The 56,257-nt window shown below is 41.2% G+C and overlaps 1 protein-coding gene across 4 annotated transcripts; it reads left to right on the top strand.

Moving 5' to 3' along the window:
- The first annotated feature begins 20,190 nt into the window (after positions 1–20,190).
- BAALC (BAALC binder of MAP3K1 and KLF4) lies at positions 20,191–51,594 on the top strand. Of its 4 annotated transcripts, XR_010996892.1 has the most exons (6): positions 20,191–20,500; positions 37,409–37,578; positions 42,733–42,852; positions 48,803–48,882; positions 50,417–50,614; positions 51,338–51,594. XR_010996892.1 is itself a non-coding variant. In XM_068183162.1 (4 exons), exons 1-3 carry the CDS (start codon positions 20,335–20,337, stop codon positions 42,835–42,837), a joined length of 441 nt encoding a protein of 146 aa, XP_068039263.1. In that variant the 5' UTR covers positions 20,191–20,334; the 3' UTR covers positions 42,838–42,852; positions 46,873–47,568. The 4 variants fall into 4 exon arrangements, 2 of the variants coding, with proteins under 2 accessions (XP_068039263.1, XP_068039254.1); XR_010996901.1 differs by lacking the exon at positions 48,803–48,882; XM_068183162.1 differs by lacking the exons at positions 48,803–48,882; positions 50,417–50,614; positions 51,338–51,594 and adding an exon at positions 46,873–47,568.
- The last annotated feature ends 4,663 nt before the right edge of the window (positions 51,595–56,257 follow it).

Genomic DNA, 56,257 nt, shown 5'->3' with positions numbered 1-56,257 from the left:
TTAATATTTGAAGTACTGTAACCACTGTATTCTTTTTTCCCTAACTGAAAATATCAGAGCTCCAAGCACTATAGAGCTTTCAGCTGTGAAATCTCTAATCATAACCCAGCAGCACCTTTGAGGAATTGGCTAACTTTGTACACCTACATTGTTATCTCTAATTATGACAGGGTTTGACATCTATGAAAATATTTGCTGTGTAAATTTAGATTTGCTTTTCTTCCTATTTTTGTGGGCAAAAAGGGAAATAGTGAGATCAGGTGTCCTGTTGTAGTCACATTTCTGCTTCTCCCACTTCTCGTTTCCTTACAGAAGATAACAGCTGTTTACTATGTTGTCCAGGTTGTTAAAAGTGTACCCAAGTGAAAGAGGTTTTCCCTTTTATCAACCAACTCTGCCTCTTCCACTGGCTTTTGTTACTGCTGCTAACAAAGGTGGTCATCTTGGCTCTGAGCCCACTGTAACACGTACACTGCTTAAAGGAAAAAAGGGTCTTTTTGTCCTGCCTCTCTAATCACAGGAGGAATCAGGCTAAACTGTAGTCTCTGTCCTTCACCTTAGTTCTCTTTTGATTTTGTTGTCAAAGCCTTCTACAAACAAGTGCATGTAAGGGCTTAGGTTTCCAGTAAGTGCTGTATGAAATGCTTTGCTGTGTATGTCACCCTATTCAAGATACTGGTCCCTGCTCAATCAGCCTTAGAGCCTTCTGCAATGAATGGAAGCAAAGGACAAGTGGACAACAGAATGACACCACCATCCAAAGTGAGGGAAGCAGTCAATATGCTGAAAGGCAGAGAGATGTGTAAGTGCTGGAGAAATGGGCTGACAGGCCCTGCATGGACTGCAGCAAAGAGAATTGCCAAGTCCAGTGCTGGGGGATGAATAACTCTTACTCCCCGGTCTGGGCTGGGCATGGACTAGTCAGGAAGCAACACTGCAGAGAAGGAGCTGGGCTTGCTCATGGGAAGCTAGTTGTGCTTGTGGCCAGCCATCTCCTGGGATGGCTGCTAGCAAGAGGGTAGCCATCCTTCCCCAGGATTTGGCACTTGTAAAGTCATGTCTGCGCTCTGTAATGCAAGAAAATGGAGTACCGCAATGGAGAAAGTCCAGTGGAAGCTACCCAAGCTTGTCAGGGAGGTGGAGCATGTGACACTGACTGGGAGAACCGTGTCTCTCTGTGCTGGGGAAGAGATGGGAAAAGCAGCAAGATTTTACTGATATTTCCAACTGCCTGAACAGAGGATACAGAGAAGATGGAGCCTTCTGATATGCCTGAGCACTTCTCAGAGGTACATGGCAATAAGGAGAGGCAAAGGATGCAAGCTTGAATGTGAGAAATGCTCTCTGGAGGCTGTGGTGGGTTGACCTTAGCTGGTGGCCAGTTACCCACCAGCTGTTCTCTCACTACTCCTGCTTCATGGGACAGGGGAGAAAACAGGGTGCTAAAGTTCCTGAGCTAAAATAAAGATGTAGAGATTGCTTACCAGTTACTGTTACAGGCAAAACAGGCTAGACTTGGGTAAGATGGGAGAGTTGGAGTTGCAGGAGTTTATTGCCAGTTCAAGAAGATTTGGTTTGTGAGAAGCAGATAAAAAGTGGAATACCTTATCCCTTTTTTTTTTTTTTCTGAGACTCAGCTTAACTCCTTTACTTCTAACCTTCGTGCTTCTGTTCAGCAGCTTAGAGGGATGAAGAATAGGGGTTATGATCATATGTTCATAATAATTCCTCTCTGCTTTATCTTCCCCCTCACACGTTTTCTCCTGCTCCAGCATGGCTTCTTCCACAGGCTGCAGTCCTTCAGAGTAAACCTAGTCTAGCACAGATCCTCTGTGAGTCATGCTTCCTTCAGGGCTTATCCCCCTGGTCTGATTTGGGTCCTCCAGAGGCTGCAGTGTGGATAAGTGCTCTGGCACAGACCTCTAATTAGGCTGCAGGACAGTTCCTGCTCCACTGTGGTCCCCTCTGTGGGCTATAGGGAAATTAATAACCTGCAGAGCATTTCCTTGCAGTGATGTATCTAGTCTGGCATTACCTGTGGCTGAGTAGACTCAAAATTGCTGTTTAAAAGAAGGGAAAATTGCAGAGTATTAATTATTAGTAACCAGCCTGGAGTAGCTGATGTCTGGATATCATTAGGCCTTTCTAGTGATGAATAGAGATACTTTGGATACAGGTGCTGGGACTCAGTTAGATTAGTTAGTCTGTTAGATTTGATTTATAGGGAAAAGCTAGAACCAAACCCACATCATTTTACAATTTATTGTATTTCTGTGGTTCTTCAAAGATTTCTGGCAACTGAAACAAAGTTAAAACTGTGTAGAAATGGAAATTTTTAGTTTTGTTTCCAAGAAGTAGGGCAAGTGATTAGGTTAGAGAGTAATTTGTGGAAGAAATGAAAAACATAGTATACTCAGGAATGTCAGGAGTATGGGAATGTTATTTTTCTTATAATTAAGTAACAACAGATGATTTATGTCTTAATAGGAAAAGCAGACATAACTGGATTGTTACAATTTACAGTCTGTAATCAAAGTCTGAGAAGGGGAGATAGCTGCTGCACAGCAGAATATCTAAAACAGCAATACACTAGTTTTTTAGTAAAATTAACATAGATCTTGAAATGATGATGGATGCCATTTGAAAGCTCACCAAAATAACTTAGTAATGGAATTGTGTGACAAAGCAATACCTGCAGTGATCACCAGGATCACCAGGACTGGGAAGAAGAATGAGCAGAGAACTGGGGAGGCAGCTGGAATGTGGTAGCCAGGAGCTTGTAGGAGGGGTAGTTAAGCAAACTTAGTAACTCCTTACTGAACAGGAAGAGGTATGGGGGAGCATCACAATAGCTGAGGTCAGAGCAGGAGAGGATTTCAGTGAACTCCAAGGAAAATGAAACATGACAAACTTGTTGGAAGAAAACAAGCATCACTCTGTCTTGAAGAAGAGCAAGAAGAGGATCTGGGAAACTACTGACCCAGATCTACTGATGAGGTCTGGGCAGCCTGACCTCAGTCTCTGGGATGGATGAAGGAGCAAACTGTGCCAAGGACAGGAAGGTGATTAAGGGTAGTCAGCCTGGATTTGTGCCTTACCAACGTGATGGACTTCTGCAATGAGATGATTGGATCAATGGATGAGAGCAGAGCAGTAGGTGTTTGTGTATCTTGGCCCTTGACGCTGTCTCCTGTAGCATCATTGGCAATCTGATGGAGTACATTGGAGTAGGTTAAATGCATAGTAAGGTGGACTGAAAAGTAGGTGAATTTGTGGGGCCAAAGGTTTGTGATCAGTGACACAAAGTCCATGTAGAAGCCACTAGCTACTACTGGTATGTCCCAGGGTTCAATACTGGGGCCAGTATTTTTATACATTTTTATTAGTGACCTGGATGATGGGACAGTGCACCTTCACCAAGTTTGCTGGTGACACAAAACTGGACAAAGAGGTTCATATGCCAAATAGTCCATGTTCAGAGGCACTCGATATACTGCAGAAGTTGGAACATGGGAACTTTATGAAGTTCAACAGAGGGAAATGTCAAGTCCTACATCTGAGGAAGAATACCAGATTGCCACATACCAGTACACAATGGTAGCCAACTGGCTGGGAAACATTTTTGCAGAAAAAGGACCCAGGGCTCCATTTAGAAAAGCTGAGCATGAGGCAGCAATGTGCCCTTGTAGTGGAGAAAGCCAACAGCACACCTTAGGAAAAGCACTGCCAGTGGGTTGAGGAGGGTGGTTAGTCCCGTCACCTCAGCACTAAGGAGACACACCACAGCTTGGCAGTGGCTGAGGTTGGCAGGCACCACAGAAGACCATCATCTAGTCCTTCCTCCTCAAGCAAGGTCAGGAAGAAACAGATTGCTCAGTATTGTGTCCGGTAAGGGGTTGGAAATCTCCAAGACTGGATACTCCACAACCCTCTCAGTGCAATCTTCCCTGGTGTTCAAACATCCAGGTAGTAAAACTGTTCTGTTTAGACAGGATAAGATGTGTCTCTGTGCCCGTTGTCTCTGGGCACCACTGAGAAGTCAGGCTCCCTCTTTACACCCTCTCAGTATGAATAAACATTGATAAGATGCTCTTGAGACTAATTATTTTCTTGAGCAGAGGGTACTGGAGCCCTTTGCAGTGTTCAAGCACTTGTTTTCTGGGGCTATTTTTGTTGTAGCTCTTGGATATAGCAATGCACAATGAGCAGCTGATGTGGGAATGTTTCTTTTTAATATATAATAGTCTGAAATGCTTAGCATTTAAACCTCTATATTAATTCAGTTTTCATAAAGATGTTGATGATTTTGAAAGTTTTCTGATAAATAAATGTATCTATGATTTGCTGAACTATTAGATATAGTTCAGGCAGTGACTGGTTTCTGAGAAGTGTTTAGAAAGTAACTTCTTCCCAGATACCTTTATACTTTAATTGTGGTTTTCTGGAAGGATTCCCACTGCGGAAGGGATGTTTGAATTGTGCTCCATCACTTATGTCAACAATTGCAGTGTTTGTCTTCCGCCCAACCAGGACTGGATTCTTAGAGTGAAAGACTCTAATATTTGCCAGCAGCTTAGTATTTGTTTCCAGGCAGACAGTGAGTAGTTTATCTTATACAGACTTAAATATCTTTAAGAGCACAATTGGTGAGATGAGTCAGAAGCAAATGGTATCATGCTTCACTTCATGGGGATAGGATCCCTGCCTGGGATCGGTTAATGTTGCTTCATTATAAAAGAATGAACTCTGTCACTCTCTGTACTGTGGCATTAATGGCAAGAATCATGGGTAGACTAAATCATGAATGTTTCCTCTTGCAGAGGTCTGGGGTTTGTGCTTTACCTAGAAGCTCACATTTTGTAGGTTCTGGGGAAATACTAGTGTAATACTTGTATTCCTGCAGCTTCACTGAGTAGAATGTGGTTTTCCTGAGGTTCTTGGGAGTCTGTAAGTAGGTTGTTGCAATGCTGTATTTCCCTGAGACACTGGGTGAGATGGTGGTGGTGGGACCTGGGAAGCTGTGGCTGTGTGGACACTTTTGGGCAGTCCTACATTCGACAGAGCCAATGAGAAAACTACAGGGGAAACTACATTAGGCAAAAGGAGATGGTGGAGAGCCAGCTTTGAACAGATGACAACACTGTCATGCTAAAGAGTTACAAAGAGCAGTGTGTGTGCACAACATCGTAGAACTGATCTCTTGGTTTTGGCCTCACTATCACTTTTCTGAAAATGTAATGGGTTTAGCTTTTGTCCTCTGTAGGCTCATCAAGGATCTCTCCTGTCAAACTCTGTCCAGGTGTGTGCTGTCACGTGTCCTTGTCCATTTGCTTTGGTTGCATCATCTGCAGAAGTGAAATCTGTATTTTCCACCTCTAGAGAGCAACCTCGAGCTGCTCTCAAATAACTGCGGGGTAAAGCTCTCACGAAACCTTTGCTGAATGATTTGAGTTTGAACTGAAGTGTTTGGTCTTTGAATAGTGGTCTGGTGTTCTCATAGTACCAAGGAAGTTTTTAATATTGTCCATAATTACTATGTTTGGCTTCCCCATGCTCCCTAAAGATTTATGTGGTGCCAAGCACATATCCAGCTTCTCGCTGAAGAGCCTGAAGCAATTGGCATGTCCCAATGGTGAAAGAGAATTCTGGTGGACTCAGAATTGCTACTTAAAATGGTATATGTCTAATTTAAGGTACCTTATGAGATTTCAATATTTTAAAAGTAGATTCTTTGACTACACTGTTTACTAGTACTGTTTATTTTACCGAGTATTAAATGAAGGAATTTGAGGGATCATATGTATTTTCCATCAGAGCAAAAGTCTTCAGCTTCTGTACCATCTCCTTTTGCAATATTCAGCCCTGCTCCACACCTGACAACAGGGGAGATCCTGCAGCTGAAGGCTGTAGGACTTTAATGCAGGCCTTTTAATCTTTTTTAAAACAGATTTGTGAGTTTTTTGATGTGTGAAAATATTCCTGTAGTTCCTGAGCTACTAAGTTTTCTTTCCACAACAAACTTAGATTTTTAACTCAAATACTCAAAATGCAGGGCTTTGTTAACTTCTAGTAGAGCCCGGCAGAAGGTTGCCTTTTCCTTTCAGACTCTTCAGGAGGAATTCCTGGTGTCATAGGACATGTGGTAATCATGACACAGTTACTTTATCTTGCATGTGTTTGTTTTGCCATTCTCTGCCTTGAGTGAGCAAGAGCATCAGTCCAAAGCAGATCTGCCAGCTGGTCCAGCTGAACCCCACCTGTTTTCCCATGTGCTGGTTACCTCCTTTGGCTAAGCGAAAACAGAAAAACTGTTTTCAACCAAACTTCACCTGCAAACACGATGGAGAAAGCAGCTGTAAGAAGTGTCACTCTGGGTTACATGAGACAATCTCACTTGGTAAGGCCCTGCTTTCCCCCAGCAGAGCAGCCAGGAGCAGGGCCTCAGCCCTGCTAGCTTCCCACTCCTGTTCTGCTCTGTCACATCACCTTGGTTACATTAGTCTGTTGCAGGTCATTGCATGTTCCTTACTGAATCTCTTAATTCTTTGTCCATCTGCAACTCCAACTTTCCTCTTTTTCCGACTTCTTTACACTTTTACTCCTCCCTTTCCTTGTTCCTCTTGTATTTATAAACTGCCACAGTACCACAGGCTGAATTTTTGAATGTTTTCATTTCCTCTCTTCTCAACAGGCTGTTTTTCTTAGAAGTGTTTAGTACCTGCAGTTCCCACTTAGTTGCCGTAAATTCAGATGCTTTTTTCTCTTTATCTCCCATAGCTAAACAACAGCTTACCTTGCCACATTCAGCCTTGTGAAAGCTTTAGTCATTACTAGAACTGTTTTCTTGGACAATACTGTTTCAGAGTTGGTTATATTTCACAATGTATTTGTTGACTGTGTTGTGTGCTGTTACAAGAGACTTGCAACCTGCTCACAAGGGCTTATCCAACCTGGACCAGGCTCTGGAGCATGTGATTAGAAGCCCATCATGCTGCAGCCATCATCAATGCCCCAAAGTATTGTGAAGCAAAGGATAGGCTGATTGTTTGGCCAATCTGCTCATTATGCTCCACTGATTAAGGGTCTGGAAATACAAAATTACATATGGATTTTCAGCTGTAATGGTACAGCAAGTAATCAAGATGAAAAGACACTGTTTTCACCAGGTATTGGAGTCAAACTATCCATAAAAATTCCACTTAACCCTTGTGAAACTGTGGGTCAGAATTACCTATTTCAGTGTTCTTTCAACTTAATTCAAAGTTAAATAGGTGTCAGAAAAAAACCAAAACAAGAATCATGAGCTTACATGAATGCAATAGGAAATAGCAGATGCAGGCAGAGAGAGTTCATCCCCAGGTGACAGGCCTGTACTGCTTCTGGGACTGTGTGGGAGAGGTGTTACTGCCACTATGGCACCACAGAGGCTTTGTTAGCCTGTCACTGATACACTGGGCATTCAGATGGCTTAGAAGTTCTCAGCACCTTTAGAGACACTGTAAGGACAAATTTAAATGTACTTTTTCAGACCATGATGAGTAATCTGTGCACAGAGAGGAGTGTCTGCCATGCAGAGCCCCAGCCTGTAGGAATTTCTTACTGTCATTTGCTGTAAACTAATAAGTATTTTTGGTTCTTTCTTCCCCCAGCAGATAATTTTCCATTTAAAATAGTGTTGAACCAGTGGGATGCTGTTACTCTGCCACTGCTGTTACCTGCACACAACCTGGTGAGAAGTGGCAGGGTCTGCCACTCCATGCCACTCTAGCACGTGCTGAGTGTATTTCTCCATCTGACAAGGATTAGTTGTGACACCATTGCTGTGCTGGTGGATCCTGGCTCTACAGCAGTGAAGCTGTTGTGTCAGCAGAGTGTTGTAAGGGGCTCTGTCTGCACTTACAGAGAAACTGAAAACCAGCAGATTTTAATTCCTGGTGGCAACAAAATCTGAAATTAATCATGATGAACAATTTAGTGCTAAATAGTAAATCAATGATATTTTTAACTGGGGTACATAACTTTGAAGAATAAAGCTTCTATCAATTTTACTTCATTGGAATGAAATAGAAATAGCAAGTTTCTTCTCGAATAATAACTGGTGTAATAAGAATTCTTCACTTAAACTGTCCAAAAAGGTTAATTTCTAAAAATGTGTGACACACCTGTAGTGGCTAAATTTTCATAAGTATTTAGAAAAATGATTGTAAATACATATCTATGAGCAACTTTGTTACCAGCTAGAGGTGCTTTTAATCCAGTTTCCCTCTGGTTTTCATCTGGGATTGTCACCTTGTGGAAATGCTGTAGTTTAGAAAAACATCTTTGTCCAGCTTTGGCAGAGAGAGCTTTGGCTGACTCTTTTGCAAAGGACTTTTTCCTCCTCTAAAGATTTGAGGTGGTCCAATGGCACTGTAGATGAATGAAGATGGATGAAAGAACCAAGCCTTTTGGAAGTGTGTCTCTGAGAGGACAGCACTAAAGCCATCTTGAAACACCAACACACTCTTGGGCTTGGGTGTACTTTTTCTAGATGCTAAGTAGGCATTTACTGCCACCATGTTCAACACTGTGACTGCTGAGACAGTCATTAGTACTACAAATAACAGTTTCAAACCTAATACTCAGTGTTTTTTGAGTGGGACCAAACTCAGTGGAAATTTGATAATTAAACTATTTAGGAAGAATTGGCCCAGCTGATACCAGAATGGATTATGGTACCTGCATCTTGATATTTTTCTAAAAATTACTGTGGTTAATGCTGTAAAGTAGTGGTTTCAAATTATTTTAGTATATTTTCTAGTGGAAAACATATTAATATAATGATTAGGTAAAAATAACTTTACATTCTTTTAAAAAAAACCCACTTTCAATTCTTAAAAATCAGGTTTGAATTTTTAAAATATTTCAGCTGGCCTTATTAAAAGGTATTACTTAAGACAGATAAGGGTTCTCTTTTGTTTCTGTGAGAAAAAGCTGTTGTAATAAAAAAGTACATTTTTCATTCAAGCACTTCAAACTTCAGAGCTTCAAAACTTGGAGCTAAAATGAGCCGGTTACATGCCATCCCCATTTCAGTTAATGATCTCTTGCCAGTTGTTTCTGTCAGACTTGGATTGCACTCAAAATGCTAAATCAAACCTGTAATTTTCCTTTTGTTCTGCTTTTCTGGAGGACAGTTCAGCCTCCTAATTCAGGCCTTTGCATCTCTCATTGGCTCTCTCATTGCATCTCTCATGGGCTCTCATGCAGCTGACCCCAAGAAATGTAATAGTCAAATGAGAATAATAATACAAAATCCATTTCTGTTTAAAATAACTATGTGGATACATTGTTCCGCTTGAACTATCTCCTAATTAAAATTTTTAAAAAGTAAAAATAAAACTAACCAAAAATCAAACCCACAAAAACTCTCTCCAAAAAAACCCCAAAACCTACAAACTAACAACAACCAAAAAACCCAAACCAAAACCAACAAACCCACAACAAGAGGTCCTCCTCAACAATGAAATTCAAGTTTTAGAAGATAGTTGTGAATTTCACAACAACCTCTGGAAGGGGGTCAACTGCTTTACAGAACTATTTTTTAATGTAATTACTAACATCTTGTCTTACCTTAAGCAAATATTGGCAAAGGGCAGTATCTCAAAGCAATACATTTTGAAGTAGCCAACCTTTTTGCATAGCATGGCAAGGGAACCAGGATGTGAGCATTTTCTACAAAAGAATGGGAGGAGCAGGGTTAGCAAACAGAAGGCAGCTTCACCAAAGTGTGAAATTCAGCTCTACACAGCAAAAATGGTGATGTCTGCCTGTAAGCTGGCTGGCTCAGCTCTCCCCCTAGACAAGCTGAGCAGCAGTTTGTTAGTGCTGTGTGAGCAGGGGTGGCCAGTGCCCATGTCAAACACCATAAGGCAGCTGAGATCTGCTGGTGGAATCACAGAATTGTTTAGGTTAGAAAAGACCTTTAAGATCATCACAGGTAGGATGATAGGTAAGACATGGGGCCAGTGGGAGACCCATATCCATCTGGATCCTCCCTGGATCACTAAATGCTTTGTTTGTCTGCCTGAATCCCCTCTGGCTGAGCAGCTGAATTCTGTTCCTTAGATCCCCATGGACTGTAGTGGGCCATAGATAGGGTTACATGTCTTCATCTCTAACTGAATCCCAAGGGCTTCATTTCCACACTGTGATGTCTCCAAACTCCTCAAGCTGCAGTTCTTACCTGGAGCTCTCTGCAAATCACTGTTTTGCTAAGCTGCTTGCTTTTTTTTGCTGTTGCTTTTAAACGTTCTTGAAGCTATTTAAATTTGTGAGGTTTTTCCCTATCTTTATGGTGAATCACACACAGAACATGAAACAAAGGTGCTGCCAAATGTGAACCCAGCCAAGCATTGAGTGCACTGGGATTGTATCAGTGATCCAGCTGTGGTCAGACACAGCAGCTTCAGGCTCATGGCTTGGTCTCAACCACCAGGTGTATAAAGAGCAAACACTTGGTGCCCTCCCACCTGCTGGTCTCTTCTCTGGAGCCAGCTGGCTCAGGCTGCTCTGCTTGCACAAGTGTAGCACAATGCAGCCACAACACACAGCAGGGGCAGTGTCACGGTTTGACACTGGCTTGATGCCAGCGCCCCCATGAAAATGTACTTTTCTAAATAATTGCTGTGAGATGTGATCAGGAACAGAGCAGAGCAGGCCCAAGCTTAATAACAAAGAAAAGACCTTTTTAAACTACTGATACTATAAAAACTACAAACACTAAATCCTGGATGAAGACCTTCCAAAACACCCCTTCTCCTCCCACCTAATTTCCAAACAAACTCAACAGTGAGACACCACCCGGGATCCTGATCAAGTTGCCACCCTTAAGATAATCAAATACTCAGTCCTTCAAGGGAGACAGGAGTCTCCCTGTGCCACAGACCCCCCAGGAAACACAATTGCCACCCTTGTGTTTCCATGTCACACATGGCAACCACCCGGAGAAAATCTGCCATGGTGACACTCTCCTTTCCATGTCACAGTGCTCTCACCACCGTGCATGGACAGACTGCTCATAGGGCTCCTTTAAGGATGCTTTGCCATGGACCAAAAGAGACAACAGTTCAGTTTCTCATCTTGGGACTACAGTCCCCCCCATCTCCCCTTGGGGCTGAGGGTCCAAGAACAGAGATCTTCTCCTCTTCTTCTTCCTCGAAGACAGAGGGCTTCTCCACACCTTTTTCAAGTCTCCTCTGTTCTCTCTACTCCTCTGCTGGTAATCACTGAAACAGGTCTCTTGGCTCACCAACGCACCCCCCCTAAGTGCAGCTTCTGTCAGGAGAATTTGGTTCAGTCTATGGCTAACAAGAAAAGTCCAGCCACAAGCCACTCCATCATCTCCTTCCAACTCAAGAATTTCTTCTTCCATCATCTCGGATCCCAGACTGTGTCTCTTGTACTTCAAATCAAGGAGGAGTAATATTTTACAAAGCCTTCATTTCTCAGGAAAGGGTTAAAAGCTCAGACTCCCTGGACGGCTGAAATCTCTGCCCAGCAGCCCATTCCCAAGGCCAAGGCTGGGCACCTTCCCCCCCCCTCCTTCTCCTCCGCGCCGGCAAAGTTACAGGTGCCGTCTGGACTCTCTGTCTCTTCCCTCTGGGGGGTGATGACAAAGACATCTCCGCTCTCTCCACCTTTCTGTCCACAGGAGCTGGCTCGGTTCCAGTCCTTCTACCCCTCGGCTCACCTCGACCAGGCCTCATGGCTTCCCCTCCCCCACCCAGCCCCATGGCTGGGCAGGGGAGGTCTGCACAGCACCCTGACCGGAACCAAAGAGAGCGAGCTCTTGGGAGTTCTTGCTTTTAACCCCCTGTGTTCTCAGAGGCGTGTCCATACCTTCAGTGGTCACTTCAGGTGCCAATATCCAAACTTGACCACTGATTGGTTTGACCCAACTTCCTGAAAAAATCACTTCCATGTCAAACCATGACACGCAGAGTGAAGCTGAATGAACACCTGGGCACTGAAAGGATGTCATGGGTAGACCAAATGGACAAAGAGATGATGGCCTCCAGTAGTGTTGTGGTCAACAGAACAGCTCCTTCTGAAAAGAGCAGCTGGGTGAATCAAGAATTCAGAGAATGTTCTCAGCCTGAGAGTCCATGCCTCCTCAAAAGCAGCTGGGATACTCCTCAGGATAGATCTTCCTGAGAGACCTCTTTGCTTTTATACATAACCTAGCTTTTATACTTATGCCCTAATTGGTGTACTGGCACAGTATGCCATATAATGTGTGTATTTATTTTGCCAGCAAACAAGGGCTGGAATCTTCCCTTTTTGCAGGTGAGGCAGAGAGCTAAACTTCCAAATTTCTGAGTATGTTCAGGTTTGCAAATGCATCCAATCTCAATTCCATTTAAGCCCAAATATTCAATGACACTTAAATGTTATCTACTCATGTTGAGACACAAAACATGCCAGAGCAGAGAACCATGAAATTCATAAATTACTAGAATTCCTCAAATAAATAGGAATGCATTTAGTTATTTACTATCATCACCAGGTGCTTCCACAAGACTGATGTAATGGCTTACCACAGGAGAATAACTAACTTTTCTAAAAGAGGATTATTTTAGCTTTCCTTTCCTGAATTGACAGACTTCCTGCTGCAGTTTGTTTGACTATGGAGTTAAAAAGTGTAACAATTTTAGACTGAGGCAAATTAATTTTTATTTTTATTTTTATTTTTATTTTTATTTTTATTTTTATTTTTATTTCTATTTTTATTTTTATTTTTATTTTTATTTTTATTTTTATTTTTATTTTTATTTTTTGTTTAAGTCAAGCAGCCCTTGAGTTGTCACCATTTACAGACACCATTTACAGCCTGTCACATCACAGCAAGCTGAGATCAGTGCTACCTTATGTTAATTCGCAGATGAATCAACTCTTTAAGACACAAATTAATGGAACTGATCTTAAGAGAGCAAAAAAAATCTTAGCTGAAGAGGGAAACCTCCTTCATAGGAAAAGGGCTTGGTCATTCGATGGAGCGGCAGCCCTTGCCACAATTCCTGCTCCATTTGTAAGTGAAACCTTCTGGCAAACTGAGCTCAATCAGGCAGGAGCAGCCTCCAGCCCTGTTCTGCTTCTGAGAGGAAAATGCAGCCACGTTGTCATTCAGAGAAGGAGTGGAAGGAAGAAATAAGTAATCTGCTGAGATGGGAATGGTAATGGAGATATATTTTGAAACTGATGTAAATCCAGTTTGGTGACGTGCTGGTGAGTCACCAGGGTGGGTGGAAGTGATTTTGCATAATAACAGTATCATCTGCTTTCTGCAACAGCAAACACAGGCTCTGTGGAGCAGCCAGTGAGTCATACGCTGTGTACCAACCTAAAAGCAGGGAAACCTCAAAATATTTACAGTTGCATTTCACATCTCAGTGCTAAAAGGTATTGGGAGTGGGCACGGGTGGTGCACAGCTATTCTGGTTTCCCCTGGACTGATGACATCCAACTAGGAATCAAAACTTTGGAGGAATCTTAGGAAGATGCTGATCTAGGCTTCACAGTGTTTAGACAGAATAAAAGAGGACAGACATGAACAGGAGGACAGAATCTTTCAGAACTAGCATTTATAAAGAGTGAGGCTGAATTCAGAATAATTGTACTGAGGTAAATTTTCAGTGGGACTTTCAAATAAGCTCAGCAGACGCAGTGGAGCTCAAAGGAAGACACATGTACAAAAGGTTGTGCTGAAGTTTAGAAATATTCACAAGTACTTATTGAATGGAGATTGTTTTTTTTCTCTTTTTTTTGGAGCATTTTATTTTTTAGATGACAAAATATGCTTTAAAATTCAGCATAATTGCTCTTAATTGGGCTCTTACATACTGATAACACAAATGTAATTAAGTCCTGCAGGTTTCCATCTCCTTTTTCCTGTCCTCTTGGCACTGTAGTGAACAGAAAAAAAGCCTAGGAAAAGAAGACAGCAAAGTATTGTATTTTTCATGTTTATAGTCGGCTGAGTAGGCCCTGTATATGTAGAACTAGAAATTCCTCAAATTACAGAGCTTTCCTAATGTAGAACACAGTTAATGGAGTGTCTGACTACTTCCTTTTTAATTGCATTTAGATTTTCCTGCACTGTTGCATTAGGCTGATAGAGCACCTAGTTTATTTCAAAACAAATGAATTACCTGTAAACAATTAAAATGTGGCAGTACATGCTTAATTTTTTAATACCCACAGAGAGAAGAATGCATCCAAAGGAAAAAGTCAAAGATATTTAATTAAGACTTGGGTATTAGGGCCATAAAATTTCAGGCTCACTCTGCCAGGAGCAACTGAAGGGCTAAATGTTTACCCAGTACGATACTTAGTTACATAAAATACTGGTTTCATAACTAGGTTTTATGATTTACCTTCTTAATTAGGAACAAAGTGTAATCTTGGAACAGAGTACAAGGTAAACAGATTTTATGTGGAGGAGCTCTGCAGAGACTTGGGTAAATGAGAATAAATCCATCACTGCTCTGTGCTACAGCTCTGTTTGCAGTCTGAGTTTTCCAGGGGTGTTATGGTTAGTGCCCATGTCGGCTTCTGCAAGGTGGCAGTGACTGGTTTGAGCCCTTTTAGGAACAAACTCAATGGCTCTTTCTGCTGGGGAGCACCACCCAGGTATTTTGAGCTTCTCTCTGCATTATCCTTTCTTACTTACACTTAATATCCTTGCTGGATTTTACACTTGACGTCCTTTATTCAGCTGCCTTAATCAATAGATTAAATTTAAACACCCCCAAATGAGGCCTGGTGCACAGCTGACAATTGTTTTTTTCCCAGAAAATAATTTTATTTCACTAGCTGCCAGTTTATTTGAACAAGCCTGAGACACCCAAAGGGACTGGAGGATGACCTTAGACCTTCTTTGAGAAGAACCTAAGGAAGGTTTAGACCATAGACCTTCTTTAAGAAGGAGATCTCAACTGGGCTGTCACAGCCTAGCAATACTTTCTAGGATTTGTTTCCATAGGTGGTTATTGCACCCTGCAAACAGTCTGGTGAAGGGAGTGGCTGCTCAGAACAGCCAGCAGCTCTCGATGTGACAAAGTAATACAGCCAAAACTTCTCTATTATGACATTTTCCTACCTCCTTTTCTTTTGATCCCTTTGAACTATTTGAACTCACAGGAGAGTAGGAGATATTTTCCATGAGGAAAATAGACTTAGCCATTAGCAAGCATGCTATCCCCCAAGCATCCCCTTTGATGAAAACCAGGGATCCACCATCACCCAGTCTCTGCTTCTGTGCAGTGGTTGCTATCTACTTTCTATCCTTGACAGCAAATGGGATAACTCTGCATTCCAAGAGCAGCGAAGGGCACAGCTGCACAAGCCACAAATGAAGCAAATATCCTCATGAAACTTAGGAATGTTTCAACTTCCAATGTGTCACAAGTTAGATGAGGCAAACCCAGAGTTTTATCTTTCCATATTCTGATTTTGAAGATTTGTGTTCACACAGCACACAGAAAAGGCATGATACACGTTGTACACACATGCACATCTGCCCCAATTTTCAGTCATAAGGTATCAGTAGGATGCCATGCAGTGAGGACACTTGGATGCCTGCTATGTATTGGTTTTTCACTACTTGCTGGGAAAGTGAATATGATTATACTGATCCTAAACTTCCCACTTACGCAAAGCTTACAGTTTGTTCACTGGGAAACATTCACTATTCACAAGGGAAGGAAGGAGACTGGACCCTGACAAGTTCAGGTCAGCATTAAAGTCCGGCTGTGGTTCAAAGGCTGAAAAAGCTGAAAAGAAATGGCCACAAAATTCCATCACAGGAAACTTCTGTGCTGCCAGGCTACAGTTATTCACAATTAAGAATCTAGTAAATTATTATTTTGAAATGAAATTGAAAGCTTCAGATGGGGGAATTCAAGGCCTTGCTCTCTGACTCTGTGAAATTGGAATTTGAGGTTCTGTTTCAGAGTAATTTTCAAACATGAAAAAGATGCAGTGGAAGAGTGAGTTAATTTACTTCTCTCTATTTATGAGCTCTTTGGAGATACCTTAGCAAACCTTCACATGTAGCTAATGTTGAGTATCACCCACACATGTCCAGGAAGCTGTGAATACTAAAATGAAAACTTTCTCTGTTTGAACGGTCGTATCAGATAAATGAATGCTACTATTTTCTTGTTGGAAAGAAATGCATAATTAATGCAGAGCAATGTGGAAATTATATGGTATAAATTTTAAAACTTTTAAAGACAATTATTTGAGAAATCAAGGTAAGCAAATTATATTTTTAAAGTGTTCACAGCAGTAAAGAGGAATCCTTGATCATTTACTCATATAAATGGTGTGAAAGCTGCAGAGGCAATCTTGCTTCCAGGCATATTGCAAGCTTGGAGTGATGATGTCAAATGGGTATAACACAGCTAAATAATTCTATTTCTCCTCTGATACACAGAATACATTACTGGAAAGAAAAAGTTTTAAATTCAAATTCTTCTCCCCCCTCTAATAATGTTCTTAAACCACAGGGATCCTGGGTAGGTCAGTAAACTGATCTGCTGTCTGCTTTCTGGGGTGAAGAGAACAGATTTGTGAGAAAAGCTGGGGCCTGAAATTTAACACCATCTAATAAAACAAGCAGAGACGCTGCACAAAAAATGAAGGGAGGCAGGATATCTCCTAAACCTCCTGTTGCTTCTTCTGCACCTAACACTGAAATGGTCATTGGGATACAAAAGATTGAATTGACTCAGTATCACCAAAGGAAAAATTTATAATGGGTCCTACAACAATTACGTATTGATTTTATGAGGAAAAGCTTTTTTTCATTATTTTAAACCTGTTTTAGAGGTAAATGTAAATTCCCTGAAATCCCCTTCCCTTGTTCATCCCCTGCCCACCCTGTCCTTTTACTTCCTGCTCCCATTGTTTCAAGTAGCATGTTTTGAAAACAGCATACACAGAGCAGACATCCCTGACAGCATGAGGAGGAAAAGCACCACCACAGTGTGCACCAGGCAGCACAAAACCAGAGCAGCTAAAACACAGCCCAAGCTCCACTAATAGGATCTGTGGGAGACCACCCTTTTTTAGCAATTAATGAAGAGAGGTCAGATTTTAATGCCTTAATCATCTCTCAGTGTGAGGGTAGCAGCATGACAAATTAAACTTGATCCAAAAAATTGCATTTTTAATCCCTCTTCTGCTAGGCTACACCACCTCAGGTGCTGAAGTAAAGGAAGAAAAACAAATTGTGAGGTTTTTCCCCTTAAGTGTTCTGCAGATTTTAATTCTTCACTTGCACATTGCCATCAACCTCTTCCTGCCCTGCATCAATTGCTCTCCACCCAGCTTCACAAGCTGAGTAGTTGCCATATGATTACACTACTGGAGGAGATAGAATCAGGCCCAGGATTCAACTGATCCTGGGTATTTTCTGTTTCTGGAGACAGATTTCTTTGTCTGTCCACTTACTTTCCCAATACAATTCTCAGTGCAAAACTAAGATTATCAAATTCATACCCTTGTACTGTTGCCTTGCTGTATTAAAGATGCCATCTGTGTTTCATGCCAGCCAACATGCACTTCCCTGCCATAGGCTATTTTATAGCTACAGCACACGCCCTCTACAAAATGGCTGTGTGCCTCTGTGCCTCAGGGTTTGCTCTTCAGCTCAGGAGGGAGTCAGAATGGTGCAGATCCAGCAACATCGTGCCCTGCACACTTGGCAGTGAGGAGTAATTTTCAATAATTCAGAATTAATTATGATAAAAGGCTACCCACAATTGTATTTGGCTCTTTCAACAAAACAATGCAAATCTCATTTTTTCTCCTAGTCTCTTAAGTTTATTCTAAACACACCAAAGAATAAAACTTCCTTTACCTATGGGAAAAAAAATTTCCAGTTTCAAAAAGTAGTTCTCAGTTCCACTAGGAGCTGATGAAAATAAAACAAATTAATTTACTTACTAGAGCTAACAAACTTTTTTGTCATACAAAAAAATCTTATTTGAAAGTATGTTTTTAAATTCAAAATCATGACGACACCAGAAGTTTAAATATGAAACCTGTAATAGTTACATTATTTTTTTTCTGCAGTAATTTTCTCAATGTTCTACCAAAAGTGGAAATTTGAAAGGTGATGTGAAATACTAGTGCAAGGAAAATGAATATGGTTCAATATAATGCTTTAAGACCCCGCTTCACATTTATGGTCTAATTCCTCTCTAGTGGTGGTAGTAATAACAGGAAAGAAAGAGAAGCCTTTTGTTGCTCTCTTGCCATTGGTTTTTCAAGGGTTTGAAAACTGCTAGGAAAAATAAGTGTCAGAAGACAAAGTTCCGGCAAGTAGAGCTAGACCTGAAATCAAAGTGATGTGAAAGCACACATGCCAGCAGGGAGCAGCCTGCCGGAGCCCCTTAAACTTTTAAGTTAAAATGAAACAACATATAAAGGCTCCCCCAAGGTTCTGCTCTAGTGTGTTCTTCATTTAGAGCTCTTGGTCTAGGAAGTTTTGCACAGTTACAGTGTGAGACACTGATGTGTTGGTCATGTTTTCATTTGAAGACTCAGGGATGTCTGGCAGTTTTTCCTGGGCCATGCCCTATGCTCACCTAGGGCACACACAACTCCTGGGAAGGGGGATGTGTGTTCGGCTTCTTTATTGGCTTCAGACACCATTATATCCCATTGCCCTGGGGACTATTTGCTGGGGAGCAGTTTGATTGAAATATAATCTCTTTTGAAAGTCTCTTTTTATAAAAGTAAAGTATTTTTAATCTACCAAAACATTACCACAGCAATGAAAAAGTAGCTCAGATCACTGCCCATGTCACCCTGGGACCTTGGTAGCGCAAGTACGGGGACCAGAGCTGCTGGCAGCACCCACATGGGTAAGGGATCTCAGCAGACCTCAGTCAGAAAGTAAGATTGCTGGGAGTCAGTATTTGCCTGGGAAGCTGCTTAGAAGCACCTCAGTGGTCATCTGTTTTGAGAAGCACAATGAGAGATTTGGCGGCTTGGACCGCAGTGTCTGACCTGAATCCCTTCAGAGCAAGAGCACGGGATCTACCACCTGGGATGCACAGCTAAGGCCAGTGGGATCCTGGTAAGGATCCTGAGCCAGCCTTAGGGACAAGAGCTTTTACTCCAGAGACTTTGTGCTCCTATTTGCAGCTCCCATAACGCTGGACAACTTGATTTTGGATTTCAGTGGATGAATCCTTTATAGCCAGCAGCCATGCTGGGTAATGGCATGAAGTGTGGAACATGACTTCTGTATTGCTCTGTAAGTTCTCACAGGGGAAAGAGTCATTCCTGCTGCTCTACTGCAAAATTATTCCAGGAGAGAAACCTTTATCTGGGATAAAATCTCCCCCTCAGGATATGATCCCACAGTGCCTAGTGTTCATGAGGCTGGTTTCAGCCCTGCAGGGACCTTGTGAAACAGCTCTTGCAATACAAACTGCAATCACCATCAATACAACTCAGTGCAGGATCTCTGTCACTTGGATTACCCAAGCATAAGCTTTAATTATAGTCTGTTTTGCAGGAGTCTCATGTTCTTGGTTGCTTCCCAAAGTCTGGCTGAGTATGCAAGAGGAAAGAGTGGAAGTATCTCTGGAGTTGAGCACTCAGTATTGCACCTTCGGTTCCCAATTATACAGCAGCAAACTGCAACACCAAAGTGGGAGCAAGTCTCTCCAACAAGGCTAAAACGGGGAAGGGACGGATGGCTCAGTGAAACAGAGCACAAGACCCAGTCAGGGCACACGAGCTGGGTGCAAACCCAGGCCGGGGGCTGCTGTGCGGTGCTAGCTGTGGCACGCTGGCATGTACGTGTAAATCCTCTCTATCCAGATCCTAACCCGGAGAGGAGAGAGCTGCTGCCCGCCCGCGGCGTGTGTCTGCCCCCGGCCGCGGGCAGCCGGAGGCGCTCGGCAGGGCAGAGCCAGCGCCGCGGCGGAGGCAGCGTCCCCGCTTCTGGGAGACACCCGCGGATGGGAAAGATCGGGGACGAGCCGGGAGGCGGTGGGGTGGGGGAGCGGAGAGAAGCGGGAGGGGAGGGAAGAGGGTTGAGGGAGGAGAAGGGGAGGGGACAGCCAGGAGTCAGGGTGGGGTGCGGGAGGGAACAGCGGAGATAATAAAGCCGGGGAGAAGGGGTAGACGGGCGAGGGGAGTCGGGGGGGTGGGGCTGGACGGTCGGGGATGGGGCTGACGGCTTGAGCGGGGCCGGCGGGGCGGCCGTGCCCGGCGGGGCCATGGTGCCCGGGCGGCGGCGGCGGCGGCGGCGGCTGTGAGCGGGGCGTCGCCATGGGCTGCGGGGGCAGCCGGGCCGACGCTATCGAGCCCCGCTACTACGAGAGCTGGACACGGGAGACCGAGTCCACCTGGCTGACCAACACGGACTCCGAGAGCCCGCCGCAGGAGGGCGGCAGCGCCGAGGGCCCCGGCCGGGAGCAGGGCGGCCCGCGCCCCGGTGAGTGCGGGAGACGGGAGCGGGCCCCGCGGGGAGGGGAACGGCGGCGACACCGCGTGTGTGCACCTAGACACCGTGTGTGTGCACCTACACACCCTGTGTGTGCACCTAGACACCCTGTGTGTGCACCTAGACATCGTGTGTGTGCACCTACACACCCTGTGTGTGTGCACCTAGACACCGTGTGTGTGCACCTACACACACTGTGTGTGCACCTAGACACCATGTGTGTGCACCTACACACCCTGTGTGTGCACCTAGACACCCTGTGTGTGCACCTAGACACACTGTGTGTGCACCTACACACACTGTGTGTGCACCTACACACACTGTACGTGCAGCTGTGTGTGCAGCTAGAAACCGTGTGTGTGCACCTACACACCCTGTGTGTGCACCTAGACACCGTGTGTGCACCTAGACACCGTGTGTGTGCACCTACACACACTGTGTGTGCACCTAGACACCATGTGTGTGCACCTACACACCCTGTGTGTGCACCTAGACACCATGTGTGTGCACCTACACACCCTGTGTGTGCACCTAGACACCGTGTGTGTGCACCTACACACACTGTGTGTGCACCTAGACACCATGTGTGTGCACCTACACACCCTGTGTGTGCACCTAGACACACTGTGTGTGCACCTAGACACCGTGTGTGTGCACCTAGACACCATGTGTGTGCACCTACACACCCTGTGTGTGCACCTAGACACCGTGTGTGCACCTACACACACTGTACGTGCAGCTGTGTGTGCACCTAGACACCCTGTGTGTGCACCTAGACATGCTGTGTGTGCACCTAGACATGCTGTATATACACGTACACACACGGTGTGTGTGCATGGAGGGGGCTGTACCCCTGTTCCTGCTGTGAGAAGAACGTACTCCGCCACTCCAGCCCTCCCGCCAAGAAATGCAGGCGCCCAAGTCTGCTTGAAGCCGCGGAGGCTCGGAGCGCTTGGAGCGTCTGCCCTGCCCGGCCAGCCCCGCCCAGAGCGGCCCCGGGACCGGGCAGCGCCAGGAACGGCCCCCGGGACCGGGCAGCGCCAGGAACGGCCCCCGGGACCGGGCAGCGCCAGGAGCGGCCCCCGGCACCGGGCAGCGCCAGGAACGGCCCCCGGGACCGGGCAGCGCCAGGAACGGCCCCCGGGACCGGGCAGCGCCAGGAGCGGCCCCGGGACCGGGCAGAGTCGGGACCAGGCGGCGCCGAGAGCGGCGCCGCCGCGCTCCGGGCTCTGGGCTACCAAACCCGGTCCGGGCTCTGAAGATCCTCTCTCGGCAGTGCTCGGCTACGAGCGAGAGCGTACGGACTCCGTCAGCTGTGGAACAGTGTTACCAGAAAGGAAGAGAACTCGGTCCTTGAGGCTCTTGCTGTGGAATACATGGCTTTTCCTTTTGCAAGTCAAGTAACTTAGAAAATAAATTGAAATTAGGGAAGAGGCCGCTTTCTTCCACACTACCTCTGATGCCTTCTCATATACGGAAAGTTGACCAGAGGGTGGGTTGCACAAGAGCAGACCTGCAAGTTTGAATTTCCCAGCTCTTGTCAGTATGCTACATCCCTAGTTGTGCACCTGAGATGTTACAGAAGTGACAGATATGGGAAAGGGATTAAGAAGCTCTGATCTGATGTGCAGTTTGAAATTATTTAAGAGTTATTGTGTATTGCAGCAGTATCTAGAAATCTCAGCTTAAGTCCAGAAATTCATTGTGCTAGATATTGTACAAATGGTTGCTGCCCAGAATAATTATACTTTCCATATAAAGCAGTAAATGCCTATAGGCAGGTTCAGATGAAAAGAAGTAGCTTTACAGACTTTTTGTAGAAAGTAACAAAGCACCAGGAAGAAATTATGAAAGTGCAGGAGTGCAAATTCACAAAGGTGGGCATCACAGACCAGCTGGAGCAGGGAGACCACAACTCTCTGCTGACCAAAATATGATAGGGAGGGAGAAGTCACAAAGGATCTATGTTGTACTCCTAAAGGCTAAAGAAAGACTCTGTCGTAGTCACATGGGAATTATGAGAATTTGAAGGTGAATGGGTCTATGAAATACCATATTAAAGAAGATTAGATAAGGAATTTAAGGAGGTTCAAGATGATGCTGATCAGTAAGTTCAAACGACAGGTAACAGTGTCATCTCCAGCAGTGAAAGCTAAACACTGTTACCTTTTTATCCACACGTAGCATTATCTTAGTCATGTTTACTTTGAGTTGGTGCCTAAACATCATAAACAGAAGCTAGACAGTTCAAGATCTGGCTCTGAATAGGAGGTAACAAAGAGGTAGATCAGTAAGTATTTTTTCTAGAAACATGTGGTGATTGTGTTTAGAGATGAGAACACCAGAGATAAGAAGAAGAGAACAACACTCGAGACCAATGGAGACTGAGGAGGGCTTGAAAAGCTTTACAAGAAAACCTTGCAGAAGAAATTAGAAGGAAGGTGATGAGGAAAGGACAGAGTAGAAGCAAAAACGATGAGTAGGACTTCAGTTAGGGCAAGATTCACTCTTCAACAGAGCTGTGGTGGCAGCAGTTTAAGGAGCCTGAGGAACACATACTGCTCCCAATTAATGCCTCAAAAGTCATAAAGTACTTCAGGGAGAGCTGTTGTACCGTGGGGTTTGAGGTAGGGAAAGAATAGGGATAAGGAGCGGCACTCCAGGGACTAGAAAAAGCACTTCAAGTGAATTTACAGATGAAAGGGAGAGGTAGGAGCAATTGGAGGGGCAAATGAGGTCAAATACGGGATTAAGACATGAAAAGGAATGCATGCCTTTATTGTGAGAACTGAAAACTACCTTAGAGTGAGAGACAAAAAGGAAGGGTAAGGGAGGGGACCCGAGCAGCATGGGAGAGATGGGGAAATGGGAGATGACACTGGCACAAGGCAAGGTAGGAAGGAGCTGTAACTGGGACACAGAAAGGGAGGAGGCAGCCAGGGAAGGGAGCACCAGCCAAATGAGGATGGGGAAAGAGGATGAAGTTTTTCTCTTTCATTTTTCATTCAGAATAAATTGGTGAAATTCTGTGCAGAGAGAGACATAGAGATAGGATAAAAGAAATATTTTGGGAAAAGAAAAAAAAAAATTGGGGAAAAGACAAAAGCAGTAAGGGAGGTTGTGATTATGAACATGTCTCTGTTGTAGAAAAAACAACAGAATTGGACATCAGAATGTAAAGAGGAGCAAATCACTCAGAAATGTCGTGTATACAGAATCAGAGAGTGTATCAGTGAGGAAAGGGTTAGTAACTACCATATATTAATCTTAGTAATTTCATACCACCACAAATTTCATCATATGCTTCTCTTTCTTTCAGCTAGTACATTCAGCTTTCTGTGCCTGCTCTCATTGGAACTACAGGTATTTCTGTAGCCAAATGTTTGTACCTTTACCAAAGCATTTTGAAAGCTTAAATATTATTAAATTAGTAGGGAAGTACTGAGGTTTTTTTTTTTTGTTTTGTTTTCTAATTTGCTTTTCTGTTTTTCCAATTTCAATTGATCCCTTCTTTGACTATTTGTTAATTTCCCTACTTGATTTTTTACATTTATTTTTATAAAGTGTATTGTAATCTCCTCATTTTTTACAGGAAGACATAGAGGACAGTATTAGTTGCTATAGCATACCTAAAATAAGAGAGATGGTCTTAGGTTCATGAGAAGTGACTTAGGTCATGAGAAGTCACCAACAGACACAAATATAGGTGGTTGTAACTTTTATAGTAATGTGTATTATGTAACTTGATAGTGTTGCAGTACACTGCTGAGGCTTTGGCAATGAGGAACAGGGCAAGCAGGTATGGCTGAAGGGGGATAGAAAAGTAATAAGTAACTTCATGAAGCACTGCAGGTGCTGGAATTGAAAGGCATTTTCTGGAAAATTAGTGTACATACTGTTCATAGGATGAGTGGCTTCTGCGAGGGAGAAAAAAAGGAAAGAATCACAATGAGCCCTTACAATAAAGCAATTTCTTGGAAGAACATCCATTGCTATGTGAGCAAAGAACTTTTCACAGGAATGAGCTACTGCGTAGGCTATAGCTGGGGGAAATAATGGACTACATTTCTGCCTAGTAACCGTTCCTTGATCCTTGCAACTCTTTGCACAAATTGCTTTCTCTTTAGAGGGTCTGATTCAGCTAAGTGGAAGTGTTAGCAAAGTAATGACTTTCAGAGGAAGTAATAATCTGTGGGCACAGATGAGTCCCCTGGGCAGTCACCTCGGGTTGCACGCAAACCATGGGAAAAAGGTTGAATTTACAAAGAACACACAAAAACCATCAAGTATTTTGGAACATGTTTGCACAACCTGTTATATCATATTGGGATAACTTGTTGAAATGTATATGTACATGTATGTGTATATCCTATGAATTTAAGATGTACAATTTACTGCCAGAAACCAGAACTGTAAATGTACTCTATAAACACATTCAATATAAACTAACAAAAATTAATTTTGTTTGTTTTAAAACAGGTTTAAAGCCATCTTATTTCTACTTCTTTCTATTTTCACTGACTAAGTTAGCTGCTGTATTCAATTATTTTTTCTTTATTATACCTGAAATTGCCTCAGAGTGGATATGGCTCGTTGTCTTGTGGTCAGAGAGACTTTAGAATAAATTTACCCCGTGGGCTGCAAGTACTTTAGGAAAGGATCTCTCATTACTGTTTTCCCACAGCAACCAGCACAGTAAGACCCCAGTCTTTAATAGGGATTGTTATTGAAATGCAAATAAAAGTAATTAATTTTTAAATTATGTAGCAACCAAGTAAAAAATAATTCTCTCGTCTCAGAATGGAAAAGTTGAATACTGATTGCCTCAGGACTGACTTCTTCCTCATCTATTAAATTGTTTGTTCATTTTTTATCATGGTATCACACACAGGAGCTGATTTAAAAAAAAAAGCTTTTTATTCTTTGAACTTTACACTTTTTCCTTAGTGAAGTAATTTTTTTCCTGGGGCATATTAAAGAAAACATTATCCGTGTTTCACAGACTGCCCTGATGTGCTCAGAAGGAAAACTTGCCCATGGCATCAGCAAAGGTAATTGCAGTAAGTGTGTGCCAGGAATGAAACCTGCAGTTTAGGATCAGTGAAGACATTTGCAAAATAGCTACAAAATGGGAGGGCAATCGAGTTCTTTGTAAAATAAATAGAGCAAATCAGAGGAATACAGGAGAAATTTTATCACTATCTAGCAATCTGGCTGGTTAACAGTTTATCTTGCATGATTGCCCTAATATGCTTGTGTGTTTATGAATGATTCTTGCTCTGCACTCTGGGGCTGAATGCCTGGCTCATGCTGCTGCTCCACCGTTCCTGGTCACTGACAGCTCCGGGATGTTTTACGGACCAGGCTCATAATTTGCAGCTAGGCTTTGGTCAAGCCTCAGCATGCAAAATGCGGCGTTGCAGACGTAACCTTTCGCAGGGAAGTTTTGGACAGTCAGTTTTGCATCGTGTGCGCAGAGGGCTGTGAGCAGCCGCAGCCGAGGCCGGGCTATGCGAGCTGCAGTTGCCGTGACAGCAGGGACTGGTGCTGGCTCGGACCGCGCTGCCGTCATCCGCTCCCTCGTGCACCAGGTGTACGCAAAGCCAGAGCTCAACAGACAGAAATAAGCAAGCATCAGGTTGTAAATTAAGAACCTGGTGCAGCAGAGTGTTTTTCATGAATTAGACTGCAGAGAAATATTTAATAAACCATCTGGTTTAGGTCAAGGAGTAAAGAGGGATCAGTGCAATACATGGGTATATCAGGATCTCCTTGTGCTCTTATGTCCATATGTTCTTTTATTAATGGGTTGTTTCAAAATCTGGTATGTTTAATAAACAATTATACCAGTGATTCTGATGTGATATTTTCAGGAGATAGCCTTATTACAGTTCAGAATTACAGTAAAAGTGAATAAATGCAGCTCTTCTGGACTGTGGACATATTGCAGCAATTCCCTTTCCATCTTAGTCCAGACCTTGGGTATAATAATGTATTGTGTTTGCGGGGCAATGTTTTGTAGAATGGAGCAGGATACAGGGTTGGTTTCTGTGAGAAGCTGCTAGAAGCTTTCCCCACGTCCTGAGGAGTCAGGCACCTCCAAGATGGACCCACCACTGGCCAAGGCTTAGCTCATCAGCAATAGTGGTGACACCTTTGGGATAACACATTTAAGAAGTAAGTGGGGGAAGAACCTGCAGAAGAGCAGCTGGAGAGAGGAGTGAGACTCTGTCAGAGCAGTGCCTTTGCCATTTCCCATTCAACATATTGTTGTGGGCTGACCTGGGCCAGATGTCAGGCACCTACCAAAGCACTCACTCACTCCCCTCCACAGCTGGACAGAGGAGAGAAAATTTGATAAAGGGTTCATGGGTTGAGATAAGGACTGGGAGAGAGATTACTCATTAAATACTGTCACTGGCAAAACAGGCTCAATGTAGCCATATGAAGTGAATTTACTACACTGACAAAATCAGAGCAGGATAATGAGAAGTAAAATAAGCCCTTAAAACACCTTCTCCCCACCTCTCCCTCCTTCCCAGCTCTACGTCCTCCCCCAGAGGCTCAAGAAGACAGGGAATGGGGGTTATGGTCAGTTCATCACCCAAGGCTTCTCCAGCTGCTCAGGGAGAGGAGTCCTTCCCCTGTTGCACCGTGGGGTTCCTCTCACAGGAGACAGTTCTCCATTAACTTCTCCAATGTGAGTCCATCTCATGAGCAAGAGCTTTCTGTGAACAGCTGCAGTGTGAGTCTACCCCATGGGCAGCTGTCCTCCCAATACTGCTGTAGCGTGGGTCACTTTTCCCCACAGGGTGCAGTCCTCCAAGGACAGGCTGCTCCAGCCTGGGGGCAGGGCCCTCTCTCCACTGGCTCTTCCACAGGGTCACAGCCTCCCCCAGGCAGCCACAGCTCCAGCTCTCGCCCACAGTGCAGGTGCATCTCTGCATCCCTTGGGACCTCAGTGGGCTGCAGGGGCACAGCTGCTTCACCATGGGCTGCACCAAGGGCTGCAGAGGAATCTCAGCTCCAGTGCCTGGAGCACCTCCTTCCCCTCCTTCTCTGCTGACCTCGGTGTCTGCAGCATTGTTCCTCTCACATATTCTCTGCTCTTCTCTGGCAGGAAAATTACCACTACACTACAACCTTTGTTTGGATTTTCTTGTACAGTACATCATATACTAGGGGTTTGCTCGGAATAGAAGCCGATCAAGGATTACAGTATTGGCCTAAATCACTATTTAGTGCTCCACAAGAGAGTATTGAAATTATTGAAAAAAATCAGACTCAGATGATAAATACAACTTTTTGTAATGACCATATTTTCCAGCCCAACCCTAGCTATTAATTCTTCCATTCCATACATTTTCAACTTTGTTGTCATTTGATAGTGCAATAATGGTTTAATTTCACATTTCAGTTAAAAATGGCACCAATACTTATTTGGCCCATCAGATCATGCTAAGCAATCTACCCCACCACCTCTGGAAGATTTTTTTAATTAATTGGTTTTTAATAAATATCCACTGCCATAAAAAAGGATGCATGCATAGATAGCAGAACTTCAGTAAAAGTGTGAAAGATAATTGAGAGATGAGAATTTTTTTTTAAATTATGACCCTTCAGCTTGCTATTCTGCAAGATGTGTCAGACCCAACTTCTGGGAAAACTTCAATCTTTTTTGAGAGTAGGTGGTTCAGATAGTGCATGAAGCTTCCTGACCCGTCCTCGTGTCTCAGGTGGGAGCAGCCACCTCTCAGGCCTGTGACAGGAAGGGAGGGCAGGGGCTGGACAGGGTTCTCCAGAAGCTTCCTCCTTCCCCAGCCTCTTCATTGCCTCTGGGATTTTCTCAAAACACTGCAAAAATTGTAACACCAGCCAACCTAAACTGTGATAATCTTTCCACAAAACTCTCAGGCTTTGATTGGCATCCATTTAGTTAATGGCTAACACTCTTGGTAAACCCTCCCTACAGTCTAAAGCAGACCTGCTAGGATTGATCACCCACACTTTACCCCAGTATAATAATTTACCCACTGATAAAGTAAATTTGCTAAAAATGTCACGTACAGGAGCACTTGAATTACATGAAAGGCTTTCCCAGCTGTCACAGTACCAGAAAGCAGAAAGGCTGTTGAGCATCAATAGAGATGATTTGCAGGAAGATGAACTGGAACCATCTCTCCAAATTACTTCCCGGTGAAAAAAACCTCTTTTTTGCCGCGTTAAAATCTTTAAAGGCAAAAATATTCCTAGTTATTGAGAGCCAAAGGTCTGTCATTAACTAAAGGAAGGGGTTTTACACTGTCTCTGCAGCGGGTGGTGGGGAGGAGGGATGGTGAGAGAGGGAGAGTGTCTGAAAGAGTTTGAGCAGGAAACCTGAATCATGGTTTTGTCAATGGCAGATCCTGCCTGCAAAAGGCTGAGAAGGAAATTGCTCTGCAAAATTACTCTTTTTGTGGAAATAGCATTCTTTCCCTCATCCCAGCCTTTATATCCTGATCCAGAACATTTAAATTTTTTTTCTTTTCCTTGGGAATGTATTTACACTTTCCAGCCAGTTCTAATTCTGCATTTTCCAGTTTAGGAATGTAGAATTCACAGCAAACAATTAAAAATTTAATTAGCTTTAAGCAAAGATTCCTGACAACCTCAAAGCAGAAAAGCAAGGTATTGCATACAGGAAACACAGTTAAGAGTGCAGTTTACCTTGTTGTTCATTGAATCAAATTTCTGAAATTTCCACATAAAGCACATATTGCAGTAATTCAGCATTGAAGTGTCTCTTTTCTTTAACTGTAATCAGTTCTAGAAATTTATCTCTTCATAGAAACAGAAATTATATTGCTAGTTCCAACTTTTTTTTCCCCTCAGATGTTCCTGCAGTTTAAAACAGATTGCAGTTAGAAGAAACCTGGGATTGAAAGTTGGGTTTTATCTTAAATCAAATCTGTAATACTTAAGACTCAGGAACAGAATGATCAAAGCCAGCGGTTTATTGTAAGGCTTTCTCTTTGACCTGCACCAAGCAGCCCTCTTTTCTGGAATACAGGACCAGATCTCTCTGGCTGTGTGGTGAGTGCATACATTTTTCAGCAGTTGTCTCACATGAAAAAAGTGGCTTGGTCCTTTGCTGTGCACAAAACAATAATGCAATAAGGCAGTTTTATCTTCTGATGAATACATTAGAAAATAACACACCAGTCTGCTTCCCTAGACTGCCACAATGCCTTTTCTGTTCTGTTTAGGAAAAATACAGGTTAAAGTAAGTCAAAGAAGTAGATGAAGGAGTGGTATTTTGCCAATTAACATGGGCAACTGGAGGCTGTGAGGCAGGACTTTACATTTTTAGTTTTTCCTGAGTTCACTGAGCTCCTCTTCATTGCTGTTTGCTTAACTGAGCCTAACATTTTAAGCAGCTGATTAAAACAAAGCAATGTTGAGCCTCGTTCTTCCTAGGAGATGGGAAATTTAGGCTAGTTGATTCAGATGCATGCTAGCTACTGAAGAGAAAAATAACCAGCCCATTCTTTTCTTTATTGACTGACTGAAATATTTTGATTGTGGTTTTTTTTTTTTTTTTACCAGTTTCCTAACAGTGTATATAGTTGTGTTTCTGTCTCTGTACATTTTGTCTGGATATTGTCCTCATGTTGCAATTTTCATTTCTGGAAACTGCTAGCATTTCCCAAGTGGGCCATCAGAATTGTTTCAAGCACTTGCAGTAGTAAAAGCATGAATATCTGACATTTGCACAATGCAGATGCCTGAGTGCTTTCTGAATGTTTACACTGTGTGTGGAAAAGATGGAAAAATGCAATGGATTTATCTAGAAGATGGTTGATGGCTGATGGCATTAAGTTTTAATGTAGTTACTGCCTTCATTTTAGGGTGAACACTAAATGTGAGTGATGGCTTTTTCACATGAGTACCTTAAAGCCAAAGCACTTTATGATCATAGTTACACCAATTAAGTCAGCAGTAGCCTTCTGTATATTCATGGACTGTAAGGCTGGGAATGCCACCAGGCCATACAGCTCACTGGACTTTCCTCAGTTAATTCCCACAGGGAACATACCTTTGGGACATTGAGACAGAATTTACAGCTTTCCAGTGGTTGACATTTTGCCTAAGCCTTTGTAAATTGTCCCAGTAGTTAATCACTATTTTTGAAAACAAATGTGCAGTGTACTACTTGGAACATTTAACTTCAATTCCAGCTGCTGTACCTTGGTAAGCAAAACTGAGGAGTCATTTCAGCTCACGTTTCATGTACCTTTAAATACTTTTCATGAGTATTTATATTTAGTCTGCCTAAATATTTTTGCTGCTCCTCAGTGTGATTAACTGAAATTATGCATTTTGTTCATCTTAAAACTCCATGTGTGATTAGCTAGGTAATAAGACTGATAGTAATGCTTTCCATGTCTGTGTTGGAATGAGAGATGCTTTATTAGCACATTCCAAAGGAGAAGGAAAGCCCAGGAAAATGAGAGGGAAAGAAAGAGCATGTGAGCACATACAGCTGTAAGGCACTGCTCAGAACAGGGTGGGCACTGCTCTGGGAAGGATGACTGAGAGAGGGCCAGCAGCCTGCTGCTTGTTTTCCATCTCACACAGTGCTCTCCTGTAAGGACAGCTTCTTTCTTGGCATTTTAAGGATAGGTTTAGACAGGAACTGAGCCAAAAGCCAGCACTTTTGGAAAACAGGCTAATTTGCCATAATTTGGACCCATGATATAAGGTATTGTGCACGGAGTGTATAATTTTAAACATGTATTTTTCATGGGCTTTATTGAAAAACAGATGGTATATTTGCATGTGGAAAAGCAAATGCCCCCACTCTCTATCCTTCTAAAATCCAGTACTATGAAAAGCACTTCAGAGCTTTGCTATTTGTGTGTCAGTTTTTCAGTTTGGAGGAAGGAGTGGTCGTTTCTGACACATCATGTGGCACTGGTTAGTTGCTTAATCCTTCCTGTGTCATTTTCCCAGGAAAAAGATGTACTCAGGTGCCAAAGTCTTCCAAAATGTTGCTAATACTTATTCCAAAATATCGTGCAAATTGGATTCTTCTATCTTGTTCCAGTTATCAAAATTTGTGCCTCCATACATTAAATTCTGTTGTCTTTCTGAAGTCCTTGCCTAGCACCATGATTCCAATTCTCTCAAGTTTTGTATCTTCCCTTGATGGTCAGGCCAATTCCCTTTAATACGTCTTCTGGACTCTATTTGCCATGAAGAACCCTTTGTCTGGAGCTTTGAAATGTTCACATATTTGTTAAAGAGTGTTGCAGCATGCTTTTCCTATTTGGGATAAATATAAATTTTATTCACCTTTTTCCACAGATATGGTTGCAACATTGTTAAATTTGTTTACAAGATAGTTATTCTGTGCTTCTGTATCCCCATTTGAAATTGAAATATACCAATATGCAAAAATTTAGCACGTATTTGGGAAGTTAGGCCATGCAAGTGGTATCAAGGTTTGCAGCTTGAGAGTTTGTTTGTGCTTTAGGATGAGCTCACTTCAGAAAAGCATCCCCCTGTAAGTATGGAGGAAGGCACAGAGCTCCTGGCTGCCTCCCCACACCAGTGGTGTGCCTGGCCATGGCTCAGCCCTGCCTGCCTGGAGACAGCTTTGGAGAGACCTCCAAAATGTGTGGAAAGTGAAAATGTGTTTGTTGTATTTTGCTTCACTGTCTACGATTCACATCACATTAGAGTTCAGAGAAATCATTCTGGATTCTCTGAATGTCTGGGAAGCAAGTTTATTGCATTATTGTATTTACCAATACAAAACATTGTTTCTGATAATATTTTCCTGCTGCAGCAGGTCATCTCTCTGTAAATCTGGATCCTTCATCCTAGCTCACAAACGCACTCTGATATGCCTGAAAGTTTCTGAATTGTTTCTTGTTAGGTAAAAGAGCTATTGCATATTTCCTGAGCATCTGGCCTCATCCCTGAGGCTACTGCTTTGGAGGAAATGACTTAAACCTGACTTTTGTCACACTCCATTTTTTTATTGGATCCTTGCTATGTCTTGTTTTTGCAGCCAAAGCATGCACCAGTCCTCAGGCCTGCAGATGCGTGGCTGTCCCAAAAATATATTGTTTCAAATCAGAAAAATAGGTGGAGAAAACAGATGTTTCAGTGCTTTCTGTACTTGTTATCACTCTGTAGCATTAAATGCCAGAAACTCAGCGATGATTGCAAACACATATTTCCTCTGGAAGCACCTGTATGTGGTGATAACACTTTCCATTTTTCTTCACTGTGAGCTTTCTCAGAGTCCATCTTTACAGTGCAGCATCTTTTTAGGCAGGCATTTCTAAACCAGCATCTTATGCATTATACATGAGATAACAGTCATGATAAATAAAAAAGGGTCTTGCTGAACTAGAAAATGGAACCCTACTGGTTTGTTCATAGTCAGTTCCAAAGGTATAAATTTAGCTAATCAACAGCCACCTGCTTAAAACAAATGTATGCTTGTTACTCCGTAACAGAACACCTGACAGCACAGGGTCTCATGGGTACTGGGTCAGATCTAGAGCTTGTTTGGGTCAGAATTCATGTCCTGTTTTGGTCACTACCTGTTGCTTTAAAATGAAGTGGGAGAATACCATGGCAAACACACATGGAATAATTTTCTCCACAAATAGTTGATTCTTTTGGCTAAGATTAACTTTGCCTTCTTACTACAGGCTTCATACCCTGCCCAAACTTCTTGACAGTATTAGCTACTGCAGCATTGCTGATTTTCTTAGTCACAGAAATTTTCAGGTCATCTTGAACCTTACTAAGGCTTACTCTTCTGATTAAGCCTGTGAAGGAGATCCAGGCAGACCTACCTATGTGTTATTTGTGGTTTGAGACGTTTCCTGTGGTCCTGATATTTAAGGGCTACAGAATAGTCCCTCCTAGATCTCTTTTCTGTCTCTCTGTGCCAGATGTCAATCCATGACACAACTTGCATTTTAGACTAGTTTTACATTCACAAATTGAATAAATTAGGTGATTTCCCCCCTTTTCACATCATCTTTATACAAAGGTGATACAAAAATCTTCATACAAAAATCTGGTTAGAAAGAGTTAAGAGTAAAAATTTCTTTTCCTCTTTATGAAATACTGTTACTAAGAATAATTTGAATTCTTAGGTGTAACCAGGCTGTATGCAGAACTAGAACAGCATGTATGCAATGTTTATCCTTGGTTATCATTAGTGTTGTCATTATAATAAAAGAGACCAGAAAAAAAAAAAAGAAATCCAGGTCTAATGTCTTAAATTTTCATTCTGTATTTTACATTTTCACTGACTTCTCTGTGAGGAACTATTTACTAAAATAATTCTTTTCAAAGCTTTCTTAGACAGTTCCCTCCCCAAGTATATGGTGGGGGGAAGGTTTAGAGGTATTTGAATGGACATAAGCTTGCAAGTCTGTGAGCAATTTTTCAGACTGCAATTTTAAATATCTGTCTCCTAGGCCACTAAATTGGGATGATGCTGTCTGACAATTTATGAAAACTCATTCAAAATTTAAAAATTATCGTGTTTGTTTTGTTTTATTGGAGAGCACACCAAGCTAAGCTGCTTTCAGCTGCTTATTCTGATTCCTCTGCTACCTCCCAAGTGTTGCCAGTCTGACTGCTTGCGTCACTGGGGGAAGAATAAGTCTAGGATTGATTTCAGTTTAAAAAAAACCTTTTTTTTCCCCGGATGCTGCTGAAAAAAGCATTTGTTAAGCTCCAGCCTAAGGGATTTCTATCGGCATGGTAAGAAAGGCAAGACTTAGTGTGCCTGTGCAGTCTAGCAAGCAAAGAGAAAGGTGGTGGTAAATGTTGCCATAGGAGAACAAGTTCTTTTAGGCACATTTTGTGCTGGAAAGGTACACTTGGATTTATGAATTTATGAGCAGTGGGGCTGCTGCAGGGGTGTTCTCCCTGTGGCCATTGAGAGAGAGCTTGTGTTCCTTACAAAATAAACCTGATTACATGCAGTGAAATACCTGCCACTTGTCATCCGTTCCTCCCCACAGAGGGAGTAGCCTGGCAGTCTCCAAACCCCGACCACTCATTCCTGAGGGAAGGGTCCCCATCACATTTGTAGGCATTTAAAAATCACCCAGAAACCCAGGTTTTGTGAATGGGACCTTGAGAATATTGTAGCCTTGCCAGTTCATTTGAAAGTAAAACATATGTATTTGACAGAGCATTGAGGTGGGATCTGCTGTTTCCCCTGGCCCATAGACTTTTGGCAGGGGTGGCATGAATGAGATGATGAGAATGAAAACAACATTACTGAACCCGTTCATTTAAATGTCTACAGTGATTTAACAACACTGATGTAAACTGAAGGTCTGCCATGAAAGACCAAGAAGATTATTTACCAAAATCCTGCTGTGAGGATGGCATAAATATCTCAACACTTTGCTTGTTTTAAAACACAATGAGGCAAGACCCTTACTATTGCCACCCTGCTGGCTTTTAAATTCCAATAGTACATAAGAGAGTTAACTCTTCATTTTTGTGTACTGTAGCAAATCCCAAATAGCAGTGCAAAAATATTTGCCATTTTAAAAGCAGCCCTGTGATCCTAATCCTTTTTAAACATCATCTCTGTTTTGCAATCATCATTTTGTGTCTATAAAATAGGTGTTGCTTTATGGATTGCCAAGAAATCTCATGCTCTTAACACCACTGCCTCTGTATTCTCACTGTAATTTCTTCTTGGTGTTCATACATAATGAGCAAGTCACTGAAGCCACTAAGCTGTTGCCCACTGTCTAAATCATCTATTTGCTAATGAAAATGAATTCTAAAATAGTTTCTTAACTTCAGAATGGCAAACATATTACATGATAAAATAAAAAATCTTTTTGCCTAGTATTGGTGACCACTAGGTCATCCATATAAAAATATAGTAGTGATAGTGGAAGGCTCAAATACTGATATCTGGTTTATATTTGACAAGTATTGCAAAAAAAAAGGCACACCCCTGCAATGCAGGATGCAGCAAGTATGCTCGGGCTGCAAACTAGCAGAGATTAAAAATGAATCAGATATACTATTTTCAGGATTGAAATTTTCCATAAGCCTCGGGAAATGGACTGATGTAAGAAAACTTTTTCTGTGCAAGACCAAAAGATGCAACACAATCTGATAAATGAACAATTGGACTTAATAACAAAATGGCTTTTTAGCTGACAGATGTTTCACCAGACAATTCATTCAGAGGCCAGATAGCCAAAGAGACACATGGTGGAAAGTAATTTCATAGGATGACTCCAGAGGAGTTAAATCTCATCATCTGGATGTTTGAAATGTCAAAGACTCAATTAATGGAATTAGTATATAATTCCTAGTGCAGTTTGCCTGTTGAAAGCTGTGCTCAAGCTTGTTCTCAGAGCTCCACTGCCAGGTGAAGCAGTGGACTTCTGGCTGAGAGCTCTGACTCACTGAAGTTGCATCTAAACTTAGACACAAGAACAACATCAGTTTTTATATCTAGCAGAAAAGACAGTTTATAAAGACAGAAGTATTTTTTAAAAAATAAATTATAATATTTTCAAGTTTCAGCTCATTTTTTTTCTATCAAAAACTAGATTACAGCATTATTAGTTACCACCACTACAAGTTAAAGCATCTTTGGAATACTCTGCCTCCATCTTCTGACTGCTCAGGGAAATGCAGTGACTAGTTTGCATTCAGACTTCTTAACTCAGAATCATAGAATGACTTGAGTCAGAAGAGATCTTTAAGACTTTTTAATTTCACAAAATTTCATATATTTTCAAGACCAAGGCTTTGAATATTTGGGTGAAACTATTGAATTCAGTCATTTCCTTTGCTAGCTAATACTGACAAATGCTGCTTTCTACTGACAAATCATCTTTTCTTACAGATTTCTAAAAAAGAATTCAGGACTTTGCTTTCTTTTAAATATCTTTAACACAGCACTTGAATTCCTACCTGATTAATGTAGAAGGTTTTGATGACAATGTCACTTCATACAGCACTGGCTTGTCATTGGTTTTCCACATACTTTTTTCTCACTTAGTGTCTGTGACTCCTTAATTTTTCTAGGTTTGATACCTGCATTACCAGTTAGTAAATTTGCCTTCTTTGTTTCTGTTTTAACATAAAGCTCTTCATAAATAAGCTTTGACAAAAACTAAATTGAGAGTAACAGTCATGCATCCCACTTATTCCTTGTATTTGGATTTCACACCCAGAGTTGCAACAGATGATGAGTGCTCTGCACTTACCATAAATGACAACTGATTTTTGTTAATGCAGTAAGATGGGAAAATTCATCTATGCTGTCCTATAACATATTGTACAATTCATGCATATCCACACAGCTAGAGCAGAATGCAAATTATTCCTTTATTTGATTGCTGATAGACAAAACAACATGAAATAACTTTTTTCTAAATTTCTCAACTTCAAATGAAAAAAATATTCAAGGCAAGGTCACGCACAGAGCAACCCTTCCATCCATATTGGTGTCATCTGTCATGCTCACGTCTGACCCCTTCATTTCCCAGAACTGGAACAGATCTAAAGAGGCCTTCTCTGGGTCTTAAATTCAACTCTTGGTCATGCAAGGAGGTGTGTGTGTAGAGAAGTCAGTGGGTGGAGACCTGCAGGTGACAAAAATCTACTGATATGCTGCACTCATTGACTGTTTTCCCAGGTTTCACAGAGAAGTGGACCATAGAAAAAAGGCCAAATGATGTCAAATGTGAGGATGAAGATGCCACAGGGAGGTAGACTGCTCTCACTGTGGTACTGTACCACACCTTGCATCGCTGACACAATCACAAAATGTGGCAAAATAGAGGGGTGCCAGAGCCAGCTGTAGATTGACTGCCCAATTCCATGTGTCCCTACTAGGTCTTCTGGAGGATGGGAAATTGGCTCACACGGGTGTATCTACAGCATCAGCCACAGCTGGAATGCTGAACGCTGAGAAGAGGAACAACTGTGGCTCTCAGTGTGCAAACCCCACAGTCCACGGCATGGGAACTACAGCACAGAGACAGAATGGCTTCAGGACCACAGAGGTATGAGTATAATTATGTTCCCTATTGCCCAGCACTAGCTATAACCAGGTCTAAGTTACTTTTGTGACAGCCTTTCTCTTTGCAGTGAAACTGTATTTAATGTCTTGAGATATGAGAAAATGGTGCCAGGCTGCACTACAGGCATGGCATGATTGAGCTGAGCACCTCTGGCAATGCTTCATGCCTGAACAGCCACAGAATTGATGTTTTATTTGTCAGCCAGAGTAACACACACTTGCTACAGTAAAAAAAAGCCCCCATGCTCATTTATTTCAACTCAGTCCAGCTGTGGCATGTATCATGCAAACTGTTTAGATTAATTATCCGAAAAGGAACATATTTTCCCTTAATTGATGTTCTGCTTAAAATATGTGCACTGCATGAGCCCTGGTTCATTCAAAGCTGAACATGAAGCTTGAAAAAGTCAATGGGTGTCTTTTCAATAACTTCAGTAGGCTTTGGATCCTCTCCCCTTTTCTCCCTCACTTATGTGTTGTGTACATTGTATACATTGTAAGAGCAAGGCTTTGGGGCTACACCAAAGAGCAGCCTTCTCCTGCCACAACTGCCTACCCACCCACCTGCCTCCTACAGGCTTCCACTTGCTGCCCTGTTTGCCTAGCAGCTGCTGAGCTGCTGCAGATTAAAGAAAGCCAAAATCTATGGCTGGTTTACTGCTTATGGCTGGTTTCTTATATGAGAAGGTGTTAGGTAAAAATTTGGGGAAGGCAGACTTCCTTGTCTTCTGGGTTATCTGCAGATGTAGCAGATAAAGTCCTTTACATGGTCCTTGGCATTTCTGGGGGAACCTCAATTTCTACTTTGAGAAGTGCTTGCCATGCTGTTGTTGCTGCTTCCCTGCTTTTTCAGGAGAGTCTCCTCTTACTACGGTATCATCTAATTTCACATCTAGGGAGAGTGAGACTGTAAAATTTTGGCAATCACAAAATGTGCAGTCATGGGTGAATGTTTATGTCCCTGTGGGAATCTGTCAAAGGTACACTGCACTTCCTTCTGGGTAAGCATGAACTGAGCCTTGAGGTATTCCCAGAGTGGAATCATAAATAACATCTTTTATGTCTAGTTTTGCCCCCTGTGAATAGGATGCTTCCTGAATTTGTATTACTAGTTCCACAAAATATGGCACAGCAGTAGTTAAAGGTGTAATAATGGCATTCAGTCTCCTGCAGACAATGGTGAGTGGCCACTGTCCCCTCAGCTTCTTCACCATTCTCCAAGGTGAGAATGGTTTTCAATTGGTTTTCTTATCTGTACAGTGCTGGCTGGATTGGCAGCCCTATTAAGCATCATTTTTACCTTTTCTTCCAGTTTTTGCTTTATCTCCTTTTCTTTCTGTAAATGTTTGTGCAGCTGCTCAGTTTCCAAAGATAGTAACAATTCAGTTGTTTTCCTTCCCTTTATTTCCTCTCTCAGATTTTGTTCACACTGCATTTTTTTCCTACCTAATTTCTACTATAATTGTCTTTCCCTATGCTCTGTTGAAGCAAGTAGAATCTTAAAATTATCTTTCTCAGTAATAAGCTTGTTTTTGGGTTTCCAGTCTTTCTTTTATTTCCCTCTCAAAAGCCAGTAATGACTTTAATACTCCATTTTCTGATTTCAAAGCAGCATGTTCTATATGTAATATATTTGAGGGAATAGGACTCTTCGATTCCTTTTTGCATGTAAGATAAGTGAGCCTCCAATACTGCAGAAATAAATGCTCTGCCTTTCCAGAATTTTTTGACTCATTCCTTGCCTGCCTGGGAAGGAGCATATTCATACTTCTGTAGCTGTTTATCCATGACAATCCTGCTGACTACACCAATTCTTCTGTCACATAAAAAATTAGGGAAGGGAGACCCCCGCCTTGCTTTCCGTGTTGTCTGCAGATGTAGTGGGCCTGGGGGCCTTCCCTTTCTCACTCAGTATTATCTGTCTGAGATCCTGGGAGACCTTCACAGACAGTATTTCAGAGTAGGCAATCTGGCACTCTGAGACTGGTGAGGTGCCAGAGGCGCAGTGTGGTGGCACAGTAATTCTGGTGAGGACGCCAATCCCTGATGCAAAACAGACATGCATTGCTCTGTAAATCTGGGCAAACTCACTAAGACTCCACATTCACAAATAGTGCAATTTCTTGCCTCTTGGACAAAGTAAGGTCCACAAATAGCTGTTGATAAATGCACTGATATCAGAATGCATAAGCGCTAGTTTTACTGTGGAAGAAAGCTTACCTGACAGGTGTCCCCATGGGGGAGGAGAGTACAGCCTGTTGACCATCCCAGGACACAAAGGAAGAATCTCCTCTGAGCTCCCTCCCCTGTTAAGTCATATTTATATTGTTCTCTTCGAGGATGGGGGAAAAAAGTTTCAGTTGACATAATTGTACACTTAAATGGAATTGGAATGACTTTATGTACATGTAAAGATTGTATAGGTTTTACTTTGCTAGCATGCTACGTGGGGCATGAAAAGGAACATGTGTTTTCAAGGTCAAGCAAATTTCAGCTTTTGGTCACCATTTGGTTCATTCCTTCAGCTTAATTCCTGTTAGCTGCATTTTTTTAAACAGAGAATGACTGCAACACCTCTTTGCAATTCCAGCCTTTGTTTCTTGCCTCTCTCAGACATGAAACAAGCTCCCCTGGTGTCCCTGCTCCTCAGGTGTGCACAGTTTGTTTCTGCTGAATTACTGCCAATGTGGGCACACCTCCTTGAATAAGCTTTGTCTTTTGACATTTTTCCACAGAAAGTGCCTAAGCACAGCATGGGGCAGAAGAGCTACACCCACCCCATCAGAAGTTGTCCCATCTTGAGAGTCACATCCTTAAACCAAGGGGTCTGAGCAAATGACAAAGGGAGTTTGGATTGAACTTCACCTTGCATTTGCCAACACACAACACATCAGTACATGTCTATTTTATCCCTACATTGTATTATTATCTTTTGTATTGCTATTGTACAAAGATATTCCCAGGTGACATAAAAGATACTGCTGTATCTTTTCATGAGATACTGCACCTCCAGGTGGACAGGGACACATTCCACAGCAGCATGACACCTAGAGCCATGGGATTTCTGTAAATGAAAAGCCCAAATACTTGTCATAGCCACTAGCCCACAGAGAAATTTTAATTGTTGAGGTTGGATATAGGCGAACAGAACTACATAATTATTAATCCAATTTGCAAAAGACTTGGTCACAATTCATACTGTCCTACTGCTAGAGAAAATTATCTAATTTAGTAATTGAATGGAAAATTACTTCTGTATTGCATTAGTAGGAAGTATGGGCAAATCCCCACAACATATTAATAATGAGAGCGTTGACTGTAATGGTACTACTCAGTGAAGTGTGGGTTCCTGCCCTGAGGCCCCTGGAAGATACCCTCCTGCATTTTCTAGCTGAGATACATTCAGTAACATGTATCTGTGCTGTTGCAGCTCAGTGCGAAAAAATTTCTGATGATAACTAAAGCATTTACATTATTCTCTACATCCAATGCTGGTACATAAGAAGCTGTCTAAATTTCTTATAGTCAAAAAAGGAAATATATTTGCCTAGAGAGAAAGTGTAGTATCTAATGTGGGCTCCAGCTCTGGTCTGCCATTCTGCATCTCTGTTTTTCCACTCTTTAGGGAACCATAAGGTGAGCATATAATGTGAACACCTTAAGTTTAGATGCCTAGAGTTGAAAAGGTGATTATCCCCTGCAGCTCAAAATGTACCCATTTTATTTACCTGAACACTGACTACTGTTTTTCTTTTGTCTCGACATGCCATAGAATACAGTGCAATGCAGCACATGGTGCTCGGGAGACTTGGGCTGTGCCATCGGCCTGTGGGCTAGCAGGAGGTAGACCATGTCACCTCTCTCTTTCTCACTTTCTCCTGCATCAAGCTCTAAAGCAGCCATCTGCCTTATCCCTTGATACTTGGTAATGACAGGGTACAGCTTGTGCTGTTGAAGGGGAAAAGGTTTAACACCGACTGTATCTGGGAAATTTTATCATCCTCTCATGACGGTAATGTCAAAACAATTTAGAAGTAAAAGATGATGATGATGATGATGATGATGAAGATGGTAATAAAGAAAGGAGTACTAATACCAGTGAAGGTAAGAGGTTGGTCAGATACCCCTCCAAAGAAAAGGTGGCATCCAGATTATGTCCCTGACTGACAATAATCTAGTTTGATTCTCATTGTAGTCTTTGGCAAGTACTTGCATGAGCAGTAGCACTAGGGGAGCAAATAGCAAAGGAACTGGTGTATTCAGTCTGCAGAAATGTGAAATAATGCACAGCAACAAATTAACTCCAGGTGTTTCTCTGTGATATATATGAACCTTCCATTATGTCAGTGTCTGAACGTTATCAGACATTATTTTACCTGGCAGTCTTACCATGTAAATAATGCCTAATTTGCCTGGCATTCCTTTCACTGACAAATAGTCTCATGGAACACTGGCAATGCAATAATCAAACCCACCTAACTCAGCTGTGTGTCTCTATCAGCTCAGATCTGGGTACACTTTGTTAGACCTATCCAGTTTCCTGTGCATTATGGTGCGTTGCTTATGGCAACAAGCAGACAGTCTGGGAGATGGAAAAGTATAAATTTAAATTAGAGATGCACTTGCATGCCTCAGAAAGACTGACTTTTTTGAATATTGAAAATAAACGGATGAAGCTCTAAAAGGTATATATTGTGCTTGGATCTTGTATGCAGGCAGAAGTAAGTGTTACTTTAAAACTGTATTTTCACATCAGAAACATAAAATCAAGTATAGAAAACTCCAGCTCAGGCTAGTGATGCACTATTCACAGTGACATCAAAAAGAACCTCTAATTTTCACTTCTGGACTGAAACCAGATTTATTTGCTCTGCCTTTATAGTACACACATGCAGAGATGATAATTATAGGCAAGAATGTTGATCCAAAGCCTACTGATATCCGCTGCCTTTGCAGCAGGTATAAAAGCTTGTGTCCATGCTGAATGAGACAGCTGCTCTGCATCACAGTGACGTGCGAAGGATGCTGGAGACATTCTGTTTATTACATGGAACTGTTTCTGTAAATCCAGGGTTAATCATCAGTGACTCTTTCTGTTGTCATCGTGGAACTCACTGTATGTTTAAAACTCTCACAGAGTAAATGGGACACACAAAAAACCTCCACACAAGAAGTCGCCATTAATGTTACAAAAGGCATCAGACAAAGTGACAGAAGAAAAACAAAGAATTGTGCCAATTAATGAAGAAAATTGCAGGTGCGGATGGACTTAACAAAGCTTCACTGCACTTTAAATGTCAGTCACTGAAGACATGAGGATCTCTAAGTGTTCCAGGTTGAATACAGCAGGCACCTGCTACTGAGTGCCTCCAGAAGCCGGTCTTGTGGAAACCACCTGCAAGCACTGTAGACATTGTTTGTCTAAAGCAGTGGCACCAGACAGACATACGCAGAAATTGATGACATTTGTTTTTTACTAACTTCCATGTTATCCCTTGTGTATGTCCTGTTCCACATTGCTATTAAGATGAGACTGGATAATAAGGGGTACAGCTCATCACAATTAAAACCAGGAAATGAACAAATGAATCTGCATTTTTAGTCATAAAGGGGTTTTGAGTGTGGACATTCAAACCTACACAGAGTTCATTTAAAACACTTACATATTTTAAAACACAAACCCAGACATCTCAAGAAATTGAACCTAAAGTCTAGTCTTCTACTAAATCTCTTTTCAACTATATATATAGGCTATATATAGTTAAGTCATACAGTAACATTTTTACATATCAAATGTTCAATTACTTGGTTTTAATTTATTGTTCGTATTGACATAATTTTGGTTTTAAAAATAGTAACTTTCATATTGATTAGCCTTACTTGAAGGTCCTAGTCTTAACTGTTAAGTTATGGCTACTTGGTTGTTTTATAAATGTCCCTTTGATTATGTTGAAGCCCAGTCTGACTAGGAAAAAAGTTACCATTAACATTACAAGAAAATAACCACAATTTTTAAAGTCATATTCTTGTGTCAGTTCAAAAAAAATTAACTTTCTTTGAGAAGATATAATTAATATAAATGTTCAGTATAGCAAAGTCTAGGAATTAATTCAATGTATTACTTCTTAATATGGAAGTAATAATATATATTCTCAGCGAGTTTGCATGTTTATGAAGATAAAAGAGGTAAATCGATTTGCCTTCCCTATCAGACATATATATATATCCTTAAAGTTTAAAAGAACTACTCAAAATAAGCATACAAGAATAGGATTGTGAACTGAACCCTAGTTTATTCTGTATTAGGATCATTTTAATAGCTTGCTGCTTAGATGTGTGAGTTATTTTCCTTGTTGTACAAGTCTGTGCAATAGGAATTGTTTATTAATTACTCCAACAAAAAGGCAAACTGGAATCCAGAGCTAGAGCCGGAATTTTGCATACCATAGCATATTCTAAAAGGATTTACTGGCAGAGAGAGTGCAGTATAAACTTGTATGATACAAGAAAGCTACAGAAAGTGAATAATGATCCTGATGTGTTTAAGGGTAAACAGGATTTTGAAGGAAGACAAAAGGGAAGGTTTGTTGTGTAAGAAGCTGTTCCAGAGATTGTGGCCTTGGGTGGATACCACATTAGAGTGAGTAGATGCAAGAACAAAGGAGCCCTAGCAGTGAGATTATTTATTAGCTAAGAAATTATTTAGTGATGATGTGCTGACCAGATGTGTCAGACAGCTTGGGTCACACCACAGAAGGAAGCCCATGAGCTGCATGGCACATGAAACAGCCCTGGCTCATGCCAGCAGCCATCAGGGAGGCAGCTCTTGAGTCTTATATTCTGAGCATGAGAGGTGACAGGATGGTTTGCAGGAGATGGCCTTGGTACACAATTATCTGGGCGACAGCACAGACCTTGCTCATGCTGACCACATCCCCCCCATCAGGGTGGCAGCTGCAGAGTGCTGGATGCTGCCTGCCCTGGACTGCTCATGATAATATTCCTGAGCTACTCCAAGATCCCCTAGACCTGTTTATATCCTGAAACTTAATTTTATGACATTCAAAGATTGGATCCAACTTCTGTGGTAAAAGCCACGTTTAGTAACAAGCAATTTTATACACACTCCTCATGTAGTACATTACTGTTCTTATTCATTAGGCATTAGTAACTGAAAATAAATTACATTATGTCCTAAGTGGCTTCTTAGTGTTTGATGTACAAACTTCCAATGACCTTAATAAAACTAAGAGCATGTTGTGGAGATGTAGATCTTGCCTCTGTACACAGGTTGGGATATACTTATGTTTACTTTCCTTCTACTAGGGATAACCACAAGTAGAAACAACCAATTTATAAAATAATACCCCACTCTGTATATAGTCTATACCACTTTAGACAATTTAAAGTCCTCATAATAGATTCCCATGTTGGTTGTAGTGGAAGAAGCAAGCCCAAAGAATCATCTGGACATTTTTCACTCCAGGTGGCCCTCCTAGAAATGAGGACTCTTATTTACAGGGTCTGTTCTTTGAGCATCATCTTTCAAATACAAATGGCTCAAAGACATCAACTAAAATAACCATGTTAAAAGACATGGACTTTCAGATAATGAACCTGTGGGCATCTCTGTCTTATATGCCAGGATTTTTTTAAATGTAATTTTCCCCAAAAAGACATTATTGCCACATAATTTGTTTGATGTCCCTTGGCTGCACATGAAGATTTCTATAGGTACATTGAAACAACATACTTTCTGCTGGAATTATTTGCCAACAGATGGTGAGTTCTTATGATCTATTTAAGTTCAGATTTTAAACAGAAAGGAACTTTGTCATGTTTCCACAATTCCAACACAATATATACATAGGATTTTCCTATATATCTTGATATATCTTCTTCCACTATGTGAGAAATGGAATCATTCAAAAGAAAGAGGATATTGTCTAAAGAAGAGAGAGGATTTACAGTTACAAATTCATAATGAGGCAAATTAATCTTCTCAAAGACTCAGTACAGCTTTATCTTGCACTATTCCTTCATCTTCTCCCTTATGATTCCTTAATGTATTTCTTCATTTCAGCATCACTGTAGGACATTGAATGGAAGACACACAGCTTTACTGTGTGACTGAAATTATTTTATACTGATGTAAACAGGAAATTATAATTATTGTGTAAGCAATATATGAGTACTGCATTAAACATGCATTCTTATTCGTTAAATCACTGAGGTTTCATAAAAAACATGACACAGGTATTTTTGATCTACCTAGTATGTTCATATACATAGATATTTATTTGTGCATGTCTCTGCATGTGTATATTGTAATGTCTTTAGTGTGTACTTCTGCAGTTCAAGCACATTGTTTTGAGAACCTTTAATTTCTGTTTGTAATTCTGATACTCAAGTGTAAAATATTTTGAACTGAAATCTGTTTCACATGCTATATGAAAAGAATGAGCTATATAACTTGTGCACAGAAATAGTATTTGAAAATTCAGGCTTAGTTTTATTTACAAATACATCTAAATTCAAACTAGACTAACGGGAACATTTTTGTACTCTCTGCAAATTAATGAAGATTGACCTTAAATTTACAAATGAAAATAAAGAACATTTTTAAAGTGTCTGTTTATTACTCCACTTATTTCACATTTCTGTGTTTATGGTTGGGTTAGCTTTTAAAGCTGAGATCAAAGAGGGCAAAGGTGTAATGAATGGCTCCCGCATCTGCTATTCATGGAATCAGAATATTTCTGTATCTGATGTCCTCAGGTTTTGGCTCATGGACTGTTTGGTCATATGAAGGAAGGTAAAATATTTATATATTCCCACAAGAAATTTGTGTATTTGCCAAAGAGGGATTATGAGGTCCAAATACAGTCGTACCTCTGTAATTATAAATGGGAGAGTTTGTGATTGCTGTCATGGCTAAAGTGGAAGACACTGGGAATCTGAGACACTTTCTCTAGTAAGATGTCATGAGGCAACTATGAGGCAACTAGAATACATAGCTAAAGAAAAGCTCTTATTCCTGCCTGAACTGGAGAGCACAGCATGGAAAAGTAGCTGTGGTGCTGCTTGACCTCTGCCACAGAAATAAACTCATAACTTTTACAGATTATGCTTCTTATTTTTCCAAAATTGCATGAAATTTTCGTTATATTTTTCCTTACTACCAGAAAGGCTATTGCTGAAATATCATCTCCATCCTAATTGTCTGTGCCCTGGGTGTTGCCTGACAAGTTGCTTGTTCTCTTTGATTCCTGGCCAGGATGCTGACACAGCAACTTGTTTGTTTCCTGTGGAAAAGGAAGAATAGTATCAAAGGAATGGTTTTCAGATGTACTAAAAAAGAAGGATTTAGGGACACAAGGAAGCCATAGTCCAGCAGTCAGGTGTGTAACAGCCCAAGGGAACCCTACAAACAGGATGCTTCAAAATCTGGGATCAGACAGTACCTTGGAGTGGAGCCTTTGAACTCAATACACTGCAGTGTTTCAAAACTAAACCTTCATTGTCCTCAGACCAAGCATCCCTCATTGCACCAGTGCCTTCTCAGGTGCCTCCTTTCCAGACTGGCTCAGTGAAGCATGTGAAAAAGGTGCTAGCAAGAAATAAGATGTACTCTAAGATGCAGGGATGCAAGATTTCATTCTGCCCTGCTATCACCCTCCAGTTTTCAAATATTTCCTTCAGATTTTCAAAGTTTTTTTTTCAGGTAGCCTGTGCATACTACCCATAGTTAAAAGCCATTCTTCTGCCCTTTGGTAAACTAATGTCAAAGTTGGGTCATTAATATAAGATAAAAAATGAGCTGGTCCACCAGAAATTACATTTGTTGACATATGTCACTTAATCAAGATAAAATCCAGGCTTATTTGCAACAGTTCCTTGCACAGAAAAACTCAGCAAACACTAAAATCTAGGAAATACTGTAATCCTAATGGTAGAACTAGGATGTTCATAAGCAAGAATGAAAAAGGAAGAATATAATAGCTTTTCATTTCTTTCTGGAGGATTGAATGTCATTTAAGTCCTGAGTGCAAAAATTGGGATGCTGCTGTATATCTATCATTCAAGACTGTAAAAAACAAGTAGCTTTATGTTGCTGTGGGTTCCTGCTTAGGAAAAAAATGGGATTGAGGGAGAGAGAGCGAGTGCTGTCACAGGGCAAGACTGAGCCATGCTGCCAGTTGTAATTATTAGCTTTGCTTGCAAGCTCTTGCATTATAATCAGTATTATTCAGCTTTAATTTAATTTCCATTAACCTCTGCAAAACACCCACATGTTTGGATACAGGAAAACATGTCTGGGGAATTACTGCATGGATAGAAGAAACAGTTTGCTCACAGTCAAAAAGCAGCTTAAGAAAAGGCACCATAGCTAAGCAGCAGCCTATTCTCTATCAGCTATGAAGAGCTGTCAAATACAAAAGGCATGAAATTATTCATGTTCATCTGTATCTGGTTTTACCAGGGAATTAAATATTGGGGTTGTTCATGCAAGACAGGTAGAACTTTCCAGGTCACACTTAGTAAGTGGCTTAATGTTCAGTTTGTCTGACTCAAGGACTGATTTGAACCTAAAATATTGGGCATTGTGGCCTGTTCAAGTCCCTAAACCAGCCCTTCTGGAGTGTAGTAGCATTTCCTTTGCTCTCAAATTAGTTCCCTCCTAGAAAATTTTTTCCACTTTATTATTTTCTACTTTACTATTAATATGACCTATCTTTTGCAGCACATTATTAGACACATTATTATATTATTGAGAGCATAATTTTACCAATTCAGACATGGGCCTGAAAACTAAAGCTCATAATCACAACTGCCAAGCACAGGGGCGAAATTAATTCTCATTAACTCACTGAACAGACACAACCCCACCCAAGCAGTGTCATCACCTCTGGGAACTGTTGGGATGTAAGGAGTTCAATATTGATGTACATGTATAGTGTCCTATGCAAATGATATTCATTATTCATGTTTCTGATTCAAAACCATATTTCAGATGAACTAACATGTTTAAAATCATTGTGGAAGCCAACACTTTATAATCATTCCTGCTCTAGCTGGGATTTCATGTCTGATAAGGATTTTCTGTCCCTGGTCTGTGCCTGATATCTTTTGACAATTTAGAGCAATAATTAACAAGTATAACAGAATAACTTCCAGAATATACAGCAGTATATTTTTTTTTCCAGCACAAAATTGGTGTCATCATTGCTGCTCATCTGTCTGCATGCTGTCTTTTCTTACAATGTATTGATTACTTGCATCCATGGTGAGAAATAATTTCTTATGCCTTCACCATATAGGTATTTTTAATTTCTGTCTAATAAGCTCTTGCTGGTATTTCATGTTACAGATGCATTTTTATCACAGGGTGAATTTATGCTGTCAAATTTCTAGCTCCAATACCAGCTCCTGTACCCTAGTCCCAGACCATCTGCTCCGCACACATGGCACATGTGCCAGTTCACCTCTGGTGAACACACAGAAACAAAACAACCAGTTCCCTCTGCAATGAAACTGTGCTGGTCCAGGACAGCTTCAGTTGCAAATTTATGGTCTTATTAGCTCAGGATATCCTCATTTATGTCTGCTCAGTTCTTTGGACTGTTTCTCTTCCAATTCATATGGCGTTTATCCCACATAGTTGAACAGTCAGTGCCACTCAGACATATTTCTGTGCTCTCAAGAACCTGTTGGAGATTTGCTTGAGCAAGTCCAGGTGACCACTTAAATTTTGACACATGTAGTATAATAAAATATATCCTGACAGTGCTCTCAGACTGCCCGTTGTACTCTTAGAAAAGTAATAGCACCTTCCACCTCTGCTGGATATTTGTGATATCCTTGAGATCAAAAGAAATAATGATTCCCATCTTCATATGACAGACAAATTTAAGCTTTGCTTACACCAGAGCAACTCAGTATAAATTTTTTCTATTCTAGGATTTTTTTCCATATATCTAAAATTCAGTGGCAATAGGTCTGTGTGACATCTTTCTCCTTCCATTAACTGACCATTTTGGTTGCATTTAGCAGAGGTAAATTCTGATTCAAGAGACACTGATTTTCACCACTACTAAGGCCATTGCATACCACATTGTCTACTTTGTTAGAATAAAAACTTTGAAGTGAGTATGGCTTGCACACTCTATACACTTTATATTGGCATTGTGATATAAAGTAACTTAATTGTGGGCTCAAATCAGTGCATTTGTAGTTTTTCCTACGGTTTTGCTTATATAAATTTATAAATTTTTATACCAAAAAAATTACTTTGCTGTGTTCATTAGTTAGCCTCTGGCTTCATTTATTCAACATGGATTATGCTGCTGCTGTTCTCCTACAATAGTCCACAATCTAGAAGAAACCATGTTACTTTACTACAAATTAGTATGAAAGTAGAAAGCTCTAGTAATGCAGGCTTGATTTCCTTCCCTTTTTATTGCTTTCAAATTCAGAAACAGGTTAAAACCAGCAGTTCAACTCACACAGCTAGAGCTCCTGAATATAAAGCAACTTTAGATTCTTCCAAATTGGTAGAGATTTCAGAACTCGTTCCTGGCATTCAACAGTTTCACTTACACAGTTCTTGTGGAGCTCAAACAAAAGCTTAGCTAAATTATTCACTTTACTCCCAGGAGTCTAGAAACCTTGTATTTGCTAGTGACTGAGGAAAAGACACAATGTAATTGGCAGAGATGCAGAAACATGAATATTTTGCCAGAAAAGGCCAGATATTCATATAATGCAAGTGCAAAGAGGAGAATAGAAAAAAAAATGCTGTCTTTGTTATTTAATTTCAGTCCCTTTATTCAAGAGCAAATAACTGCTTGAGTGGTGAAGAATGAAGTTTTTAAGTACTTAGGCTAGCTGTTGTGACATCTGATGCACAAAGAAGAGACAGGACAATTGAATTCATGAAGGATTTATGAATCCAAGGGCCAAACTGACAAATTCTAGTAACATTATCCCAATTGCATTTCCATTAGAAATTGAATTGGGTGAGTTAAACTGATTTTTTACTTGTCTATCGATTTTGCTCTACTGACATTTTGAAAGGGTCCTGGGAGCTGTATTACAATATCTTTGGCATGGAATATCTTTCTCTTTCTGACCTCTGTAAAGAGGATTGCCATCTCTGGATGTCCATGCTCCTCTTTACATGGATTGGTTGGCCTATGCCCTTAAGTGTTGTCAGTATCCTTAAGTCTGGAGTGGCTCCCAATCATAATCAACATTTCCATCTTGCTGCACAGCAGACCTATGGTCTCTGCTACTATGCTGGGATTATTTTGCCTTTCTTCATTTTCCACCATGAAAGTATCAGCTCTGCAGAATGATACGCCTCTGAAATTAGACCAGACATAGAACATAGTTCCAAACTTACCCCTAAATGCAACCATGAAAAATGATGTTCCAGGAGAATGTGTACTTCCATATCATGATCCACATTGAACCTTTTGGATGGTTCTTACACTGCCTGAAAGTTTGAGCTAAGGATCATCAATGCATGAGGTGACAATTGGTGGCACAGGATGATTCACTGTGGTCTTTTGTGCCCATATGGCCCAGCACGGGTAGAAATGCAATTTATTGCAGTGCAGGACTAAAATTAAAGCCCTGAGATGGACTTGGAAAACAGTTCAATACAACAATGAGCAGTTATCCATTGCTAAGTCATTGTCCTCTGCTACTGGAAAGCTCTGAGTTGTGTCCTGTTGCAGGACAAGGGCATCACATCATGCTTCATGGAAGAGGACATGGACATCTCTATCATGCAAGGGCAGTTTGGGTCCTCAGAGGACAAAGATAACAATGATGATTAGGCTGCTGTTGGCAAGGGAGGTCTGAGAACTTTCCAAAGAATCCTGAGTGTATGTTTTTCTCAGAAGGTCTCTAGGATCCAGGAGCTGATGGCATGAATGCCTTTCACTTTCTGTTTGTAATAGGGAATGCTTTATAGATACTTCTCTGCCATATATCCTGTCTGGAAAACAATACCATAGGCCTTTATGACCCAGTGCTCTGAGAAGGGTGGGTTAGGATTCCTGTGTCACAGAGAGGCACAAATCCCACCAGATATCTCAGGCTTCCCTTTTCTTGTTGCTTTTATGCCACATTTTTGTTTTGCTTTGCCATTTTGAATGCTTTGTAAGATCCTTAGCAATTGCCCACAGCTGAGCTTTATAATTTCCATCCCCATCCAGCAAGTAAACTGTCACCCAGCATCCCATACACTCTTCTCAGAGAAGCAAAGAGCCTCCTGGCCTTCCTCCTCTGCTTTTCATATTTATGCTTTGGAGAATCCTGCCTCTCTGTCCCTGTTGGCTCCTGGCCTTCCTTCTCTATCTGAAGCTTTAATTTCTGACTTTTGGCCTCCTCTTTCACCTTCAAATTGAACACACTCAGTTATATGTCACAAAGTCCAAGAAGGGAAATGAAGGCATAAACATGAAATCAGTATACTTTGTACAGAAGTCATGTAAAAATACATGAGAGTAGTGGTTTGCCCCTTGTCTGCCTCCTTATGTCTCAAATTGTCTGCTGCCATAGCTGATGATATCTGTGAATTACTGAAACTCTGGCATGCCAGGTGGGAAGACAAATTTGAATGTTAACGAGATGTAGTCAGAAAAAAAACATTTTTATGGTTAGACTGAAGGTGATTACTACTAATGCATACTAAAATCTTTCCTATCTCATTCATTATTGGCTTTGTCTATTTAATTTTTTTTTTGCCTGACAATATTCCGTGTTCCATTTGCCCCATCCCTGCAGATGTTCAAGGCCAGGTGGGATGAGGCTCTAGGCAACCTGGTCTATTTGAAAATGTCCCTGCCCGTGGCAGGGAAATTGAAATGAGATGATCTTTAAGATCCATTTACAACCCAAACCATTCTATAATTCCATGATTTTATTTTCTGCTATAATTTGTACTTGAGATGCTTTCACACTCACACAGTTGTCTCCATCATCTGACTACAAATGCCTGGATGGAAAGGCTTAGTTTCCAGACATTGACTGGTTATATGATGGTTGATCTTAAACACTAAGGATGAAAAAACACAGAAGCAGACTAAGAAAATGAGGTTTATATAATTTGGAAGTCTTAAAAGTGTCAGCACTATCTCCCAGGACATGGTATAACTGGTTCCAGAACCCTATTTTGCAAATCCTAATTTAAAACAGTTATGCTGACACAAGTCCTGGAGTGTAGCAGGTTTTATTAACCTGAGAAATTAGTTCTTATGTGGTTATACTTACTATAAGATCTAAAGTGTGACTCATTTTTGTATTGTGCATTGATCTCAGGCAAAACTGTCTGTCTCAGGTGAAAACATCCTGAATATTTTGCATGATGCTTCTATTTATAATAGCTTAGGAGAACCTGCAAACAGGCTTAGGAAAAGAATTATTTTTGAGCACTAAAACCATTAATAAAATAAGTTTTTGTTGTCGTAAACAGTGACCAAAAAAAAGACAGAAAATGACTTGCTGTTCTGTTTGTAAAGATAATGCATACAGTGATCATGACACTTTCTAATAAATTTTCTACACATTACCAATAACTTTATTCCACAGGTTTTAAAAGAAATGCTATTAAAGAAATTGAGAAGCAATAATAATGGAAAATTTGTGTTTCTTATCTGAATTTCTTCCTTCAGGTTTTAGCAAATAGTGAATCTGCTACTCCAGAAATCCCACTGGGAGGAGGTGTTGAGAGGATGTATTTACAGACAGATCTGTTTTATTTTTACAAGGTACTCTGTTATGTAGTTCACCAGAACCTGGGAAATCCCTACAGTACAGGATTATTATGATGAGGAGAGATGATACAGTAGCTGGTTAAGGGATGGATATAATTACTAATGTTCTGAAATACTTCTGTGGATGCTCATTAGTCTGCCTTTAACAGGCTGACATGAATCACCTTGTAGTAGGTGCCTCTGAACTTCCAAAGCTATTGTTTTCCTGTATCTCTAGCATGCTCACGTTTCAATAAATATCTTGAACTACCAACTTAAAGAACAGCATTTGAAATGTGTGTGAAGTTACTCCTGTGTTGCTGTGAGGAGGATAAAGATGGACACAACTCTTTCAAAGTCAAGCAACAAAAGCTGCCCTTTAATGTTCACAGCCTATTTTTATAGAGTTTTCAAAAGCCTTGTGTTTAATTGGTTAGTAACTTTCTTGCCACTTAATTCATTGGTTCATAGGTGCTCATGTGTGTATGTGCTAAGGCCCTCTTCTTCAACAGATGCTTACATTTTTTCTTCATGGATTCTCACGGGATAGACTTCTTATTTTCACAGGTGTCAGATAGTTTTCATGAGCAACGGCTGATGTGCTTGCAGGTTCTCATGGGACAGGCTAGCTGTTAGCTATACTTGGCTGAAGTAACAAGGCCTGAATCATGGTCTTACAAGGCCTTTCTTTTGTAAGGTTTTACCTGTGTGTGACACTCCTGCTTTCATAATTGCACTTTGTATTGAAATGGACAGTTCACCTCAAATTAATGGGTCAGTGTTTTGGAGGGAGTAAAACCCAAAGCTACGGTATACCTCTTAAACCAGGATTTTATGCTTTGCTGTCAGAATCACCTATACCTTGCCTGTCCACTCTAACAGATTGCTTGGTTTGTATCAGTCTTTTCCATAGGACTCATGCTCTGAAACACAGATTTCTTTTCCACAGCCTGTGTGACATTGTCTAAGGTGAGTCTCACTCCAGCCACAGAAACAATGGGACAAGAGGGGCTCTGTCAAGAAAAATGCTTACTGCTGCTGCTACTGTCACCCACCCAGATGGGCTGCAGATTTATCAGGAGTAAAAGCAGCTGCTAAAGGTCCACAAGGAATAAAGTGTCCTTGGCCTTAAACTGTTAGGACAGTTTACTCTTTACAAGCATACTTCCTGTTTAGTTTGCATTGTGCTTAATATCTGAGGCTAGGTGAGGTAACCTGTTTGGAAAGAAATACTATTAGCATAATCACTGTTTTATTAAAGCAATGCTGTGAAGGCATGCTGTTGTCATTTACAGACAAATGAAAGATGAGATCTTTCTTGAGATCTTTCTTACATCAAAGAAATCAACATCTTCTTGTGTGTGGGTGCCACAACCCACACAGCTGTAATATTTTGAAGAACTAAAGTCTAAATAACACTTTGTTCAGGGAAGAACATGACATGGGTTCCAAGTACCCAGTAATGCGGTTAATACACAGCAATGCACCAACATTCTCGCTCTCTCTAAATGATTCCTTCTCGTCTTCATTGCTGTAGTGAGTTGAGGGGGGTGAGTTACAGTTTAAAGGCTTTATGTAAGAAAATGTTATAAATAAGGTTTAAGCTGACACAGGTGCAATGAGACTGCAGAAGTACTCAGAAGGCACTAATTCATCAATGACTGGATTTTCTAAATAACTGGGAAATTACTGTAAGAAATCTTTGTGTTCTTCCTCATGAGTTTATGTGTTCAATTACACTGTAGAATCTTGACTTCAGACAAACATTCTATTCAAAAACTATTACTTTAAACTAAAAAGTATAAATTATGTCAATAACACTGTTTTGCCTAGTTTTTTTTTTTTTTTCATTTCCAAAATGCATTTGAGAAAAAGACAGTTTGCCACTCTAAGTCTCACAACAGGATTTATTGGTGCCATCTATTGGCTATTTAGTCCTTTTAAATTCCAACCAATTAGGAATAATGTGTTTTAAATGCAGAAAAATAAGAACATTATGAGCCTTATGACTGAATCAGTTGACATCAAACGATGTAATTGGTAAATCTGTAACATTAAATTACCTTAGGTCAAACTTTGATACAATGTTCCAACAGTGCAATTCAGTTACGAAGCTTTTAGATGTTTCAAGAGGAGAAAGCTCGTGCACAAGTACTCGTGTGCAGACTCCAAGCATTACCACCACACATCCTCCTGTGTGTCAGAGGAAGGCTTCTTCCTGACAACTGCCACCGCTTGAGACCCCCTCCTCCATAAAGCATGACCACGTGGGGCACTAACATGTTCACGCAGCAGGTAAACATCGTCACCTTGCTGTTTGCCTTTGCTGGAGGGATGTCACCACAAAAAATTGGATGGAGAAAATGATGTTTTAGCTCATAGCCCAGGCAAGTTGTGAATGTTTCTGCTGAGGGTGGGTTTAAGCAAGCTGGAGGGAGCATGGGCATGGAGGGGATGGCACAAAGCCTGTTCTGGCACATCCATTGCAAAGATGGTGGGAGCAAGCAGAGCTTGGAAGGGACCTGCTGTGCGTGACTGCTGAATTCCCTTGTTGAAAGACATCTGAAGATGAGCTAGAATTTAAATAAACCTTTAAATAACTTAAACTCTTTGCAGTAAAAATTGCTAAACTATAATTATTTGAGGCAGTGCCAGGGAAGATCAGCAAATCAATATTAACTGGAATGTTAACAATATCTCCACTGCCAGGTAAGAAAAGTATTTACACATCTGAGTAGCTGCATCCCTAATCAGCAATATAGCTGAGCACATGCTTAAAATACTTAATCATACTTAAAGGTGCTTTGCTAGATACCAAAGAGAGTGCTCACATTCCCCACTCTGGTTAGTCAAGACCTTAATAGAGCCAGAAACAAATATATTTAGATCACACTCTGA

This window comes from Anomalospiza imberbis, chromosome 1, assembly GCF_031753505.1.
Source record: "Anomalospiza imberbis isolate Cuckoo-Finch-1a 21T00152 chromosome 1, ASM3175350v1, whole genome shotgun sequence".
NCBI classification, from domain to species: Eukaryota; Metazoa; Chordata; class Aves; order Passeriformes; family Viduidae; genus Anomalospiza; species Anomalospiza imberbis.
Note: the sequence above shows the minus strand (reverse complement) of the source record. Positions and strands in the feature narration are given on the sequence as shown.

What these genes read in the sequence shown, in the direction of transcription:
- BAALC (XM_068183162.1), top strand. Translation starts at nt 20,335, where the DNA reads ATGGGCTGCGGGGGCAGCCGGGCCGACGCTATCGAGCCCCGCTACTAC. An exon ending in GCAGGGCGGCCCGCGCCCCG is followed by an intron (nt 20,501 to 37,408) that starts GTGAGTGCGGGA and finishes TGTCCCTACTAG; the next exon opens with GTCTTCTGGAGGATGGGAAA. An exon ending in ATGGCTTCAGGACCACAGAG is followed by an intron (nt 37,579 to 42,732) that starts GTATGAGTATAA and finishes AAACTCTCACAG; the next exon opens with AGTAAATGGGACACACAAAA.